This window comes from Sander lucioperca, chromosome 8 (assembly GCF_008315115.2).
Source record: "Sander lucioperca isolate FBNREF2018 chromosome 8, SLUC_FBN_1.2, whole genome shotgun sequence".
Classification (NCBI taxonomy): domain Eukaryota; kingdom Metazoa; phylum Chordata; class Actinopteri; order Perciformes; family Percidae; genus Sander; species Sander lucioperca.
This window is the reverse complement of record NC_050180.1, coordinates 30,471,176-30,543,264: the sequence shown is the minus strand read 5'-3', so window position 1 is coordinate 30,543,264 and position 72,089 is coordinate 30,471,176. Positions and strand designations below refer to the sequence as shown.

The following is a 72,089-nucleotide window of genomic DNA, read 5'->3' as shown; positions in this document are numbered from 1 at the left end:
TAGTAATACAAGGTTTACTACATGAAACAACCCAGCAGTATATATACTAATTAAAATCAGCTCCAGCTTTACCAGCTGTAACATTTAAATAATAAACACATTAATGCGTTTATAATAATTAAAATCAAATAATATAATATAATTCTGAAATGGGCCATTATGTTAAATGCAGGACTTTTACTTGTAACAGAGTATTTCTACACTGTAGTAATGCTACTTTTACAAGTAAAAGATCTGAATACCAACGGTCATTCCTGTTTTATTGTACATACTTTTTTTATTTTGGAATGTATTTTATACTTTTTATCTTTGTTTTTATTTAATGGGTATTCATGCCCTCACATCTTTTGATATGTATTTTTACTATAGGTTTGATGTATATTTAATTGATACAGAAGAGGACATAAAATTCTGAAATAATATTTACTGTGTGTCAGTTATAATGATTAGATTACAATAGCAGTATGGTTGGTATTTAACATAAATCTTATCGGATTGTTCAGATGACTCCCTGTAAACTGCATTTATAATATGTTTAAAACTAAGATATAGAAACCTTTATATCTTTCTTTTATCTTTAACAGAAATGTCTCACTAAAATGATCAGGGAAAACACTTGGATTGGTTTGAATGACAGAGACAACAAGGACATCTGGAAATGGATTGATGGAACTTCACTGACTGTGGCGTAACACATGAAGTACTTTAGTTAAATTTAGACACATATACATGTATTGCTGTATGGTACCAGTTTCTTTAAAAAAATTATCTGAATCAGACTGAACTGAATTTCCAGCATTTCTTGCAAGCTTAGCGTGCGTGCGTGCTTTAGAACATAACTTCCGTGAAAGTGTGATAACGTCTTATTCCTCAGAGTAATTGTTTTGTTCGGCACTCCCTTTCTTCATCTACTCTCAAGCTTGTTTGACGCACCGCTCTCTTAGCCAACTTTGATCACTGTGTGTTTAATAACAGTATACAATACTGCAACAACAATACAATAATGGGTTTTTTGGCTACTTTAGAATCCTCTGAAAATGTACTTGTTTAAAGGGTAACTACTGTTTTTTTTTCAACCTGGACCCTATTTCCCTATGTCTTTGTGTGTAAGTAACTAATAGGAACAACAATCTTTGAAAATTGGTTCAGTATTAAGCGTGAACTCTGTAACCGGCAGCCACAGACCGGGTTGCAATGTAACTCTATGGGGCAAATGTTCATTGTCAGTTTGGTCCACCTAAAGTGCTGTTTTTGCCACTGAAAGGCCCAAATTATTATTTTAAGTGTCTGACAACATTATGGAAAGGATCCCTACAGAGATAAACCTTTTTAAAACCTCTTTGAGACCTTTCTGTTTATCCAGAAATAGCTCTGAGGTTGCTTGCGCTAAACCCACCAGACTCCATTTTTAAAAACAATACTTTTAGCGTGCATAGAAGCAACATATTTTCACATGTAAATCAGTAAACAATATGTTTATTTCAACCAAAACTAGAGTTGTGATTTTTGGAAAAGTGGGAGGACGACCCAAAACGGCTTTTAATAGTTTTATTTTGTTTCTGTCGACTTTGAATAAAGTGTATTTTACGATGCTAAAACTATTGTTTATTTACATGGAGTCTTGTGGGTTTAGCGAACGTAATTTCACAGATGTTTTTATGTTTAAAAAAAGGATCTTACTCGTTAACAGACAGGTCAACCTCCTTAGAAATCCTTTCCATAATGTTGTCAGACACTTAGAATATTAATGAGTCAGTGGCAAAACAAGCACTTTTGTGAAGGTAAATACAAGCTGCACAATTGCCCTATTAACTTACATTGTAGCTTGTTTCGCCGCTGCCGACTGCAGAGATCTTGCTTATTACTGGACCAATGTCAAAGATTGTTGTTTCCATCACTTAGACACAAAAATATAGTAAAATAGGGTCCAGGTTGAAAAAAACAGTAGTTAGGGACTGTTCGTTATTTAATTAAGGGGCCACCGGAGGAGTTTTGTGGCCTCTAACCTAAAAAGACGTGACCCTCCCCTCGTCAGTAATAATTTTCCTATGACCCTCCAAAACTATTTGAAAAAGAGGCATGACCCTCCCCTCGCGTGCAAGTTTACACTTAACAAAGAAGTACAGATACCATTTGATTTTTACAGCCATGACGTACAGGAGTTAACCTCTGCATTCTCATCTTACACATCCCACTCCTCTGTTATGGTGTGGTGGCCATTTCAGTAAATTTACTCACTAATATTGTTGTGGAAACACAATAAGCACTGGAAACTAAATGCACACTTCATGCATTACTGCATTACTTCAAATACTAAGTTACTCCTCTAGTAAACTAGTATTCGTATGAAATAAAACAATAAAACATTGAGACCATTCAGCAAAGGACGCTGGGATATAACCAATTCAACACTGGTTGCTATGGACTTGTCACTATCGTCATTGTATATTTTAGCACATAGGTAAAGCTGCCGAAGCTGAACATTATATTCCAAAACACATATGTTTATTTTTAGAGTTTTTAAGTTACATTGTAACAATTTAACAATTCGCCCTTATGAGATCCAATCACGGCACGGCTGTTTTGGAACGCAATAGACAGACGCTTAAATTCAACTAAAATGTAACGGTGAACAATCAGTGTTGGACCTACAGTCTGTTGAGATGCCTCTCCAAACGCAGAAACGAAGCGCAGTCACACCATAAAACATTAAGACATGTTGAGAAAAAAGATCCGCATTTTGCCGTAATCCAATGACACGGAAAAAAGTAATCCACAGCGATCAGGAGATCCACAAAAAGGTAAATGATACGGTGTATCCAGCAAGGCCGATACGAGCGTCACATTCACCAGCCAGCTCCAAACAGGTGAACGAGGTCTCTCCACTTCGCCGTTTAAACAAAGTGGAATAAACGTATAAAAGTCCAAATCTACACAAAACCCGCAATCAATTAGTAAGCTGACATCACATTTATATACATGGCATTTAGGAAACCTTTATTGCAAGGTTGGCACGGCAAGATGTCCAGACTAGTGCAACAGTAACTTTCGTTGTTTGCGTCCTGCTGCTCCCATCGTCAGCCAGGTAATATTTTTTTTACTAAAGCAGTATATGAACTCTGATGTATTACCTACCACCATTTAGTTGTTTTGTGTTATTTAAGATATTTATTTAATATCTGGTCATGCCAGATCTAATTATTCCACTAATTTTTTAGTGCTCCTCCTGCCCCCCCAGCAAACTCCACGTATGCGGTCAGACCATCTGGTAGGGGGCCGAGACTGAGAGCTACATGGATAAATATGCACCAAACAAGCAACTTTGAAATTTTTCTCTTTTCATGAATAAAAAAGTTGGGTGACCCCCCCGCCCAGACTAAAAAATTTTGGATGACCCTCCCCTCAGCAAAAAATAAAAAGACATGACCCTCTCCTATTTTCCTCCGGTGGTCCATTCCATAAATACTGAACGGTCCCTTACCCTTTAATAACCTCCTAGGTACTGGGCAGGGCAGCCTGATAATGGTGGTGGAGATCCACGGTGGGGTGAAGAGGACTGTGCACAAATCGTGGCTGGCAGGAACACTGGAGCAAACTGGATAACTCTGCAATGGATCTGTGAAAAAATGGATTAGCATTTTAAACATTTGTAAATACTTTTAAATGTAAGCTACAATTATGCAAATTTCCTTTAATAGTGTTATTGCATGTGTGATAAATGGACAGAGAGAGAGAAAGAGAGAGAGCGTCTACATCAACATGTAAAGGTTTGGTGGTCGGGAATCGAGTTCTCTATGATTTATAAAATAGCTTCTTGCTGGGAAACTTTATTGTGGGAATCTGGCATTTTTAGCATATAGGCCTATCTGTATACAAGTGTATACATTTGCTAATGGTATATACAATAAAACAAAGCTACACATTATACTGAATATAAACCATAACAAAGTTTGACCCTGAATTGCACTTTTTAGGATAATAAAGTTGACTTAAGCTGTTTCCTCCAACTGTTTCTTCCATAAAGACATTTTGTATTTGAATTCAGAGAACTTGTTGGATAAAGACATTTACTCTCACATTCACTGTGGTACAAAATATGCTTAGTGAAGTCTGCTGCAGAGTTCACTACACCCTTTCATATGTCATAGGTTGGTTATGATTATCTTTCACGATCATGGGGCAAAATAAGGAAATTAAGTCATGTGAAATACATTAAACAGGACATTAATGCAGAAGGTGTTTGTGTTTCTGAGAAATGTCTCTTGATTATTTTAGAACATGTGTCATTTTGTGGATCAGAGTGTTTGCTTGTGTCTGGTATTTAGATTTATGTGTGATTTATTTGTGATGAGATCTGTTTAGTATCTACTTCATGATTTAGGAACCAATTTCTTTCCAAAATTAGAAATTTCATGAATCAAACCTAAATTTATGAAAACAATATCTGATTATAGACCCCTGGCAAAATGGTGGCCTCTTTCCCTGCATGTCACTACATTGTAATCTCCTCACAGGTGACAAATTCTACTGTTATATACTGAATTTACAAACTGCTAACTGGCTTCATCAAGTGTCACTTGTTGTTATAATGGTAGCTGAATTTTTTGTGAGTGTGTGTAATCAAGAACAGAATTAAACATATTTCTCAATGTTCTTTGAGTGCCTTAATATTTCTTTTTGTGTTCATGACCGTTTTTCAGTTAATTCTGCAGGAACCCTCTGTTGTCTTTTACCTCCCGTCCAAACAGCCGCCCTGCACGCTTTGTCTACTGGTCTGAAGATGATTTTGTTTTTTTATTGCACTGTCATGCTGTTAGGCTTCTTATTACACCTCTTTACAGGATTAGTAGATTTCCAAATCCATTATTCCTCATGGGGTCAGTAAGTTGATGTCTCTCTATTTAAAATGATGAATTTGATTGACACAATGTGCTTGAGTTTAGCTTCACAAGATTCACACCAGAGGCAGTGTCAAACATTTATACAGTAGGCTATATATATTGTATAAAGTATGTATCATCAATTATCAGTTAATGAAGTATTAAATTGCTCTCAAACAGTTCCTGTTTTTAGACAATTGCCTTCAATAATGTTTATCATGTTACTTCCTCAAAAGTTAAACTTCAGAGAAACTATTTAAAAACCAACAAGACTTGGTTTAGTCATTTACATGTAGTGCAGTCTGTGTTGCAACGCTTATGTTTGCCACAAGGCCATTTACATTTGCCTCAAGGGGCTTTACAATCTGTACAGCATACATGACAAACGCTGGCTTTGGACCCTCAATTAAGAATGGGAAAAACTCCCCAAAAAATGTTTATGGGGAAAAAATGGAGGAGACCTCAGGATGAAGAACAGCAGCACCCTCTGGCAAGTACATCTCGCTGCAGTCTGCGGGAAGGCGGGGCTTGACATCAAGCCCCGCCCACATCCAAGTCAGTCTTTTTTTTTTTTTTTGCTTACGTCATTCCCCATACGCTCTAACGGACCAAGACCGTTCTCTTAATACATCCATGACCAAGACAGCCTGGTAGAATTTTTTTACTATGAAGAAAATTATTTGGATAAATGACATGTTTTTTATTTTGAATCTTTTAATTTTATTTGAAAATTTTATATCTATAAATGTAAATGATCTGAAAGAAAACCGAATAGGCTAGTCACCAATTTAAAAATGACATGAAATTATATTTTAAAACCTTAAAAAAGGACTGACAAATAAGAAAGCCATCCGGACTCTGAACATTTACAATGCCTTACAACCTCTTTAATGTAAATTTAATGCGCCCCTTTTTCGTGTAAGTATGTATGCATGCATTTAATGTTTTCAATGTGTTTATGGATCTGTACTTGAATAATAAAGTTTTTTGAAGACAAAAAAAAAAAAAAAAAAAAAACAGACAGACAGCCTGGTAGCGAAGCTGATAGAGCCTCTTGATTCACATTAGATAGAAACTGATGATGTAGGGTAAACACAAACGATATTTCATGCAACAGTGAAGTTTTCATGTAGTTACTACTGATTTCTGATTTTGAAATGATATCCAAATTTGAAAAATGGGTCATTTTAAACCTTGTTAATATTGATGACAATGTGTTCAAATGGAAAACGAGCCATATTTCATTTAATTTAGCCCTCAAAAGTATAATGGTGTGTTGTTTCGTTATGGACTTTCATATTAACAGCAAGAATTCAGTCACAACCAAATGTACAAAGGGGCGATTTTGCTTTAACAATTAAAAGGTGAACCAGAAGCATACAGGTGAAACTCGAAAAATTTGAATATTGTGCAAAAGTTCATTTATTTCAGTAATGCAACTTAAAAGGTAAAACTAATTATATAGACTTATTACATGCAAAGCGAGATATTTCCAGCCTGTATTTGTTATCATTTTGATGACTATGGCTTACAGTTTATGAAAACCCTCAGAAAATTTGAATATTGTGAAAAGGTTCAATATTTTAGGCTCAAAGTGTCCCACTCTAATCAGCTAATTAATCCAAAACACCTGCAAAGGGTTCCTGAGCCTTTAAATGGTCTCTCAGTCTGTTTCAGTAGAACTCACAATCATGCCAGATGCTCCTCGGATATTACCTGCACAGTAACACACCTAATCTAAGTATTTCAAAAGGTCGAACACACATACAGATGTTTAGATACAGTAAAATCGCTACGTGATTACCGTTATATCCGAGGGTTGAAGTTGCATTTTAACAGCAGTGCAAGTTGCTGCTGTGGTTTAGCTGAAGCTAACGCAGCCTGAGCTTTCACGTTACAATATAAAAGGTGTTGACCGTTGACTTAGCTAGCACGCAAACAGTTCATTTACATGTCTACGAGCATGTTAGCAAACTACACCAAAAGACAAATACTGAGGAATATTGATAGAAAGCAGGGGAAACTAGTAGGCTACTTCCATACTTTTTAGCATTGGCTGATTAGCAACCTGCCTTCCATCAGATGTAGCTTCCGAGTTAGCTAGCAGCTAGCCCCAGAAGCTCATGAAAACAAGGCTTTCACCGGAGCAGACTTACGTTATTTCCGAACCACTCTTTTCGTTTCAAAGTCGGAAATCAAAAGAACGAAAAAGTACACGGGCCCAATTACAGTTCACTGTTGTTGCATGAAATGTCGTTTGTGTTTAGCTTACATCAGTTTCTGTCATCTAATGTGAAACAAGAGGATATGAGGTTTGCTACCGTCTTGGTCCGTTCGAGCTTATGGGGAGACGACGTAGGTAAAAAAATAAAAATAAAAAATGACTGACTTGGATGTGGGCGGGGCTTGATGTCACTTTACAGCAGAACAAAACATGTTTACAGCCTGATACAGCCTGGTGGATGCCGTCACATGAGCTTCATTCAGGGGCTCTATAGTAAGAGTGATATTCAGCAAGGAGGTTGTATTGTGTCACTTCCAACAAAAACGTTGGGAAAGATTGTCTGCAGTCCATTCCTCAGCACAACCTGCAATAGGTTTGCAGGTATCTTATCTTGCTCACTGCTGACAAAAGACCTAAACTGGATCAGCTCATCAGCTAAAGCAGAATCCATGTCAGTTGGATATGAAGATGAGAGAGCATTGGCCCGTTTGCGGAGATCAGTGTCATCATAGTCTATGTCAAACAAGACACCAAAATGACCATTTATGTCTCTGTATGCATCCAGCCGTTTGTTCAGTCATGACAGCAAACTGTCAATAATTTGACTAACTTTTTACTTCCCGTGAGAAGTACTTCATTGTCCACTGTCTCATCACCAAAGGCTCTTCTTTTACTCACGCAGTGAGTCTCAGACTGGTAGGTCTGTGTCACACCTGTTACAGCCCGGGCAGATGTCTCAAAGTCAGCAAATTGCCCTCTTAGTGATGCAACATAAGTGTACAGCGATTCCAAAAGGCGCACAGCAGTCATTAAGTCCATATCCCTCTTTTGCAAGCCGTTGCTTGTAAGCTTAAATCGGTGCAGCACAGTGTCCCAAAATATGGTCATGAGCGCAGTCTCCAGCTTCCCAAGCTTGTTACACAGCACAGCGGCCTCGCGCCTTGTGTTCTGTCGCTCTTCATTGTCAAAGGCTAACATCTGTAAAGCCCCTGTTATTTCACCATAGTTTTCATGCAGAGTTTTTGTGGAATCTCCTCTGCAGCTCCATCTTTTACAGGAGAGGGATTTTAGCATCAGTGTGATGTCGGCAGTGAACACCTTATTCCATCGATGGGTGGAAGCAGAGCAAAAAGCATATACAGCTTGAAGTCAAGTCAAAAAACCTGGCTTGCTCCCCGACAGCTATTTTCGACACAGTTCACACCAACCAAATTTAAAGAATGTGCCACACATGGAATGTAATGAATGAGTGTTTTTTTTTTTAGTTGAGCTTGCAAACCATTATATTTCCCTGACATGTTTGATGCGTTGTCATATGCCTGGCCATGGCAGTTGGAGATATCCAGCCCCAAATCTCTGACCATCTTCATCACACAGTCGGCCAGACTTGACCCAGTGTGGCTGTGAATTGGTTCAAATGCGATAAATCGCTCAACTACCTTTCCATTCTCACTTACAAATCGGAACAGAAAAGTTAGTTGGTCCACGTGAGACATGTCAAGTGTAGAGTCTACGATAACAGAGAAATATTTTGCTCGCTGTAGTTCTTTAGCTATGACTTGCTTTGTTTTGTCACATTAAGCCAATAAATTCATCACACATAGTTGATGACAAATATGAAGTCATACCACGACCCTTCTGACCATACTTCTGCAAATGCTCCATTAAAAATTAGGGCTGAGCATAACGCGTTAATCTTTTTTAATCGCAATAATCGCATGCCGCCATTTATTAATTTATTTTCACTTCACTCGGCTTCGCGTCGTGCCTAACAGGCTATTATTTTGCCCCTTTGCTGCACTTTGCCATACTTCCTCGTAACACATCCTGCTGCTGCAGGCTGCAGGCATGATGGAGAAAGACAGCAGCAACACAATTCTGAATGGTGCTTTTTATTTTCCAAAACTCCCAGACAAGTCGAAAGCCATATGCACATTGTGTAAAGCTGAATTAAAATATCACCGAAGCGTCAAGCTTGAGCTACCACCTACGAGCTAAGCATAGTAGTACAGTTAACGTGACTCAGGTTGATGCTAGTGGGCTCAGGCAAAGCACTATTTTGGAGAGTGCTACTTGCCGACCTGTGGATGAAACCAAATCCAAAAAAATGACTACCGCTCTTGCAAAATGGGTGGCAACTAACTGCAGACCTGTCAGCATCGTAGCAGACTCGGGTCTTAAAGACAACGGTTGGCATGTTCTGACCTGTCTTATACATTGCCGTCGAGGGGGACAGTAGTTTCACGCACGCATACACAGCCTGTATGACACAGGAGAAAGCAGCCAAACTGGAACTGCTGCAAAGTGATGCAAGTGATCACTGGACGTCAGTGAGTAATCAAAATTATTTAGGAGTTACTAAACACTATATTGACTCTAGATTCAAATGTGTGACTAGATTCACACATTTTTCTTTTGTTTACAGTAAATAAATAAATAAATAATAAACAAATACAAATCTTAAAATCAATTTCTTTGCATTAATTTGATTCCCAATCAAGATACACTGGTAAGAATTGCTTTCCATTGTTAATATGTACTTAAAAACTGTTCTGAAATGCAAAATAATAGAATTTTAATCATGTGATAAAACATGTGATTAATCGCGATTAACTATAGAAATTCAGCGATTAATTGCGATTAAAAAAATTCATCGTTTGACAGCCCTATTAAAAATGGATCAAATTGTGAGAGCAGCTCGAGGATTCCCAGGTAATTACCCTTATGTGGGGATCCCAATCATTCATCATCTCTGCGGAAAGGAAGCCCCCTTTCACTCAAAGATGTAATGACAGTAACTATACGCTTCACTACATCCTTCCAGTATTGTCCTTCTGCTTCAATTTGCCTCCCAAGAGAAGCTCCAAAGTTCCCAGATGTTTACTGCGACGTGTAAGTGAAAGCATGCATTTTCTGTGTTCACCACTCATTTCGTGTTCCCTTGTTCTCTCTGGATGTTTCCAGTCGCTAAACCCGACAACAAATGCGTTGCTGTGTGTTGATAACACTTTACAAGCAAAGCAAAAAGTATCTCTGGTGGACGGTGAATATATAATCCACTGCCATGGCACAGTTTCACCGTTGTGAAGGTGTCGGGTCAGTGCCTCCTTGATGAGAGAGCGTGTCTTTCCGCCGCAAGCCTCGCTCCCCCTCCAAGATGTTGGATATTTAGCCGCCCGATTCTGAAAGGCCGAAATCCCTCTGAGTATGATTTCCTCCCGGACGCTCTCTGCAATCGGTCCCCATAGTGCAGAGTCTCCAGAGATGATGGTACCTGAGATGTCATTACCTTGTTCTGTTAGCTGATGATGACCGGCCTCATCTCTGTCTTTTTCCACAACTTCGCTAAAGTTAACGTTAGCGTTAGCTACCGTTAGCTGAGGTTGAGCGTAGCTGGTAGAGGGCAGCGATTCTTCCAAGCTAACGGTGGCACTGGTTAGCTCCTCGACATCCTCCTCTTCATCATTCTTAGCTCGTTTAAAAACAACTATTCATTCACAGAACATTGTTAATAGCAGCCACTTCTTTCTTTTCCTTTTCCTTTTTTTTTTCTTCTCTTGGCAGCCCTGCTGGGCTTTTGGTTGCTGTCCATTTTTTGCAAACACCAACTTTCTGATAATTTTTCCCACAGTTTTACTGGCTGATTGACCCAATCTGACCGGGGATCTGTTACAAATTAATTCCACTCTTTTAATCTTAACTAATTCTTAAAAAACTGATCTTGAATCAGTACGATGTAAACAACCTGCTCTATGCCCGCCCACCTTTATCATTAGCCAATCTACACAGTGCATTGAGGCCTGCTTCCAACCATCACCTGTCCAGCCATCCAACTGACATATAAAACAAACAATCACGATACTTCATGTTTTGTAAACAACTTTTTTTTATTCTGATTGGATAATTATCGAGATCGAGGCCAAGCCTTGTGTATACTATCACAAAAAAAAAACTCCCATCACGGAGAAAAAAAAAAAAACTCCCATCAAGGAGGGCCCCTCTCTGCGCAAGGGACCCTGGGCATATACCCAGATTGCCCGTATGGTAGATCCGGGCCAGGACAGTGTGTGTTGTCTCGATGAGGATTGTTCAAAATGTTTCAGTGCACTGAGCCTGTTTTGAGATGTGCGTGTGAAGAGTTGGGTCGTTTGGAATGAGTTTTGCAGCTGATGTGAACTGTTTAGCTCAATTGATTGTTGGCAATGCAGACTGTGGTAAGAGTTTTGTACATGTGGCTTCAGATGTGACCAGTGTCGTTTAGCAATCGAAAAAAACTGGGTTACACTTTACTTGAAGGTATTTGAAGGACACTGTCATGTGTTCATGACAGTGTCATGTCACTGTTATGTAGATACCGTCAAGTAAAATGTTATCCAAAACTGTAACAGCAGCAGTGACATGTGTTAGTGATAAAACTGCAGTTGGTGGTCAAACTAATTCTACTCTGAAAAATGTACGTTTTCCCTAGATCGGGGGTCTTCAACGTTTTTTAAGCCAAGGATCCCTTATCTGAAAGAGAGACAGAGTAGGGACCCACTACTTCATATTTTATAAAGTTAAGTTACATATTTAACTGGGCCTACAATAAAAGCCTAAAACCTTTATAGTACATAGAAAACTAAGCTATAAAAATTGTTGGCATGATGCACCTATAAACATAAGTCATGTTTTAATGTTAAACATACATGTGACCGTGAATATTTAGGATGAACTGTATCTGTGGATGGTTACCTTAGTGACTACCTAACCTGCAGTATAGGCCAGTAAGCATATCAATGTTTTTTTCTTCACAAATAGGCTGTTTTATATTTGCTAATAATTTGTTGGATCCATGTTAAGACATTTTAATTTTCGAAAAAACTTTCAAAAGTTGCAAAGAAACTCCCTTGTCTGATGGTCTAGTACTGAAACGTTGGCTATTAAATTTTATTTTTTGCAAGTTACACATTGTATTTTTTTGTACTGAAAAAACTTTTTAAAAAGAATTAATTTGGCGGCCCCCCTGCAGTAATTCTGAGGACCCCCTAGGGGCCCCGGACCCCCTGTTGAAGATCTCTGCTCAAGATGCATGTCAACTCCTTTTCTTACTTTTCATCCAGAACTTTTTTCTGATTTGTTTGATTAACTGTCTTGTGTCAGTTCTCATTTATGTGTCAACATTTTGTGAATTATACACAGAAAAGAAATTAAACAGCCAAATTGTCAAAACAATCATTTTAAATTCAAATTGAAGTTGGTGCAGATCATCATTTCAGGTTTTATCCAGTATCAACTTATTTGCAGTTTCTTTTTTTTCTCGATTGCTAAACGATAGTGTGAACAACTGAAGCCAAATGTGCAAAACTTTAACCACTGTCTTCACAGCAGCAGTTCTTGTGAACCAAACCCTATGTCAGGATTTGTAGCCAGAATCCAGAAGCAGACAAAAACACAGCTCTTCGTTTAAACAGTTTATTTCTAAATCTGAGAATTGTAGCAGAATGGACCGGTGGGGTAATCCTCCCAGATGACAGAGCAGGTAGTGAACACGAAGGGAAGGGAAGGCAAGTAATGCAGGGCTGGTGATTGCAGGCAGAGAGTGGCGTCAAGAGGCAGGTACAGCGACAGCAGAGAGAGTGGTATTCCTTCAGAAAAAAGACTATATTAAAGTCGGCTGGCAAAAAACAACAGGATATAAAAAAACTCAGAGAAAGATACTGGCAGGACGTTCACCTACGTGACAAGACTAACTATCCGGCTCAGAACAGAGAGCAGCCACAGTTTAAGTCTCTGCACTAATGAGCCACAGGTGGTTGATTAGAGATCGCCTGCAGCTGCGAGTCATCCTGGGAGCGGCCTGCACTGAGAGGAGAAAAAGAGCGAGCAGAAGAGAGGGAGAGGAAAACAGAGAGAGACTTCCAAAAAAAACCCGCTTGTCACTCTCCACATAGTGGATTTGTGACAGTACCCCCCCTCCGATGACTGCCACCCGGTGGACCACCAGGCTTGTCGGGGTGCCGGCGATGGAAATCCCGAACCAGGGACGCATCCAAAATCTGGAGGCGGGGAACCCAACACCGCTCCTCCGGACCATAACCTTCCCAGTCCACCAAATATTGCATGCCGCGGCGACGAGAATCCAGCAGCCGGTCAACCGTGTAAGCGGGAGCACCATCAATCATCCGAGGGGGAGGAGGCAGCAGAGGGCTGATGGCAATAGGCTTGATGCGAGAGACGTGGAATGAAGGGTGTATCTTCATGAAACGTGGAAGCTGGAGCCTAACCACAGCGGGGTTGATTACCTTCTCTATCACAAACGGTCCGATAAACCTTGGGGAGAGCTTGCGAGAGGTAGCGCGAAGGGGAAGATCCCTCAAGGACAACCACACCTTGTCGCCCACAGAGTACGTGGGGGCAGGAGTGCAATGGTGGTTAGCCTGACGCTGGTATTGAGCGGACGTCCTCAACAAGGCGGCACGCGCCCGATGCCAGGTCCAATGGCACTGACGGACATGCGTCTGGACCGACGGAACAGATATCTCATTCTCCAATGCCGGGAACAAGGGGGGCTGGTAACCATAAACACACTGGAAAGGTGACATACCAGTAGGAGAGGTGGGTAGAGTGTTGTGGTTGTGTATTCAACCCACGGCAGCTGGGCGGCCCAGGACGAGGGATTGGTGGCAACCATACAGCGTAGAGTAGACTCCATCTTTTGGTTGGCCCTTTCGGCCTGCCCGTTGGACTGTGGATGGTATCCCGAAGAAAGGCTGACGGTGGCCCCCAAAGCCCGACAGAAATCCATCCAAACAGCCGACACAAATTGAGGATCACGGTCCGACACAACGTCCGCAGGACGCCCGTGAAGACGGAAAACCTCCTTCACCAGTAGGTCAGCGGTCTCCCTGGCAGATGGTCATTTGGGCAAAGGTGAACGAATTTACTGAAACGGTCAACAACGGTAAGGATGACCGTCTTACCCTCAGAAGGTGGGAGTCCCGTCACAAACTCCAGTGCCAGGTGAGACCATGGACGGCGAGGAATGGACAGAGGGCATAGTTCCTTTCTGCAGGAGAGAGACGGTGAGAGAGATAGGCACAGGGATGCATCTTTCCATCTACCACTGACCGTTGAGAGAGAACAGCCCCGACTCCCACATCCGAAGCGTCCACCTCCACCACAAATTGTCTGCTCGGATCAGGTTGGACGAGGATGGGTGCCTCAGTGAAGCGTCTCTTGAGTTCTATGAACGCTCTCTCCACTTCTGGGGACCACAAAAAAGCTCTAGAGATGGAAGTAAAGTTAGTTAGTGGTGCAGCGATTTGGCTATAATAACTTGGCTATTAACTGTCTATAGAAGTTGGCCAAACCCAGAAACCTCTGTAACTGTTTCCGATTCTCAGGCCTGGGCCATTCCTGTACTGCCTTCTCCTTAACAGGATCCATCTTCAGCTCACCCTGAGAGATGATGTATCCAAGAAAGGTAGTGGTAGAGGTGTGAAACTCACATTTTTCAGCCTTGACAAAAGGACGGTTCTCCAGGAGGCGTTGTAGGACTTGGCAAACGTGTTGCACATGCTCAGCAGGGTTTCTGGAAAAAATCAGAATGTCATCCAGATAAACAAAAACAAAGCGATCCAGCATGTCTCTCAGTACGTCATTGACAAGATTCTGGAAGACAGCCGGGGCATTAGTTAAACCAAATGGCATTACTAAATATTCGAAATGGCCAAGTGGGGTGTTAAATGCCGTTTTCCACTCATCTCCCTCTCTGATGCGAACAAGGTGGTAGGCGTTACGCAGGTCGAGTTTGGTAAAGATGGTGGATCCCTGGAGAGAGTCAAAGGCAGAGTTCATTACAGGCAGTGGATATTTATTCTTAACAGTGATGTTGTTAAGTCCCCTGTAATCAATACACGGTCTCAATGTCCCATCTTTTTTTCCCCCAAAGAAAAACCCGGCCCCCACAGGAGATGAGGAGGGACGGATTATACCAGCATCCAGTGAAGTCTTTATGTAAGCCTCCATGGCCTCACATTCTGGTTTTGCTAGGTTATAGAGGCGGCTACTGGGAAGAGAAACATCAGACAAGAGCTCAATGGCACAATCATAAGGACGGTGAGGTGGCAGGGAGAGTGCTTGATCCTTACTAAATACCATCTGGAGATCTAGGTATTCAGATGGGATGTTTGATAGGTCGGGACCACAGCAATTGACCGGTTGAGAAGAACTGGACCAGGGTCTAGCTGAATGGAGACAACTGGAATGGCAGTTAGTGCTCCAACCGACTATCCTTGCAGTTGGCCAATCAATGTTGGGATTGTGTTTGATTAACCAGGGGTGCCCCAAAATCAGTGGAACAAGCGGGGTGTTGATTATGAGAAAACTGATTTCCTCAGTTGATGGCGGCTGGGACAGGTTTGAGATGTTACACGAGCTAACAGTCTACCATCCAGTGCATTAGCTACTATAGGTTTGGGAAGCTCAACAGTAGGGATACTGAGCTGCTTAACCACCTCAAAATCTAAAAAAACTCTCATCAGCACCAGAGTCAACAAGAGCTAACAGTTCATGAGACTGACCTTGGGTGGAGATTGTGGCATGTAGCTTGGTGCGAGGGCGAGGAGACGGGGGAATAGAAGTTGGACACTCCTCCCATCTAGCGAGTCCTCCTGTTTAATGGACGGCTGGGGCAAGCTGCGAGGAGGTGACCAGAATCTCCACAATACAGACAACACTGATTGGAGATCCGACGCCGACGTTCATCTGGGTCCAACAGGTGACAACCCAATTGCATGGGTTCGACCTCTGGTGCCCTCTCTCGGTTACTCGTGGTCGCGACCGCCTCCATTGGCTGTCTAGGCTGATGCTGGCGTCTCTCCCTCCTCCGCTCTCTCAGTCGATTGTCTACGCGAATAGCCAAAGCTATCAGTTGATCCAGTGAAGCTGGCTCAGGGTACGAAACCAACTCGTCTTTGAGTAACTCACTTAGTCCTTTGATGAAGACAGCCTGTAGAGACACCGCGTTCCAGCCACTCTCCACTGCCAGTGTCGGAAACTCGATGGAATACTCCGCGACACTACGCAGCCCCTGGCGGAGAGAAAGCAGGCTCATGGAAGCATCTTTTCCGTTAACAGGATGATCAAAAACCTTGCTGAATTCATTGCAAAAAGACACGTAGGTAGAGGCTGACGAGGCTTGCTTATCCCAAACAGCTGAAGCCCATTTAAGAGCGTCTCCCCTTAGCAACCCGATGACGTAAGCAATTCTGGCTTGATCAGAAGAGTAGGAACGGGGCTGTAGTTCAAAAACGAGACTGCACTGCAACAAAAAAGGCTGACAAAGTCCAAAATTGCCATCATACCTTTCGGGGGTAGGAACCATTGGTTCCCGGTCGGAATTAGCAGAGACTGGCTGACTCACAACTGGTTCGGCTGCGGGTGGAGGAGTGGAGGCAGCGAGGGTGGTGTTGAGCTGAGCCTGCAGGGTGGTGACGCAGGTGGAAAGCGCCTTGAGCCCTGGTTGGATAACTCCTCCTGAACTAATGTTAAGTCTGCTGGGTTCATACTGGCCGGATAGTACTGTCAGGATTTGTAGCCAGAACCCAGAAGGAGACAAAAACACAGCTCTTCGTTTAAACAGTTTATTTCTGAATCTGAGAATTGTAGCAGAATGGACAGGTGGGGGAATCCTCCCAGATGACAGAGCAGGTAGTGAACACAGGCAGGGAAGGAGAGTAATGCAGGGCTGGTGATTGCAGGCAGAAAGTGGCGTCAAGAGGCAGGTACAGCGACAGCAGACAGAGTGGTATTCCTTCAGGATGCGAAAAAAGACAATATTAAAGTCGGCAGGCAAAAGACAACAGGATACAAAAAACTAAGGGAAAGATACTGGCAGGACGTTCACCTACGTGACAAGACTAACTATCCGGCTCAGAACAGAGAGCAGCCACAGTTTAAGGCTGAATCCCAATCCTCCCCTTATCCCTTCCCTTAGCCCTTGGCCCTAGAAAAACAAGGGGTAGGGGTGAAAACATACCCCTATGAAATGGGATGCCACTTGGTTACATCATCATACATACTTAGGTCTGTTTGCAATAAGTATTTGTATACACACTGCATGGTGTGTTGTATATCTGTTTCAGTTATCACTGTTTTGAATGTCATTGATGTTCAGAAACACTTTCTTTGTTAACAAAAAGCTGTCTTTATTGCCCAATAAAGTAAACATTACAGGCAAAAACATTATATAAAAATATGTTATATTACAGAACCATTATCAACTATTAGAACCATAACTTACATGTCACACACACATAAGAAGGCACTCAAATGTATAAAACTCAAAAAAGACACACAAGACCACAAACAAACAAAAAACTACAGCTATTCTGAAATTCCAGACCCCAGTCTGATGCCTGTTGGTCAGTAACCTTTCCCTCCAACCCCATTTCTTTCATTAGTGTCCTGTATCATAACCAACAACAATGTACAGGTACATGAACAGGAATGAATTACACATGTTTACAATAATACAGTACCAATACAATAATGAATGGCTACAACATGAACGCAGAAACTTCTGCTCGTTTTCAGAAAGTGGATCAGCTGCTGGGTTTCCTCCGGTGTCCCTGTGTGATACAGGACGGTAGTGTTATACACTGATATCAAACGAAATTCGCTGCTAATGGAGTTTAGTTAACACTGTAGACATGCATGGGGTCCATTCAAGGCAGAGAAATGCGGGACTGTTGTGCAAATAAGCAATGTAGTGTAAGAAAATCTAAAAGAACGACGTGATCGTTTGATTTCTGAGGAGGAAGGAGAAAGGCTAGGATCCAATTGAAAGTTAAACAAAAAGATTTAATAAACAACATGATGAAAAATGACATGACAAAAGCAAATGTTACACTGCAGCTGACAGTGGACTGAAAACATGCATCTCCATTCTGGAGTCATATCAATCAGTCATGTGACAATGACAAAACAATACACTGCAAGCAGCGGACATACAGACATGCTTCCTTGTGAGGTCACAGTCTGCAGTTCAAACAATACATTAATAAAACACTGCTAGCAGTGGACTGAATCAACATGTCTCCCCTTCGGGAGTCACATCAAGACAGTCCTGAATCATTGTGAAGTTTCCAAATTTATCCTAAAGGAGCTGAGGGTGGTTCCTCAAATGACATCTCTCCCAGGATTTAGGACACACCTCTGAATTCAGGTTTACTCTCATGGCAGACAAATGTAGTGCCAATTCTATTCAAGTTTACAGAGATATGCATTTTCTTTGTTCTAATCAGTCTGGCCCAGCAGGGAGTGGCTCCCCAAAATCCCAAGACAACACTTACCTTTCCTGTGAGGACAATGAGTCTTTCTCCAGTATGCAAATTGACAGTCGTGACTTAATCAATTTTTAGAAGGTTGGGTTGGGGTGAGGCATGTCAAATGTTGATTAGTGTAGTTATTTGATTAGATCTGGCTGCAGAGTACATTATGTACATTTAAACCAAGGGGACATTGTTTTCATAACATTAAGCATGGTTTGAACTTTTTTATAATCAACAGTAGCTAACATTAACGTTAACTTTAGCGTTAGCATAACAAGCTAGCGATTTTTAAAAAACGTTTCAATTATAAATATGGTTGCAAATATATATGTACAGGACTGTGTAGAGCACAAAACAAGACCGTCGTAATTTTTAAATCAATTCTTTAAGCCGAAAATACTTGGTCGACCTGGCAGCCATGTTTCCTGTTGCGCAATGAATCAGGATAGCCCTTGCTGTTCCAAGTGAGCTCGCATTCTTACTTGGTCGGAAGGGACATCTGGCCCTTCCCCTTTGCCCTATCCCTCGATTAAGACGAGTATTGGGACAGCACTAGCTCTCACGTGAACGCGCACAACAAGAGTGAAGGGGAAGGGATAAGGGGAGGATTGGGATTCAGCCTAAGTCTCTGCACTAATGAGCCACAGGTGGTTGATTAGAGATCGCCTGCAGCTGCGTGTCATCCTGGGAGTGGCCTGTCACACCCACTGCACTGAGAGAGAGGAGAAAAAGAGCGAGCAGAGGAGAGGGAGAGGGAAAACTTCCAAAAAAACCCCGCTTGTCACTCTCCACGTAGTGGATTTGTGACACCCTAGTTCGTTTTTCATTGCTTGAACACAGATTTCAAAAGTCTACACACTTATCCCATGGCTTTAACCACAACCTGCACAACACTGTGAATGTACAGCACTTTGTTCAAATGCTAACACACGCTGTCAAACCACACATGCAAAACAGAATGGATTTCAGCCTGGTCGACCTAAAACACTGCTGATTGCAATTTTAGCTGAAAGTCTAAACATGTGTCTTGTTTAAGACTCATTAGTGAACACACTGTATTTATATAGAAAAAGCTCAGAAAGACCTTTTTGGAAATAAGGAAACACAAAGTAAGAATGAAACAGTTATACAGTGTACCGTTTGAGAGAAACAGTGAACAGGTAAAAGAGCAAAGATACCAATATGTCCAGGTAAGATGTCTGAGGTTACATATACAGCTGTAAAAAATGTGAAAAAACAAACAAACAAAAAAACACTAGCTGTACTACAGTAAAACTGTGCACATTAAGAAAGCAATAAAGGTGGAAGCAATAAAAACATCACATTCATCTGTATTCATAGATGATGAAGGTGCATGGCAGGCGAGGACATCCAATGTGATGATGAAAACTTGTGGCCGGATGCTGGAGAGAGGCAATTCTTTGTTACTATTGCATACCTTTTGTTTGTTAATTTTTACCCCAGTAATTACGTAAATTACTACAGACAAAATAATAATATAATATATATATATATATATATATATATATATATTGAAGGAAACTGCTTATTTTCATTCCTTCTTGTTTACCTAAAAACAGGTTTTGTTATAGAAATAAATCATGTTAAGGAATTTTTTTCTCTTTAAAGAAAGTATTGATTTGTGTGAAGTCGTTCAAATTATTCAAACTGTAAAGATTAAAAGTTTCTCATTTCTGTATTGGCGTTTGATGCTAGTGTTTTTACTCTCTGTGTGTTCTGAGTGACAGTGTGTGTGTATCGATGAGGATTGTTCAAAATGTTTCAGTGCACTGAGCCTGTTTTGAGATGTGCGTGTGAAGAGTTGGGTTGTTTGGCATGAGTTTTGCAGCTGATGTGAACTGTTGAGCTCAGTTGACTGTTGGCAATGCAGACTGTGGTAAGAGTTTTGTACATGTGGTTTCAGATGTGACCAGTGTCGTTTAGCAATCAAAAAAAACTGTAACAGCAGCAGTGACATGTGTTAGTGATAAAACTGCAGTAGAAAAAAAGAATTACTAAAGTCTGCTGCAGAGTTCACTATGCCCTTTGATATGTCAGAGGAATAGCAAATTAAGGAAATGTAGTCTCATGAAATACATAAGACATGATATGAATGCAGAATGTGTTTTTGAGAAATGTAATGTAATGTAATGTTAACAAATAACATTTTTAGTGTTTCTATGTAATTGAAAAGGACTTTAGACGTCTGTACTTGATATTTAATGAAGTATTAAATTGCTCGCGAGCAGTTCCTGTTTTAAGTGGTGTAGCAGACGAATTCCATCAAGAATATTTCTCACGTTACTTCCTCAAAAATGAAACTTCAGAGAAACTATTAAGAAACCAACAAGACTCGGTTTAGTCACTTAGAGTCTGTGCTGCAACGCTGACACTTTAGGTAACCTCCTTATGAACGATGGAGGAAATCTATGAAAATGACCAGTCTGTTAACCCAACACCTTCAAGAAATCAGACAGGTAAGAATGTTCAGTCAGACAGAGAGGCTGACACACTGATCTGTATATTATCATCTAATTACTGTTATATGATTGGTTGTATTCGCTGGTCTTCTCTGTGTTTAGGTCCCAGGAGTTCAGAGAGGAGATTTCATGGAGCTGTTGTTCTCTGTCTGGGCCTGCTGAGTGTTTTCCTGCTGGCTGGGATCATCGGCCTCGGTGTCTCGATTGTGCAGAGTTAGGAAAAAATTTCACTTGTGTATCTACAGTAACTTTGTCTGTATGATGTGGATGCAAAAAAATATATTTTGTACTAGGGAAACATAACTGTCTCTTCGCAAGACTGGGTACAAGAGACATACAGAGACTTGCAGACATGGCGCATTACTGCATAATGAGGAAGTAACATACAATAGAAGAAGGTCCAGATAAATAGATTTATTTTAAAAAATAAAATCTTGCGATGGAATCACACCAGCCACAACACCAAATCGGGCCAGGGGTGTAAATTGAGGGGTGGGTGGCAATTCCCAACTTCCTACCCCTCTCCTTACACACACACACACACACACACACACACACACACACACACACACACACACACACACACACACACTGCACAGAAATTGTATACATTGTTCTTCTGCTATTTCATTACTAAATTCACTTCTGAGACTTTTTTTATGCAAGAAATCAACTATGTAGAGGTCAAATATGGGCCATTTTACGAAAATGTATGGCTAATTGCAAATTTTGTCCGACTGTGTGTCGGAGTTTAGGAGCTCCGCAGGCTAACATGACAGCGGGAGGTGCTGCCTGGTTTGCTGCCTCTGCCTTTCACAGACCCTGGGTACACTTTCAACATACATTTTGTATATTTACACTTTGAATTTCGTCACGGCATTTATATCCTATCTAATTTCTATTCTGAGATCTGCGCGACCTAGATTCACAAGACAAACTGGTCCCAGATCAGTGGCCTATGTAAATGTTGGGGCATGACAAGAGCCAAATAAGGTACAGCCACCGAGTTGACGTCAACTTTTAGCTTTGTTGAGATTCGCCCGTTTTTAGCAGCAGTTTCAAATTGTCAGATTTGCATAGGAAAGAGATGTCAGTGGTACTTTGAGGTTCTCTGTATGTCCTTTTTACCCTACAAACTGTCGTAATTCATCTATGACAAGGTAAACTCGGTTTTGCATTATATCACCCCTTTAACCTCAACCCCATGGCTGTATTATCTCAGGCTTTCCACACTGCACAGCGCTCCAAGAGCGGGCACATGCATGTCTGTTTTTTGTCTGTTGACATAGCAGTGAGTATCTTGCCCTCCCCGCCGCTGTGTGATCACAAGCCATTGTAGGGCAGAGTGGAAAGGGCAGCTGGCTGCTATACTGGGGATGCATGGTGAGGCCGAAAATGTGTATTCGGATCCAAATGCCGTTAAAAGCCCACCAAGCCGGGGACTCTCACAAAGCCACTTAAGCAACTGGGAGGTGAAGAATACCTAAATTAGATGCATTAACATTTCTTAATTAAAACAATCTGACTAATAATCAATCATGAGGCAGTTAAAAGTAATCTTGCTTTTTCACCAAATAACAAAATATTCATTTGGAGGGGGCCCGAAAACTGCAGTACGCCTAGTGTAATCTTACCTTTTAATCTGGCGCTGTCTGTAGATAGAATAAAAAGGGGTGTTGTCATAGAAACTTCTTGAAACTTCTTTTAACACCTCTGAAACTTGTGACTTCCTCTGACGGTGAAGCGTTGCATAACTGGAACCAACAAGAATATATAAATACATAGATCACTTACATTTAGTTCAGTCTGTGCTGCAGCGCTGACCTTCAGGGAATAGTTGGCCACCTTATGAGTGATGGATGACATGTATGCCAATGTTGAATATGACAAGTCTGTTAACCCAAGACTTTCAACAAATCAGACAGGTAAGAATGTTCAGTCAGCCAGAGAGGCTGACACACTGATATGTATTATCATCTAATTACTGTTGTATGATTAAAAGGTATATTATGTGTTTAGGTCCCAGGAGCTCAGAGAGGAGATTTCATGGAGCTGCTGTTCTCTGTCTGGGGCTGCTGAGTGTTTTCCTGCTGGCTAGGCTCATCAGCCTCGGTGTCCACTGTGAGTCTAAATCACAATCAAAGTTAAAATCAGGTCGAACTCATTCTACTGTGAAAAATGAGGATTTCTTTCTGTAAGAATTGGTTACAGAAACTTCCTATTTTCAGTGTATTTTTCATTTACATGATCGTATATGTAGATGCTGCTATTGAACTGAGACATATCAGAAATTTTGGTTTATAGTGAAGTACTGATATTTTTTATTGGAATTGTTTTTTTTGTTATTATAAATTTAGCCTTTTTTGATAAATGTTCTGTGTTTGACTGTTCAAACCTTCCATGTTTTAAAGAAAAACACATATTGCTGGCAATTCATATCTATGTTCACATCCTTGCATAAGAAGAAGATAGAGTAGTTTTGATTGTATTTCATGTTATAATGCTCCATGACATGCAGGATTAGCCCCACTATTTTTTTTTTTACGATTAAGCACCTTTTGTTTGCAACATTTTTCCAAAAATAGACTAAACAAAAATATATATTTATTGAAGCAAAGTGCTGATTTCCATTTCTTCTTGTTTACCTAAAAACAAAAAAACTGGTTATGTTATAAAAAAAAAAGGAAGGACATTTTTTTTAAAGAAAGTGTTGATTTGTGTGAAGTCCGGACAAGTGGACTATATCACAGTAAGGAGGCTTAACAGTTTCTGGGCAGAGAAATATAGGTGTGTGTTATTAATGTCAGTAACCGCTATTGCTGCAACTTGTTACTGCATTGAATGTGATTAATTAGTAAGTGCTACCATTGCAATGTCTTACTATTAATATGATTGTGACCACTGAGTACAATTTATTGCTGTGAATGTACTGGATCACGGTACCTGTTGATGTATGTTGTGTTTGATACTGTAGCTTATATTAAAACTGTAATGCTACACTGCTATCTCCCGCCACGGAGAAGTTAGTCACTGTAAAACCGAGATAATAAACCTTCTGTTCGTCATTCGAACCACAGTACCGCGCAAGACCGTTACCTCGTGGCCCAATGTAGACAGGGATCGGTTATTATCGCTGCAAGAAATCAGCTGTTGGCCCACAAGAGGCTGAGTAATAACATTCCCCTGGTTAGACAACTTCTAAGATTTGCCATAACGTCAAGTTAAGTTAGAGTCCTCAGTGAACGAGAAGATTGGTTATTATTATTATTACTTCCTCGAAAATCAAGATTCAAAGTGTCTTTCTTTCTCTAAAGTGTGCTTTGCTTTCCTCTTTACACACCAGAGATTTTCACAAGTCATTTTTTGGAAGTCCAAGTCTAGTCTCAAGTCTTTGAGGGGCAAGTTCAAGTCAAGTCTCAAGTCTTTTGCAACGAGTCCAAGTCTCAGGTCTCTGGCCATCTGATCTGTCCCTAACACTGTATTGTTAAATCTTATGAATTCAAAGCATGTCCTGTAGCTACCATCCATACAGTACAGTATCAAAATCAGCTGTAGGATAACTTTATGGGGTCTACTTAACACATCCCTCTAGCCCTCTGACCTGGTGAAATATTAACCTAAGGCTGTCACATCATATGGATACAACTAGAAAGATACAATTTGCCTGTTCCCAGCATTAGCACAACACTTTGCAATGGTTAGCTTGTTACCTGTGACGATATATGCTAAATGTAACGTCCCTTTCACTCAAAAAAATGGAAATCAATAGAATAGTGGCAGCGCCACACCAGTTACACAGCAACATGCATCTCAGTGTCAGTCCAAATTACGCACGATAAGCAGTTTGAACTCACTGATGTAATGCCATTTATTTTCTAAGTGTTAGTATGCTCATTGAAACTGAGTCCAGCACGAGGGAGACCCGACTCAGAGGAGGAGAGGTTAGTGAGGCCAGCGTCTCCACGGCAGGTGACAGTGCGCACGGATCCGCTGCGCCACGCATGGATGTAATAATGAAATAGTAAATAGGACTACAGTAACAGAAATATGTGCAGAATTAAGACAGTCAAGGCAGCCCAGTGTTTAGTGGACCGGGTACACCTTGTTCACTTAATAGCCTACAAATCATCCACGGGATCAATTACGCATCACATGAGTTTGCCCCCCCGACACAGCGTTTGTTCCTGGAGAGATGGATCCGTGCGTCCCGCCTCCTGTGCGCCATGGATGTCTGAGCCTCAGCAACTACTAACTATAAAGATACAATGTGCCTGTTCCCAGCATTAGTACAACACTTTGCGATGGTTAGCTTGTTACCTGTGACGATATATGCTAAATGTAACGTCTCTTTCACATTACAAGTGATTTAGGTGCGTTTTGAGATGCCTGATGAAGTTCGACGTTGTTGATCCGGCATCATTTAATTTGGTGCCACACACCTTGTATGTAGCTGTTAGCTTACTGCCACTGTTTACCAAATTATTGAGAGTAAAACTAATGACAAAAGGCACAGCTCCGGGAGGACTTGGTGTCGCCATCATCAATGCATTTTTTGATATGTGAGTGCGCAAACATATAGCGCATGCGTTACGTTGCACATTATGGCAAAGGGCAGGGGACATGCAGCTCGTCATACGTTTCCCCAACGTATATGCGCCAATAAAAGAAAATAGAAATACATGAATGAATTTAGATTTAAAAAGCAATAATTGCATGAAAACAGGTTGTTGACGAGTCTCGAAGCTCGAGTCCGAGTCGAGTCTGACATCTTTTGGGTCGAGTCACAAGTCAAGTCTGAAGTCAGCTGTTTGTGCGACTCGAGTCCAAGTCTCAGACTCGAGTCCCCATCTCTGTTACACACTAACCTAACACACACACATACACAGATCAGCTGACGACCACCCCATAGTCACGTGGTATTGCAACCAAGTTTCACTACCCGCCATCTTGGGGTTAAATAAATAAACGTTTGTGTATTTTCCTTGAGTAGCCATTTTGCGCCTTGCGCTAAAGACTACAAAGAGCCTCACATCTCGCGGTATTTCATCCGCCATCTTGATATCGCGTGGCTAAGCTACATGTTCTCATCACACACACACACACACACACACACACACACACACACACAACCACACACACCACATTTTGCCTTTGTTGTAGTTGTAACAAGTAAGTAGGTTTATTGATTGACCTAACTATTGATTGACAATTAATAATTTGGAAGTTAAATACATTCTATTATACTTTAAAGAGCAGTTGTTTGTGATTATTTGTGTATATGTTGTAGTAACAGCTGGTTGAACAGGTCAGTGCTCGAATTTCACCCTTCCCTTTCACTTTATAAATATGAGATAAATTATTCAAATTAATTAAGATCTGTATTTTCAAAGACAACACCACCTATGAGACTGTTTTCACAATGCAGTTATTGGTCCCTGATTCCAGGGCGATGCCCCGTTTTGATTTGTTTGTCAATTTGGTAAAGTTATGAATACACATATTCATAACTTTATTTAGTTTGATAAATTGCTTATAATTGAATCTGTACCTCCTCAATTCAACACTTGTCAATTTTTCTGCATCCCATCTGTGGTCTCTGGTATGTGGATGAGTCATGATGTTTTAGGAAAAAAAAGTTATATTTCAAGAATAAAGTCACAATATTTCAGGAACGAATCCATCTGCCTGCCCTATTGTCTGCTGTGCATTCGTTGTTACTCTGTGTAAAATATCCTCAGACTCGCAATGCCTTGTTTATCACAGAAAAGCAAAAATGATAACTTTCACATGTGCCCGGTTTCTTCAGCAAACTGCCCCTGTGTGTCTTTTGTTACCTGATGCTATACCGATGAAATTCCGCAGGAGGCTGTGCTGGAGGAGTCAGACCTGTTGATGCTATGCCCACGGAGGGAGAATTAGGTGTAGGCCTTGTGTCGGGCTGCCCATTAAGCTGAGGTTTTTTAATAAAGAAATTAAGCAGTGAGCTCTGCTAGCAAGCGTTTACTGTTTTGTTTAGAACACGCGGCAAACCTCCCAAGATGCTGGGGTCACAGTCAGGTCAGCAGCTGTTTGGCGGCCGAATGTCGGCAGATGTTTTTGTTGAAAATAATTTAAAGTTTAAAACAAATATAAAAATAAACAATTCTTGTATTAAACAACTACATCCCAAGATTATAAAATTGTTTTTATTCCAACTATAAAAAATAATTATGCTTCTGATTTTTAGGTGTGCCAGCTGCCACTCTGGGTGGCACCAGCACACCCGTTGCTACGCCATTGCTATGAATGACCTGATGTTGTCTAAGCTTTCCCTTACTGGCAATTTCCACTGGATGCGGAACGTCTGCGGAACGTCTGCGGAACGTCTCCGGAACGTCGACGGAGTCATTAGGTTTCGATTAAAGTCAGTGTGTGTATTTCCACTGACTGCAGAACGTCTGCGTCCCTACTCCGTCCCAGCTCCGTCAGTCTGCAGCCCTCTGGAGCAGATACACAGAGCTTCTATTTTTGACGGACGACGGAGAGCTCCGCAGCAATTCAGCACAATTCAGATAGTGCGGGACAGGAAGTCGAGCACAGAAACAAAATAAAACATCCGGGTAATTTTCAAAATAAAATACACCGTGCTCACGGCAGGTAATTTTCCCTGCACTACACCTTGAAAACACAGCACAGAGTAGTTTCCCCTCTACTCCTCTGGATGGAAACAAACTGTTGTTGGTTTTGTGGTTCTGTTTATAGAAGCTACATCCTGTTATATCGCGCGAACATAAGTCAATTCGCGAGATCTCGTGGTGGGCTGGCCGCAGCCGTTACGCAACAAATCCGGACCTGGTGGGTATTGAGGGACGGCGGAGCACGCAGCCGTTCCGCAGCGGAGCCGGTTCGCAGACGTTCTGCATCCTGTGGAAATCCACGGTAAGTCTCATCACACCACAACATGGTGTTTCTGGAAGATCCAATTTTCCACGTGGCTTCAGTTGTGACCACTGTCATTTAGCAATAAAAAAGAAAACGGCAGCAGTGACATGTTGTAACTACGACGGAGCATTAGGGCCACATCAAGGGAAAATTTTTTATTTTGAGAATAAAGTCGAAATGTCGAGAATAAAGTCGACATGTCGAGAAAAAACTTGATATTTCAAGAATCAAGTCGGACTTTTGAGAATAAACCAAACTACTAGCTATATTACCTATAGTATTCTACAAAATGCATGAACTCTTTCTCTTTTAGCACATAAACACAGTATGATGATGAGTATTAGGAATTTGAAGAGATTGTGCCGAAAATTGCGTCTGTTCAGAAGGAGAAACCACACAAACTTGGAAGAGGTGACCAACTGAAATAGCTTGTAATGGACAGATGCGAGGGTATCGATGGTTACACCTACGCATATGTTGTATCACAAGACACAATAAGACAATTGATTTGTCTGATCCTGATGGAGTGGAGCTCAGGCGAGCGCGGCACTCCAAGGACGTAACCCATATCTATGATGTTTCCTACATGGCAGCTGGCATGGCGGACAGTCGCTCTATTAAGTGATAAAGGAGTTGAATTTATTCTTGACATTTCAACTTTATTCTCGAAATGGTATAGTTCAACTTTATTCTCGTCATGTTGACTTTATTCTCGACATTTCGACTTTATTCTCGAAAAAGTATTTCAACTTTATTCTCGAAAAAGTATTTCAACTTTATTATCGTCATGTTGACTTTATTCTCGACATTTCGACTTTATTCTCGAAATGCAAAATAAATAAAAAAAATATCTTCCTCCTTATTTTTTTTTCTTTGATGTGGCCCTAATGCTCCGTCGTATGTAACTCTACTGCTGACAGACTGATTTATGTTAGTGATAAAACTGCAGTACAAAATACAGTATGCTTACTGAAGCTGCTGCAGAGTTCACTATGCCCTTTGATATGTCATAGGAATAGCAAAATAAGGAAATGTAGTCTTGTGAAAAACATAAGACATGACATGAATGCAGTTCAATTGTTTTGTGTTTCTGAGAAATGTCTCTTGATTATTTCTGACCATGTGACATTAGGTGGATCAGCTGCAGAGCTCTCCACTATCAAAGCCAACCTGACTGAGTGTCTCCAGGCCAGTGATAACAAGCTGTACTCTGTGACTGAAGAGAGAGACCGGCTGAACTCCAGCCTCACTGAAATGACTAAAATGTTGGACAGGCTTCAACAGAGTGAGTGCTTAGGTCTGGTATTTAGATTTGCTTGCTGTAACATTTTTACTCAGTCACCTTGCATTGTGATGAGATCTGTGATTTTGGTAGGGCTGCTTGATTTGAGGAAAATAGGCTCACGCCTTTTGACATGTCATAGGTTGGTTAGTATGATTATCTTTCACTATCATGGGGCAAAAAAGGATATCAAGTTTTGTGAAATAAATTAGACATGACATGAATGCAGAAGGTGTTTTGTGTTTCTGAGAAATGTCTCTTGATTATTTCTGACCATGTGTCATTACGTGGATCCGCTGCAGAGCTCTCCACTATCAAAGCCAACCTGACTGAGTGTCTCCAGGCCAGTGATGACAACTCATCTTCCCTGACTGAAGAGAGAGACCGGCTGAACTCCAGCATCACTGAAATGGCTAAAGAGTTGGACAGGCTTCAACGTTGGTCCAAACAGAGTGAGTGCTTGTGTCTGGTATTTAGATTTACTTGCTGTAAAATATTTACTCAGTCACCTTGTATTGTGATGAGATCTGTGATTTTGGTAGGGCTGCTCGATTTGAGGAAAATAGGCTCACGCCCTTTGACATGTCATTGGTTCAGTTCAGTTTTATTTATATAGCATGTTTAAAAACATCCATATTTGACCAAAGTGCAAAGTGGTTGCTTAGTATGATTATCTTTCACTATCATGGGGCAAAAAAAGGATATCAAGTTTTGTGAAATCAATTAGACATGACATGAATGCAGAAGGTGTTTTGTGTTTCTGAGAAATGTCTCTTTATTATTTCTGACCATGTGACATTAGGTGGATCAGCTGCCAACCTGACCTGAGTGTCTCCAGGCCAGTGATAACGAGCTGTCCTCCGTGTCTGAAGAGTAACATTTTTATTCAGTCACCCTGCATTGTGATGAGATCTTCTTTATGATTTAGTAGCCAATTTTAGTCAAAAATTTGAATTTTTTTTAATCAAACCTAAATTTATGAAAACAATACATGATTATAGACCCTGGCAAAATTGTGTCCTCTTTTTCTGCATGTCGCTACATTGTTACATTATATTCTCCTCTGTGACAATTCTCTCTTGTCTGTGCTTGGTTGCACAAGAGTCAAAATGTATACGATGATCATTAGTAGATAATAGATATATAGATAGATAATCTATATAATCAATTTGGTCCAAAACCAGTCAAGTCTCAAACCATCTGATGAGGTTAAATTAACCAAATGAGCACCATCATTAAAAAAGTTGACATCTGCAGAATTACATAACACATTAACATGAGTCTTGTTGATCTGTAATGTATCTTGTTTGTATCTTACAGAGAAAACATGTCCTGCTGAATGGAGGATGTTGAGTTCTTCCTGTTATCTCCTCTCTGCTGAGTCTGGTTCCTGGGAGAAAGGCAGACAATACTGCAGAGACAGAGGAGCAGATCTGGTGGTGATAGACAGCTCTGAAGAGCAGGTACAGTCCATGATAGTATACAGGATTTACTTATTTTTTCTAGGTAATATGTAATAATGATGATTAGATTAAAGTTAAGTTTTGTGTGGAGACAAATACTTGTAAACTGCTCACATATTGTGGTTAAAACTAAAATGTGATGTGGATTTCTTTTACAGACGTTTCTCTCTAAATTCATAAAACAAAATACTCAGTATTGGATTGGTTTGACTGACAGAGATGAGGAGGGGACCTGGAAATGGGTAGATGGAACTCCACTGACTCTGAAGTAAAGCTTCACTTTGATTTAATATATACATTAACTTATATAATTCGCTCGAAGCAGAATTGTTTCTACAGACACTTGATGCCCCAGTCATCAACCTGGAGAGCATTATGTGACACTGAGGAACTGTGTTCATGTCAGAGATTTGCAGTATCATGATACTTTTTAATTAATTTGTTAGAAACTGGAGGAGAGGGCAGCCTGATAATGGTGGTGGAGATCCACTGTGGGGCGAAGAGGACTGTGCACATATTGGACCTTACACCACTGAGTGGAATGACCTGTCATGTAAATCTGTTATGTATGGGATCTGTGAGAAAAAAGCTTAACATAGGTGTATGTTATGAGATCATACATTTGATAATGCATTTTACAGTGTAAGCTATGATCTCCCTCATGATGTGCATCCATAACAGGGTATCAGTGAACACAAAATACTGGGACTAATATGTATGTATAAAATGCCTGATTAATCTATATATAATATAAGCTGCAATGTCACCAATTCCTGTCTTCATCACAGGCCACAGCAACCCTAGTCTCGCATTGCCAGACCTATCTCCACAGCGCTGCGGAGGAAGGTCTGGCCCCTCCACACATACACTGTTAACGCCATACAGTACACATACATGGTTCAACATAATTTGCTCTTACTAGTGTATGCGTGTGTGTATTTTGACCATAGCGAATCCCCGCCAATGTCCCAAAACATCCCAGTTTAAGAGTAAATGCCATAAACCTATTTTTTGTGAATCTTTACAATCATTTCCACAAATAACCAAGCAGGCCTGACACGTTGTACAATCCAAATTTTCTTCAAAACCATTTTCAGCATGTAACGTTAGCTTGGTAGCTCGGAGAATCCGGTTGCTGTTCCTCGAAGCGATCGGAGTTCAGGGTGTAAACTCAAAGAAAGTAGAAGGTGAGGGACTGAGAGAAATGTCTCTTGATTATTTTAGACCATGTGTCATTTTGTGGATCAGAGTGAGTGCTTGTGTATGGTATTTAGATTTTATTCACCCTGCATTGTGATGAGATCTGTTTAGTATCTACTTTATGATTAAGGATCAATTTCTTTCCAAAATTAGAAATTTCATGAATCAAACCTAAATTTATGAAAACAATATCTGATTATAGACCCCTGGCAAAATGGTGGCCTCTTTCCCTGCATGTCACTACATTGTAATCTCCTCACAGGTGACAAATTCTACTGTTTTATACTGAATGCTACATTTGCAAACTGGTAACAGGCTTCATCAAGTGTCACTTGTTGTTCTATGTTATAATGGTAGCTGATTTTTGTGTGAGTGCGTGTAATCAAGAACAGTAATAAAAATAGTTCTCAATGTTCTTTGAGTGCATTAATATTTCTTTTCTTTTTGTGTTCATGACCGTTTTTCAGTTAATTCTGCAGGAACCCTCTGTTGTCTTTTACCTCCCGTCTAAACAGCCGCCCTGCACGCTTTGTCTACTGGTCTGAAGACGATCTCTCTTTCTATTGCACTGTCATGCTGTTAGGCTTCTTATTACACCTCTTTACAGGATCAGTAGATTTCCAAATACATTATTGCTCATTGGGTCAGTAAGTTGATGTCTCTTTATTTAAAATGATGAATTTTTTGACACAATGTACTTGAGTTTAGCTTCACAACATTCATACCCGAGGCAGTGTCAAAGTCAGAGGAACACCACATTTGATCCTGTTGGTTTGTCTGTATCACATTTTGTGCCATTCCATCCAACAGTTGTCTTAATGTGTCCTCCAGTCTTAAATTGTCTTAAGTTGTCTCGTCTAACTAAGAGCAAATTAGAATTTCCCAAAATGACCTTGCTAGTTGCTTAAACAATATACATGTATAGCAACCACCAACCAAAAAGCTCCTTGCAGTTTTCTCTGACCAAGGTAAGATCCCCCTGAGGTGGGACACTTGTACTTTTCTTGTCTTTTTCTTTCTGGAATTTTTCAACGCAGAGCAAGATGCAGAGGTGTTTGAAATGTTTAATCTGTTTTGGAAATATTTGAATACTAAATTTGAGAATATCAAATATAAAATGACAAGTAATACTTGATTTTCATTTCTCTTAGGGCCTCTTCTAAGGGTCCTGGTAGTTCCCTGCTCATTGATTCACTCCTATTATTTATTCATCATTCTCTATTTCAGAGCTGTTCATACTGTTCATATTGTAATATAATACTTATATAATAACATAATACTTATTTATTCCAGCATCCTTTGCACTATGCTCCATAATTAAAATAATAATTTATCACAAAAACAATTTACTCCTGCACACTTTGCACTCTTCATTGCACTACTGCCTCAACCTGTCTATATTGTTTCTGTTTATAGTGTGTATATATTGTTTGTTTTTGTTGTTGTTTGTTTTGTATGAGTAAGCACATTGTGAACAATGTATAATCCAAAGCAAAATTCCTCGCATGTGTCCTCATATCTGGCAAATAAAGCTGATTCTGATTCTGTTGAAGTCTGCAACTCATTCTGAATCCCAGTTGAAAATAACTTTAGTACTCACAGTATGTACTGTATGTGTTCATGTGACGATCATTACACAGATGTAGAACTTTATTAGTTATTATTATCACCTCTGAAACACCTCTTTTTTTGGGGGGGTGGGGGAGAGAAATTATAACCAACAGGAGTTTCATCAGTGCAGTCTGTGCTGCAGAGCTGACCTAGGAAATAGTTGACATCCTTGTTAGCAATGGAGGGAATCTATGCCAATGGTCATTATGCCAAACGTGTTGTCCCAAGATCTTCGACAAATCAGAAGGGTAAGAATGTGAACATATGTATTTATTATTCGTCATTATTACTGTTGTATGATTGGTTGTTTTCCTTTTTTGTTTCTTCTCTGTTTAAGTCCCAGGAGCTCAGAGAGGAGATTTTATGGAGCTGTTGTTCTCTGTCTGGGGCTGCTGAGTGTTTTCCTGCTGGCTGGGATCATCGGCCTCGGTGTCCACTGTGACTCTAAAATCACATTCAGATATCAGAGTATGAATTTTAGGAGCATTATTCTGCTCATATTTTATTAAGATGTCTATTTTAGTTTTTATTTACATTGGGTTGCCCTGCCTTTATGCTGTCATTGTCTCCTTCATGTATTCTCATTTGGTTTTTAGCTCATTTTCATCTGTTTGTGGGTTTGTTTGAAATTAAAAAGCAGCTTTTTTAATTTAATTCATAAAAAAAGTTCAATATGTAATTTCACAGTTTGTGAACAGAGAATTTGACCCAGAAGGTATATGTGTATAAAGCTATCTAAGTAGAGCTTAGGATAAAAACAGGCATCAAGCAAACTCTCTCAGCCAACATTTAAATTATTTAAGGGAAATTCAAAAGGTTCAACAGGAAAAGTATTAAGTCACTTCACAGTTCAAGGTGTTTTTACTGTTGATTTGTTTCACTGTTTTTTTAAGTGCAATATATGCAATTTTCTTTCCAAAAGTCAATAATTAATCGTGTGAAATAATTGTGATTTCAATATTGACCAAAATAATTGTGATGATTATGATTTTGTCCACAATTGAGCATCCCTAATTCCAATCATAATGCTGCTGACTGCTACATATTACATAGGTGGGTTAGGTGCCAAAATTAACTTGATTTTTGAGCCCTGTTCATTGGGTAGAGTTAGGAAAAAAATTCACTTGTGTAACTACAGTAACTTTGTCTCTATGACGTGGATGCAAAAAAACATATTTTGTACTAGGGAAACATAACTGTCAAGACTGGGTACAAGAGACATACAGAGACTTGCAGACATGGTGCATTACTGTGTAATGAGGAAGTAACATACAATAGAAGAAGGTCCAGATAATTAATAAAACAATTTATTTTAATGAAACATAAATAGAGAAAATCTTGCGATGGAATCACACCAGCGACGATGCCAAATCGGACCAGGGGCGTATATTGAGGGGTGTGTGGCAATTCCCAAATTCCTACCCATCTACTTCCAGTGCGCTTGTACGGACCACGACCATCTTTGAATTAGGCATTCATGTTAACCTCAAGTAAACACCTGTAAAGTTTTGTAATCACATCTTGTGCAGTTTTGACGCTATTTGCAGAGACAAAATCTGGCCAGACAGAAATATAAACACCTGGCAAAGTACTCAAATCCTCTTCTGTAGTAGTTCCATAGCCGGTATAAAACCAGGGTAGGATATGGGTAGTTCCCACTACAGTATGTGTATCCAGGACCACATCTTGCCATGATGACACACACACACACACACACACACACACACACACACACACACACACACACACAGCAACAAAACAATTGGACAGCATTAAAGCAGGAATAATAAACCATACAAAACCAGCAACATAAGTCAATATGTGAAACGGTTTGTTTGTGAAGGACGCAGAAAAGATGATGTGTTATGGTTGGCTATAGTATAATGAGTAGAGGTGGGTTTTCAGTCTAGATTTAAAAATGTCAACTGAGTGAGCTTCTTTAACATGTAATGGGAGGCCATTCCACAGATGAGGGGTACAGTAGGAGAATGCTCTATAACCAGCTGATTTTTTTTTTGTTTACTAGGGGAGTGACCTGGGGCCTGTACCATGATGGTAGTTGAACAAACTCAGGGTTGCAGGATTGGTTTAGAGTTGACAAAACCAAACCGATGCAATCAGGCTTTATTGGTACCATGACGCAGCTCATCAACTTTCTCTGTCAGCCCAGGCTTTGATCCTTAAACTCTGATTACTCCACGCGCGCATGCACATAAAAGAGTGACGTCGGCACCGAACAACCAATCACGTTCGATATGGATAGAGCGAGAGCAATATATTTTTCCGCGGAGGAGCAAGAAATTATTCTTCAGAAATATGAAGAATATAAAAATGTTTTTCAAGCACGCAGTAATACCGTCTCTGCTGCCAAAGCAAGAGAACAATCTTGGAGGAAGATTGCTGATTGCGTTAATGCGTAAGTTAAAGAAATACATTCTATAGGCCATTAATGTAAAATTATGAATATAGGCTAATCATATTAAAAATGTATTAAACAAAATGAAAATGTGTGTATTTATATATATATTAGGGCTGTCAATCGATTTAAAAAATTAATCTAATTAATTACAGACTCTGTGATTAATTAATCGAAATTAATCACATACATAATTAACGGTGCCTGAACCGATACTTTTTAAGAAAGTAAAAAAAGAAAACAAAACAAAGGGTACTAAACAGCAGTTGGTGACATTAAAGAACGGCTTGTTTATTGCTAAGGCCATATGGTCAAAATTAAATGATTTAATAATAATGTATAACAATAACAATAACTTATTTCACTAGTAAATTGCTGTTGAACGACAAAAACAACCACCGAGGACATTTTCAATAACCAAATGCACCACGAAGCTGTAGTTTACCAGCTTCATTGAACGCACCGTCTGTATTGTTTTTCCGACGGCAGCTGCAGATTGTTACATCTTGGTGTTGAGTCACAGTCCTCTACAGTAAAACACAGTCAAACTTTACACCGTTCAGCGTTAGCTGTCAGCATTGTAACCGTGTTTAATCCAGCTACTAGCTAGCGGTAGGCTAACGTTAGCTGCTGTCGAGTATAGTGTTAACTAGCTAGCGGTAGGCTAACGTTAGCTGCTGTCGAGTATAGTGTTAACTAGCTAGCGGTAGGCTAACGTTAGCTGCTGTTGAGTATAGTGTTAACTAACTATCTAGCGGTAGGCTAACGTTAGCTGTTGTCGAGTATAGTGTTAACTAGCGTCACATGCAGCGGTGTTTGTGTTGCCTGTATCGTCTTCAGAGCATCAGAGAGAAGAGCAGACATATCAGTGGCACCAGATTTCGGTAGCCAGGGTTGGCAGGAAGAAGATTTTTACAAGTAAATGTTCCAGTTAATGATCCAGGCAGCACATTCTCGTCTCCCTCCTTCATTTTACAGTCGAATGGTGGCTAGAACGGCTCCGGGTCAAACGTCAATATGGAATGCGTTAATCTGCGTTATTTTTTTTAACGCGTTATTTTGACAGCCCTAATATATATATATGCTATATATGTATGTGTGTGCTATATATGTATGTGTGTAAAATGTGAATGTATTGGCTTTGACATCCTAAGAAAGGTTAATATTAATTGATTTTTAGATGCAACCCCAACTCCAAACGTTCTTGTCAGCAGATCAAGACAAAATATAAAAAATATAATTCAAAGTGGTGAGTATTTACCACAACCTTTTATTATTTTTGTGAACATTTTATCACAAACAGAAAAAAATGTGAAATCCGGAAAACTGGGGGAGGGCCACCTCCTGCAGAATACACTGGCGGAGGAGTTGGCTTTGAGTAATAATAAGGGGCGGCCAATTATGGATGGGGTTTCAGGTGCTGTGCAATCTGACCCTGGTGCTGGCTCCTCGACGCAAGTGACACTGGGTATGTGTGTTCAATGCATTACTAGTAATTTAAAAAAAAAAAGGGTTAAATATGGCTGACTCTATGTTCTGCAGTAGAGGGAAATACAGTGTCCCTGTTGAAGCCAGCACACATGCACACAGTCTCCCACACAGAGGTCAGTATACAGCAGACAGAACACCATGAACATAACCTTTATAACAGTTATGGTTTACATTGGCATACTTTTACTTATTAGGGTGAAGCAAATGAAGACTCTGTGTTCTGAGACAGTTGCTGAGGTGAATGCCCAGCATGGGCTTTTTATTATGGCACACACTTGAATGTTTCATAATTAACATAATTAAGTGACTGGCCCTTACACATCTCTTTTATTGTAGGATTTTTCACAACCTGACAAGGTAATACTTTACACCCTTGACAAAAATTATCTATGTTTGTAAAAAGTCATGCCACTTTATGTGATTTGATTAACCTCCAGAAAACTTGTGATGATTGTTTGTGGTGGAATTGTTTCAGGTGGAAACAGACTCAGTCAGGGCCCTTTTCAAAAGGAGTCTCGAACTAGACTGTTCACTAAAGGAGCTGGTGTGGTATATTTAGCTGCAGCACTGCGTCGTTGGATGTGTGGAGAAGGAACTTCGTTGACACTGCTCTCGATTATAAAAAGGTTTATTATATCAGAGATTACAGCATCAATTTACAGACTCCATGGACATCTGGAGAGACGACCGACGCAATCTTCAAAATATGTCGCTCTCTCGTTCTGCTGTTAACACAGGGTATATATATATATTCTATGCATTGTATGACCTAAAGTGGGAGGGTGTATGTGTGTTCCTGGGGCCCCTCTGCTAATGTACTCAACCTCATAGCATAATCTTATAACAAACATGTTCCCTATACGCTGTTAAATATGGGTTTCCTGTAGGCCTCTCCAAGGTCGTTAGTTAACTGTGCCTAAACTAGTTATTTAGCTGCAAAATGACAGAATACATATTTACCAGGACATATATTTATCAGGGCCCCTTTCCTGTTATCCTCCCAGACCCAGCATCTACATCCTCGCTCATGTACAGGGCTCCAACTCTCTCACCATAACCTCGATAACATAGTACAATATGGAATACATTTGAATTGAATATATGTAGGCGTAATTAAACATAAGTCAAAGTTGTAAATCGTCAGATACAACACTGGACTGTGAGCTGAGGAGGCTCCAAATAAAAAAAATTAAATTGGAGATCAATCAGCTGGAAAAAAAAACAGATCTCAGTATGTTAACTTATTTAATCAAGTAACCCTTTAGTGTGAACACCATGAATATTTATTAATATAACTTTCTCTTGCTCTCTTTTTCCTCCCTATAGCCACATGACCAATAAAACAGTTTGAGACCTATCTGCAGTGTGAATGTGTTTTTATTAAGTAAAATATTGTGTTGTGATTGCATCTCTGACAGCTTCGCCAGCTGGGTGGTCAAGTGTGATGGGGTCAATTTCATCTGGGAGAAGCTGGTTTTGTGGTGGTACTCGCTCCTTTCTGATAGTGGCTATATTGTGCAGAATGGCACATGCAGCCACTATCTGTGATGCCCGCTCTGGTGACACTCTTAAGCGCCTAAGGCAGTTGAAACGTGCCTTTAGGATGCCAAAGGTCATCTCGATCTTGACCCTGGTTTTACTGAGGGCCACATTGAAGCGGTTTTGTGGCCCTGTCTGAGGGTCAGGATAGGGGGTTAGCAAAAACCTCTGGCATGCTTAACCCCTGTCTCCTACCAACAGGCCATCAAAAAGCCCTGTCATAGAACAGAAAATGGGAAAAAAAAAAAAAAAAGTTTTGCTGTCACAATTAAAATAAACACTTTAACATGTTTTGTACTGTACCAAATTTAACTTGCCTTCCTCAAAGCGCTGACACAACATAGACTCATGGAAAGTTCATGAGTCATGCACTGAGCCAGGCCATTTGGAATCCAAGCTTGTGATCATGCATTCATGCAAATAAAAATCATCACATATATATAGTAGCCCTACCTGAACATTAAGGTTGTGAAAGGCCTTTCTGTTCACATAATCTGCCTCATGTTCTCCTAGAGCTGTGGAGATTGCAACATGTGTGCAGTCCATTGCTCCAATGACTCCTTTCATATGAAAAAGTATATATATATATATATATATATATAAAAAACCATTCTTAACATGTAGCTACTGTAGACTATTGTATAATACTTAAGTGCTCTAAGTGCAAGCTGCTTTTTGAAGGAAAAAAAAAGATTGTGAAAGGTTAAATTTGTTCACGTCACCCTATCAATATATCTTACCGGCAATTTTATAAAATCCCTCTTTTATGGACATGGTCGATAAATGTCCAGGAAACACAATGAAGCTATTTATGTACCCCTGCAGTGCGAGGACCACCTTGCGAATGGTTTGACAAACCGTGTTTTTCCCTAGGTTCTCCGCATCTCCGACCGCATACAAGTATGTACCACTTGCGAAGAAACGCAACGCAATACATACCATTTGCGGTACAGTAAGTGCATGGCTTCGACGAGTCACATTTGTTATGTGCGGCTCAAGAAGTTCGCAAAGATAAGTTATTCCTTCCGCGGAATATCTGTATCTTTCATACAAGTAAGTATCAGGAAAGTCAAGGGGATTTTGTCTGTCCCTAAAAACTCTTTCTCTACGAAGTGCTCGTCTAACAATTTGCGCTGAGATGTCCACAGGATTTGGAAGAAAAGGTGAAGCCATTGAAATGATTGCAACAGAGAACAGAAGCTGGGAATTAATTACGTCACCTATATGTTTCTTTGCTCACCGCTGATTGGTCAAACTTCTGACTGAGATCTCGAATCCAGAACATAACCTGCCCCGGAGCAGGTTAGCCGTGCAGCTTAAGATACCATGGCAACGAACACCGATTAAAGCCAAGCTACTTTCATAGTACCTAAAACCCAGGGTTGGTGGAAACTAAACTGAAACATAGCTGGCTAGCCACCTAAACCAGCTTCATGGTATAGGCCCCTGGTGTTTTGTATACTGAATGTCAAATTTACAAACTGCTGACTCAACTGTTAACTATTCTCTCTCGCCTTTGCTTGGTTGCATAAGAGTCACACTACATGTGATTGTCATATAATATAAAACAAGTGGAGCAGTGTGATTGATGGTTAACCTTACTTTATTTTGGAAATTGTTATTGATTTATATAGCGATTTTTGCTTTAAAACTTTCATATTTGTTTGCTGTGATTTTTCCTTGTTTGCTGTGGATTAATTTATTATATTGTTTGCTGTGATTTTCCCTTGTTTGCTGTGATGTTGCTGGACAATTGATAGTACTGTTTTCCCTCTTTCACAAACTGCAACAACAAACACTAATTGACACACCAGTCCTGTAGAACCCCGTTCACATCAGCGATCTGATTTGCCAGCTGATCAGACCACTCCCAATAAAAGGAGGCTAGATCGCTTACCAAGGAGGACAACGCTCTGGGCGGATGGACGCCGTGTGCTGCAGCGGACTGACTTGCTGATCTTCTTTTCCCTTGGTGTTGCTGCTGACTGGATCTCCTGTGCCCTGGTGGAGCCGAATCCCAGACTCTGCAGTGTCAACGCTCACAAAACTCCGACTAAAGCAATGGTTCCCAACCTGGGGTAAGGGGACCCCTAAGGAGGGCGGCAAAGATCACAGCGCAAGTCTTTATCTGGTTTAAGGTTGAGGTAAAAAAAAAATTATGATAATACACTAGAATATATAATGTATACAAAAGTCTGCATAAAAACTATATATTTTTGTTCTCGCTTAAACTTGTAGGCAGGCTACTTAGTAGGCCAAACCTCCGGGACCTCTTAACCTGGGACCCTTGCTGTCATCAGGTCAGCTGCTAGCTGCTAGCTGCTATCATCCTCGTTTTTCCTGCCGCCACGGCATCACTATTTTATGAACGAAACATGGCGGAGAAACGTAAAAGTGCTGATAACTCCTGTGTATCAAAAAAGAAAGTAAGGGAAAGTTACCTCAACTTCGGTTTCGGAGGGGGGGGCTCAGCTTTTCTTAAACATAAGTAGGGGGGGCGCCAAGGAAAAAAGGTTGGGAACCACTGGACTAAAGGGAAGTGGTCCTTTTCTCCCACACTGATGCGTGTGTGTGTTTTTAGCATTTGAGCTAAAGGAGCCGTTTTTAGTTGTTGTTCATTTCTGTGAAGGTGCCAGATCCAGGGGCCGACGGCAGAGCAGCAGACACGGCAGTATTATTGATGAGCCCACTTGAAGTATAGGAAAGGAAAGTTATCACTCTAGTCACGAGACTGTTTTAAAGTTGCCGGGCTACGAGCAGGCTGTCCATTGATTTTTCGATTTCTCCACTGACAGACGTAGAGCGGCACCACGGAATTCCTGGTCCTGGATTTCTGGATTGGAATGGGCTACTCGAAGCCCCGCTGAAGCAGACATTCTGTGCCGGCGACAGGGGAAACACGGAGCTAACTCCAGGCTGGACTGGACTTGGGTATTGTTTCACCTTGGACAATCCATGTGTTTTATTGTCTCCCCGGGTTTTTGATGAGGAGATTGTCATTTTAATATTGTCCTTTTTTTAAACTTTTAAAATAATATACTATTTTTATACACTCCTTGTGTCTTTCTCGCTGTGTTGGTGTGGCCCAGGAATCTAAATCTAGAGTTACATGATGATCACTAGTAGATAAGATAATCTGTACAGTACAAAACCTTTGTTTTTTTTAAACTTTTGTCTTGTTCTGGTAAAATGTTATAATTACAATTAATCAGCCAATCAGGTTAAAAGTTTAAAAAAAAGAGACGACAAATCCCAATTTGGAGTCAAGTCTCAAACTACCTTATATGACAAGGTTACATTAACTAACTTGGGCACTAACACATTGGCATGGGTATTGTTGATCTGTAATGTATCTTACACATCCCCTGTAGAAGGGGGTGTAAAGTTTGTAGCTTGGTACTTCACAGAGAGCTGAAGCTGCAGTCTGCTTCAGTTTGTGCAGCATGCAGTTTATTTCAATTGTGACTGTCATTATCTGCATGGATAAATTACCACTAGAGGAGAGTGACAAAGTATGTGTTTTGTCAGTTGGATGAACTGGTGCTTTCTGCTGACTTTTCACACTTAAAGGACAATTCCGGCGCAAAATGAACCTAGGGGTTATTAACACGTGTACCCATTCTGTCACTCTCTGGGATATGTTTTCATGCTAATTGAATGAGATTCTAGCTTGAATTGATGCTAGTGCGGACCGCTGATTAGCTTACAACGCTAGTATTCGGGGCACAGGGAACGTAAAAACAAATCGCTATTTATACAACTAAAAAGGCTCAAAGTATCACCAAACTTCAACGGTAGCATAATGAGGGTCCCTAAATGTTAACAAAAACATTGAGAACTTTAAGTGTACAGACAGTTTATTGAAAAGAGATTATAAAGACACTCGCGTTCATGTTTACATGCCGCCGTCTTGGAAACCAGTTATGACTTACAGCTGGCGATGCAAACTAAAATCAAAAGCAATTTGCTCAATATATCTGAAATAATCACACTCTGCATAACTTGTCTAGTGTACTTACTCAGTGGATAACCGTCCATCTGGTCCCTCCGGTCTGGGTTGCCGAAAAAGTTTCAAGTACAGCCCTGTTTGTCAGAGAGGGGAAATCTTCAGACTGTACAAAACACTGCATCTCTTGGGCATCGCGACGCAACAGGTCCCACTCCTTGCAACACAGATACTCCTGTTCGGTGGCCATAGCTTCACAATGTCTGCAGGTACACCACCAGTTCCCCGAAGTACGAGGCTGTGTTGCGTCATTGACTACCGGTAGCTCTCTCTCTCGTAGCCCTTTCACGGAGCTCCCGCAGCTCTTCGTTCAATAAACTGTCCGTACACTTACAAAGTTCTCAATGCTTTGGTTAACATGTTGGGACCCTCATTATGCTACCGTTGAAGTTTGGCTGATGCGTTATTATGAAGTCAGTTTGATTATATACAACACATTTGCACTGGTGTCAGGCATTTGGCTTTGTGTAGATTGTCAACAATCTGTTGATTAACTAACAATGGCATATACCTTATGGTTCAGTGAAGATAAAATGTTGCTGCACAGTTTATGTCAGAGATTTACAATATCATGAATCTCTTGTTCATTAACTTGTTAGGAGCTGGGAGAAGGCCCAGCCTGATAATGGCAGTGGAGATCCATGGTGGGGCGACGAGGACTGTGCACATATCAGAGCTATAAGCTCTGAATGGAATGACCTGTCATGTAAAACTGCTCTGGAGTGGATCTGTGAGAAAAAAGCTTAACATTGGTGGATGTTTTAAGATCATACATTTAATAATGCTTTTACAGTGTAAGCTATGATCTTCGTTTTATGCTTTCACCCACCCCTAGATTACGTCAGCGATGATCTGAGGAGTTTGGTAAAACTGTAGGATAGAGCCTGCAATTTACCGTCTAGTTATTTGTATCATATATCAGACATAGGTATGAGTAAAAGATCTACTGAGTACAAATACTAGCCAGGGTTGTCACAGGAGCGGTTCAAGGCCCTGTGTGAAATGGGCCACCAGTTGGCAACCACAAATGAAAGTGTCTAATTGAAGAGACAACTAGTTTCACAGGGTTCCCACGGGGTCTTAAAAAGTCTAAAATTCTGAACTTTAAATTTAATGCCTTAAAACGTCTAAAAAACGGCCAGATTTTAATCTGAGGTCTTAAATTTCATTTTGTCAGGTCTAAAAAAGGTTTTACCCTCGTTCATTTCCAGAAAGAAAAAGTATCGAGTCGTAGCCTACAAAGCGGAGCTCTAGAGTCTTTGCTGAGTAACAAAACCAGCAGAACGCTGCCCTCAGAACGTTGGTTCGGTCTGTTGTAGTTCTTTCTGGAGGATATTGATGTTGGTACGTACGCGGTGATACAACTACAAATCCTGTGATAAATGCAATACCTGCCCGCGAAATACCTCTGCGTCTCCTCAGAGTTTGTTAAAGTTCGGCTAAGCCTACGTGTGGAAAATGGGAAAGTGTACTTTTAACGAGACATGGCTAGATCACAGCGGTTTCCGCTGTTGGTTACAAGCGGTACTCAGCTCCAGGTACGAGGCTCGCTGCAGACTTTGTGAAAAAAAAAAAAAAAAAAAAAAATCAATTCGGGACTCTGGGTGTGAGGGCGCTGGAGTCCCAAAAAAAAGATGTTTTCAGAATTTCTTTGATTTGAAAAGGTCTTAAATTTCAATCTTTTTGTTCTTAAAATGTCTTAAAAGGTCTTAAATTTGACTTACTAAAACCTGCAAGAACCCTGGTTTCAGAAGCATCTGACAGTAAGGGCCGACGTCAAAATCATCAGACGAGTTCAAGAAAGGGCAAGAGAGTTGTTTATGACCACATTAAAAAACAGCTCCATAACGCAGTGTAAACGCGTCATGTACGCCCTACCTAGGCTTCACCCCTCGCCTAAACCAGAGTATTTTGAGTAGGTGAGAATGACGCGTCTGACATGGACAATCTCATTTGAAACAACCGTTTCTTCCGGTTTCATGCCAGCCGCATGATAGAAACGTCATCAACCCTTCCATTGCTGTGAATTCTCCGACAGTGAGCTGCTTTATTCACACATGGGCTCAATCGCACATTACACAGGCTTTGTACTCAGGAGCTGACAGGGAAAAGTCTGTTTAAAGTGCTCATATTATGAAAAAAACACTTTTTCTGGGATTTGGGGTGTTATGTTGTGTCTCTGGTGCTTCCACACACATACAAACTTTGAAAAAAAATCCATGCATGCTGTTTAGAGTGAGATACAGTTTCTGAATGTGTCCTGCCTTCGGCTTCGAGCTGGCTAACCGCAACCATTAGCTCGTAGCATTAGCGTTAGCATGCTAACGCTAGCATGCTACCTCGTTCTCAAAGCACTGCTACAACACACACAAGTTCACCATAATCTACAAAATAACTACTTACATGTGCGCCCTCATTTAGAAGTCTCCCAGCTAATCCTGCCTTGTAACTGACCGAAGTCGGAGAAACGGCCTCTCTTTTACTGTCTATGGAGCTAGCTAGCTGACATGATCTACATCTGGGCTACTGCGCATGTGCGAGTGCAATCAAAGATAGTACAGAAGAAGAAAAGAGGTCTCGCTGAAAAGACAGAGACCAGAGACAGACCAGCTGAAAAGAGGATCTGCAGCAGTGAGAGCGAGCGGTGCAGTACAACAAAAATATGGTGTTTTTTGAAAATTAAACCATGTAAACCTATTCTGGTACAACCTTAAAATACAATTATGAACCTGAAATGAGCATCATATGGGTGCTTTAATGTCTGGTCCAACTGATTCGGAAATTTGTGTTCTTAACAGCTCCTCCGGGCAACATTAGGGTTGCAATGCATGTGTTAAAGGTGTGTCTTGTGTGTCTGTGAGAATTAGACAACTCCTGTTCGTCCGTGTGAAAGTATCGAATTTGCATATTAAATACATGACATGACAACTGTTGGCAGGTGAAGACTGCGAGCATGTAAAAGCAGGGGGAGCAGAGAGCGGCCTCACTCGCACAGAGCGAGAAGAAGTAGACCTACAGATGGTAGAAAAGAGTGTTGTGGTCTGACCTTGTTGATAAAGTCAACATGTGCCTGTTTGTAATAAAGAATGTTTAAGTATAAATCAATTTCTCTTCAGTCTCATGTGAATCTTCCATGGGCGTACATTTGGACTCTTGTTTGCAAGCAATAAATAATCTTTTAAAAACAGACAAATATTGTGTTTGAGTATTTAATTGCTATTCATCTCACCCTTACTAGGGACAATAGGTTTAATGTTTGCCACAACAAGGCCAATTACACAAATCACAAATTTGTCTCAAGGGGCTTTACAATCTGTGCAGCATACATGACACACGCTGGCTTTAGACCCTCAATTAAGAATTCAAAAATGTTTATGGGGAAAAAATGGAGGAGACCTCAGGAAGAAGAACAGCAGCAACCTCTGGTGCTGGAAAATAAAGCCAACGCACACGTGCCAAAAAGTGCAATTCATCGAGTGGCCACTTGAGGCTGGCTCCAAAAGCTAGTAAATCCCCATAGGCCCCCATGTTAAAATGCCCAACTTAACAGCAGAACAAAACATGTTTACAGCCTGGTGGATGCCATCACATGAGCTTCATTTGGGGGCTCTATAGTAAGAGTGATATTCAGCAAGGAGTTTGCATTGTTTCACTTCCCTTTTAGAAATGTAGCACAGTAATGTATACTCAGACAGTGTTTTAACTGACCTACTTACTTTTACTTGAATACAATATTCTGGTAATGTTTCCACCTGTAAAAATACAAATCTCATGTCTTTTTCATCTGTAGGTGGATGGATAGATAGACTGATAGATGGATGTGTGTCTGTCTGATAATAATGAGGAGGAGAGAATTGTCATAGAAACTTCTTTTACCACCTCTGAATCTTGTGACTTCACCAGAGTGTGAGACACTGTCAAATTGAAACCAACAACAATATATAAATACTTACATGTGTTGCAGTCTGTGCGGCAGCGCTGAACCTTCAGGAAATAGTTGGCCACCTTATGAGTGATGGATGACATCTATGCCAATGTAGAACATTACAAGTCTGTTGACCCAAGACCTTCAACAAATCAGACAGGTAAGAATGTTCAGTCAGACAGAGAGACTGACACACTAATCTGTATATTATCTGTTTACTGTTGTATTCGCTGGTCTTCTCTGTGTTTAGGTCCCAGGAGCTCAGAGAGGAGATTTCATGGAGCAGTTGTTCTCTGTCTGGGGCTGCTGAGTGTTTTCCTGCTGGCTGGGATCATCTGCCTCGGTGTCCACTGTAAGTCTAAAGTCTAAATCACATTCAGAAGTTAAAGTTAGGTTGAACTTATTATACTCTGAAAAAAGTTACGTTTTCCCTAGATCAGGGGTCTTCAACATTTTTTAAGCCAAGGACCCCTTATCTGAGAGAGAGACGGGGTAGGGACCCCCTACTTCATATTTTATAAAGTTAAGTTACATATTTAACTGGGCCTACAATAGGCAGCAGAAGTCTGTATTCAAACTTCCAGAATATAACGGAATATTTAGGACAGTTCAAGAAACCCTTATTTTATAGCCATATCAGAAACATGGATTAATGCCGATAGGGGCATGGATTTTGAGTTACAGGGATATGAATTTAACTATGTGAATAGAGTAAGCAGTTGTGGAGGGGGGGCGCTTTTTGTTGACAAAGGTCTCATTTACAAGGTTGTCGATAACATGACTGTAGTCATTGATGATATAATGGAGTGTATCTCAATTGAATTACGTATGGAAAAATGAAGAATGTCATTGTAAGTTGTGTGTATAGGAAACCAGGATCCAATGTTAACATATTCACAGAAAAAAATGGAAAAAAAATATTTAATAAAGTAAAGCATTAAGTCAACTATATATGTGGGGATTTCAACATTGACCTACTAAATCCCAACAAACACAAATTGACGGGAAGAATTTATTGAAACACTGTACAGTTTGAGTCTTTTTCCAACAATCACAAATCCAACCAGAATAACATGTAATGGTGTAACTCTGATAGATAATATTTTCACAAACAATATGGATAGTAACTCTGTAAGTGGAATATTAATTAATGACATAAGTGACCACCTGCCAATCTTTGTGACTCATAACTGTAATTATAGTGGGAAAAGTAAGTGGGAGTGCAATGAGATCAAATTCCAGAGAATAAGAACCAAAGAAACTATTTCTGCATTTAGAAATGAGTTAATAAAGTATAATTGGAAGAAAGTAAACAAGGAAGCTGACGTTAACAATGCATATGAACTATTCTTAGACATATTTACAACTTTATATAATAAAAACTGTCCAATAAAACAATATTGTAATAAAAAGAAATATTCAGAAACACCCTGGATGTCCAAAGGAATTCAAAATGCCTGTAAAAAAAGAATACCCTTTATAGAAATTTTATAAAATATAGAACAAAAGAATCTGAGTTAAAATATAATATAAAAACAAAATAAATAACATAATGAGGGTATGTAAGAAGGATTATTATAATACATTACTAGATAATAACAAAGATAATGTGAAAGGAACATGGAATACAATAAACACCATTATTACAAAAGGACTTAATAAATGTAATTATCCAGAAAACTTCAATGATAATGACAAGATGTGGACAAATAAGAATGAAGTGGTTGACAGATTCAACAATGACTTTGTTAATGTGGGCCCTAAACTGGCCAAAGACATAAATCACACAGGGATGAATTACTCTGTGATGGACCATGTGGAAAATAACCCATATTCATTGTTTTTGGGAACTGTAGAAAGCAAGGAAATTATAGAGATTGTAAATAAAAGTAATAATAAAACTTCCAAAGATTGTGATGACATTGATGTCTCTAGTAAAAAAAGTAATAGACGGGATAGTTGACCCACTATCATATATATATATATATATATATATATATATATATATATATATATAATCTATCATTTAAAACAGGAGTATTTCCTGATAAGATGAAAGCAGCTAAAGTCATCCCATTGTATAAATCTGGTGACTGGCATATTTTCAATAACTATAGACCAATATTCCTGCTTTCTCAGTTCTCGAAAAACAAAAGGCTAGATAATTTCATTGACAAAAACAATTTACTAATGGACAGTCAGTATGGCAAGGCAAGGCAAGGCAACTTTATTTGTATAGCACATTTCAGCAACAGGGCAATTTAAAGTGCTTTACATAAAACATTAAAGAGCAGTTAGAAAACGATTAAAAAAAACCCAAAGCAGATTAAAACATAAAAGACAAGAATAAAATTGACAGTGCAGTGTAAGAAATTAAAGAACTGAGAGATAAAATACATGAATAAAATTTACAGTGCAGTATAAGAAATTAAACATTAAAGGGCAGTTATAGAATGTCATACAGTGTCATCAATGCAACTTCAGTATAACAAATGAACAGTTATTTAAAGAAAGGCAACATCAAAAAGATAGGTCTTTAGCTTTGATTTAAAAGAACTGAGAGTTGCTGCGGACCTGCAGTTTTCTGGGAGTTTGTTCCAGATATGTGGAGCGTAAAAACTGAATGCTGCTTTCCCCTGTTTAGTTCTGACTCTGACTGGGACAACAAGTAGACCTGTCCCAGACAACCTGAGAGGTGTGGGTGGGTCATAGCGTAGCAGCAGATCAGAAATGTATTTTGGCCCTAAACCGTTTAGTGATTTATAAACCAGCAAAAGTATTTTGAAATCAATTCTTTCAGGCACTGGAAGCCAGTGTAGAGACTTCAGAACTGGAGTGATGTGATCCGCCTTCTTGGTCTTAGTGAGGAGTCAAGCAGCAGCGTTCTGAATCAGCTGCAGCTGTCTGATTGATTTTTTAGGGAGACTTGTAAAGACACCGTTACAGTAGTAAAGTCTACTGAAGATAAAAGCATGGACAAGTTTTTCCAGATCCTGCTGAGACATAAGTCCTTTAACCCTTGATATATTTTTAAGGTGGTAATAGGCTGACTTTGTAATTGTCTTAATGTAGCTGTTAAAATTCAGGTCTGAGTCCATGACTACACCAAGATTTCTGGCTTTGTCTGTTGTTTTTAACATTGTCGTTTGAAGCTGAGTGCTGACTTTTAATCATTCCACTTTTGCTCCAAAAAAAACCACCTCAGTTTTTTCGTCATTTAATTTAAGAAAATTCTGGCACATCCAGTCGTTAATTTGTTCAATGCACTTAGTCAGTTGTTGCATTGGACTAATAGTCCCCTGGTGATAAGGTTATATGAATTTGTGTGTCATCCGCATAACTGTGGTAACTTATTTTATTGTTTTCCATAATTTGAGCCAGTGGAAGCATGTAGATGTTAAACACGAGAGGCCCCAGAACGGAGCCTTGGGGAACTCCGCACGTCATATTTGTATGCTCAGATGTATAATTCCCTATAGACACAAAGTAGTCCCTATTATTTAAATAAGACTCAAATCACTTTAGTACTGAGCCAGAAATGCCAACCCAGTTTTCCAATCGGTCTAGTAATATGTCATGGTCGACCGTATCAAATGCAGCACTGAGATCAAGTAATTTTGAAATTTTGCCACTATCTGTGTTTAAGTGGATGTCATTAAATACTTTAACAAGAGCTGTCTCAGTGCTGTGGTGTGGTCGAAAACCTGACTGGAAGGCATCAAAACTGTTGTTTAGTGACAAGAAAAGGTTGAGTTGTTGAGAAACCGTTTTTACAATGATTTTACTTAAAAATGGAAGGTTTTATATCGGCCTATAGTTGCTCATTAGTGACATGTCTAGATTGTTCTTTTTAAGAGTTGCTTAATGACTGCAGTGTTCAGGGCCTGTGGGAAGATACCTGAGAGAAAAGACGTGTTTACAATCTGTAGAAAATCTGTAGCCAAACAATTCGAAACATTTTTGAAAACGCCCGTTGGTAGAAAATCAAGGCAGCAGGACGAGGTTTTTAGATGTTGTATAATGTCCTCCAGGTTTTTACGGTTAATCATATGAAATTGGGTCATATTGGAATTTGTTTTGCTTGGACACGGTGACAACACATACCCTGTACTCGATATGGAAGCACTGACTGTTTTGTCTAATTTTCTGAATTTTGTCTTTGAAGAAGGTGGCAAAATCATTGCAGGCCTTGGTAGATAAAAGTTCAGATGCTACTGGTACTGGAGGGTTTGTTAACCTATCGACAGTAGCAAACAAAGCACGTGAATTATTAATGTCCGAGAAGAAGGACCGCCTTGCATTCCTCAGTTCCAAATTATAAGTGCGAAGTCTCTCTTTATAGGTGTTGTAGTGGACCTGGAGATTAGTTTTTTGCCACCTGCGTTCTGCTTTTCGACACTCTCTTTTTTCTGTTCTTACTAGTATGGCATTTCTCCATGGAGATCTTTTCTTATCAGAGACAGTTTTTACCTTAATGGGAGCAATGGCATCAATAACATTTGTAATTTTACAATTGAAATTGTCTACAAGCTCAGGGACTGAGACCCTTGAGAGGGTGGGTGTGGACGAGAAAAGCTGAATGAATGTTTCACTGGTGTTGTCAGTGATATACCGTGTTATTATTAACTTTGTTTGGACACTTTTGTGCACAGAGATAGTGCCATTAAAGAAAACACAGGAATGATCAGAGAGAGCAGCATCAGTCACCACAACCTTAGAAATATTCAAACCCTTCGAGATAATCAAGTCCAGAGTGTGCCCCTTGTTGTGTGTGGGCTCCGTCACATGCTGAGTCAGTCCATAGTTCTCAAAAATACAACACAGTTCTTTTGTCCCTCTATCCTGGGGGTTGTCAACATGAATGTTGAAATCACCAGCAATAACTACACAGTCAAAGTTAATACAGATTATAGACAGCAGTTTACTAAAGTCGTCAAAGAAGGATGCACACTATTTAGGTGGCCTGTAGATAATTAGAAATATAGGTAGCGAGGAGGACCTTAGCTGAAGAGCCACATATTCAAAAGAAGCAAAGTTTCCATAACATATTTCAGTACATTGGAACGAGTCATTAAACAAAATGGTGACTCCACCTCCTTTCTTATTCGCTCTATTCTCACTCATAAAATTGAAGTTAGGGGGAGCTGACTCTATAAGAACAGCATCACTGTTATTATGGTCCAACCAGGTTTCAGTTAAAAACATAAGGTCAAGATTGTGCTTAATAATAAAATCATTGATTAAAAATGATTTACCCGCCAAAGACCTGACGTTTAGTAAGGCTAATGTTAGTGTGTTAAAATATATATATATATATAATATGATATTTTTTGGGACAGGCTGTGGCTGACGAGGAATGGATGCTAAATTTGCTAAGTTGGCAGTTAAGTGCTTCTTTTTCTTACTTAGCGGATTCACCATTCTTTTTCTATTACCTATCACAACATAGATTGAAGAAGAATTTAATACACAGAGCCCAGGCTTGTCCTGGAAAGAGTCATGAGTGCCACTAGGCATGTAGCCTGGGCCCAGCACATATCAGTTAAAGCTTGTTTCATTCTGTACACAAGCATACTTATCAGTCTGGTGAGAAGGAGTTAGCTGCCGTCCTTGAGGGGGCAGAGGTGCCTGGCGTTTTACTTTTGGTGGTTCGGTCAAAACAGGGTCAGTTTGATGCTGGGGGCGAGTGATGGGAGAAGGTAGTGGGGCAAACTTGGTTCCAGCATCTACCAGCTGCTCCATCCGGTCAGTGAACCCCAACATGTGACAGGGGGAAACAGGGGAGAAGGTGGATGGGGAGAGCGATGGATCCTCAAAGGCGTCAGGGTTGGTAAGGGGGTTTGAGGAGTGTTGGACGGGGGAAAAGGGGGGTTGAGATTTCTCGTCTCCGCTCTGAGGTCCTCCATGGTCAAATCTTTGCTCAGGTGGGGGCTGTGGTGGATCACTGCCACACTTTGTTGTGTCTTCCTCTTGTTTTGTTTGTGTTGATTTATCTTGTCTCGTGTCCTTGGCCGAGGGAGTAGATGTGTGGTGCAGAAAGTAAAGAAGGCTAGAGGTGAACAGCTTTACTCCTGGCTTGTTAAGGAAAAGTCCATCTGCTTTAAAAAGATGTCTGCGGTCCCAGAAAATTTTAAAATTGTCAATGAACCGCAGAGAGTGGACGGTACATGCAGTTGAAAGCCATCTGTTCAGTGCCAACAGTCTGCTGAATCTCTCAGCTCCTCTTCTGACTGGCGGTATAGGGCCACTGATAAACACCTTCGCGTTTAGGGAGCTGTGTTCAGCAGATTCATAAAGTCACGATTCAGCACTTCAGACTCTTGCTTTACAACATCATGTGACCCTATATGCAGTATAATGTTCTTCACAGTTGGGTGTGCTGCTACGATATCCAGGATTCTTTGGGCTAAGTCAGACACCATGTCTTTTGGTGTTTTTACTGCTTTTTATGTCATAAAAACTGTTGGCATGATACACCTATAAACATAAGTCATGTTTTAATGTTAAACATACATGTGACTGTGAATCTTTAGGATGAACTGTACCTGTGGATGGTTACCTTAATGACTACCTAACCTACAGTATAGGCCAGTAAGCCTATCATCAATGTGTTTTTTTTTCCACAAATAGGCTGATTTATATTTGCTAATAATTTGTTGGATCCATGTTAAGACATTTTAATTTTTGAAAAAAACTTTCAAAAGTTGCAAAGAAACTCCCTTCATTTGTTTTGCCTGATGAAGGTCTAGCATTGAAACGTTCCCTATAAAATTAAATTTTTTGCAAGTTAGACAGTGTGCGGGAGTTTCTTTGCAACTTTTATGCTACTTGTAAGACAGTGGTGGGTTAGTGGTTAAGACACGAGCTTCGGACCTGGAAGTTGCAGGTTCAATCCCCAGACCAACAGGAACAAAATCTGGGTGGGGAAAGTGGGCAGCGCTTGTCCTTTCCTCAGCAAGGCCTTTAACCCCAACCAGTAAAGCTGCTCAGTTGCCAGCAAATCAGACTGTGGTTGTACTGGGCGTCTTCCAGCTATAAATGTGTGAATGTGACAGGTTGTCGTTGCAAATGAGAATCAATCAACTAAACTCCCCAGACCCCCTGTTGAAGATCTCTGCTCTAGATGCATGTCAACTCCATTTCTTCCAGAGTTGTTTATCAGATTTGTTTGATTAACTGTCTTGTGTCAATTTTCTCATTTACTTTTCAACTACTTTTTACTTTTTACTGTGAATCATACACAGAAAAGAAATCAAACAGCCAAATTGTCAAAACAATCATTTTAAATTCAAATTGAAGTTGGTGCAGTTCATCATTTCAGGTTTGCAGGGTTTTTTTTTCGATTGCTAAACAACACTGTTCACACCTGGAACAGCAGCAGTTCTTGTGAACCAAACTGTATTTTGTTTTTCATTGTTTGAACACAGTTTTCAAAAGTCTACACACTTATCCCATGGCTTTAACCACAACCTGCACAACACTGTGAATGTACAGCACTTTGTTCAAATGCTAACACACGCTGTCATACCACACATGCAAAACAGAATGGATTTTAGCCTGGTCGACCTAAAACACTGCTGATTGCAATTTTAGCTGAAAGCCTATGCATGTCTTGTTTAAGACTCATTAGTGAACACACTGTATTTATATAGAAAAAGCTCAGAAAGACCTTTTTGGAAATAAGGAAACACAAAGTAAGAATGAAACAGTTATAGAGTGTACCGTTTGAGAGAAACAGTGAACAGGTAAAAGAGCAAAGATACCAATATGTCCAGGTAAGATGTCTGAGGTTACATATACAGCTGTAAAAAATGTGAAAAAACAAACAAACAAACATTAGCTGTACTATGGTAAAACTGTGCACATTAAGAAAGTAATAAAGGTGGAAGCAATAAAAACATCACCATCTGTATTCATAGATGATGAAGGTGCATGGCAGGTGAGGACATCCAACGTGATGATGAAAACTTGTGGCCGGATGCTGGAGAGAGGCAATTCTTTGTTACTATTGCAAACCTTATTTTTTTTACTTTTTCCCCCCAGTAATTACGTAAGTTACTACAGACAAAATAAAAATATATATCTATTGAAGGAAACTGCTTATTTTCTTTTATTTATTTTTTATTCATTTGTTTTGGCCCACCACCACCCCTCCTCTTCGGAGGACAACTTTATTTTTAATAAAGCAATATATTTGCATATACACATATGTTATGTTACATACATATAATGTTACATTCAGATTTAGATTTACATTCAGTACATTTACTGTGGTCCTACCGTAACCATTCACCCTGTTTTAGTGAGACCCTGGATCCATATAAGGGCAGGGGGGATAAAAGCACCAGGTACGGCGTGTATGTTTACGCAAAGTCATGATACCATGTTGCATAAAACATAAAACGTGAATAGGTGACAGGCAGACAACAGAGGGAAGTGAGACGGGACAATATCAGAATTGAAAAGACGGGACTGGATAGGACAGTTGACAAACACAAGAACGTATTATTAGTGATTGGGTAGAAAGATCTGTAATTCACATTGGGTGGTCACGGTTAGGGTGTTGAAAGGAGTTGGCATGTTATGCATGACTGCAGGGGCAAAAAAAAGGAAAAAGAAAATAAATAAATAATATAAATAATTTATTAAATAAACTTATTTTCATTCCTTCTTGTTTACCTAAAAACAGGTTTTGTTATAAAAATAAATCATGTTAAGGATTTTTTTTATCTTTAAGGAAAGTATTGATTTGTGTGAAATCGTTCAAATTATTCAAATTGTAAAGATTAAAAGTTTTAAATTTTTCTATTGGCGTTTGATGCTAGTGTTTTTACTCTCTGTGTGTTCTGAGTGACAGTGTGTGTTGTCTCGATGAGGATTGTTCAAAATGTTTCAGTGCACTGAGCCTGTTTTTAGATGTGTGTGTGAAGAGTTGGGTTGTTTGGCATGAGTTTTGCAGTTGATGTGAACTGTTTAGCTCAGTTGACTGTTGGCAATGCAGACTGTGGTAAGAGTTTTGTACATGTGGTTTCAGATGTGACCAGTGTCGTTTAGCAATCGAAAAAAAAAACTGTAACAGCAGCAGTGACATGTGTTAGTGATAAAACTGCAGTAGAAAAAAAGACTTACTAAAGTCTGCTGCAGAGTTCACTATGCCCTTTGATATATCAGAGGAATAGCAAATTAAGGAAATGTAGTCTCATGAAATACATAAGACATGATATGAATGCAGAAGGTGTTTTGTGTTTCTGAGAAATGTCTCTTGATTATTTCTGACCATGTGACATTAGGTGGATCAGCTGCAGAGCTCTCCACTATCAAAGCCAACCTGACTGAGTGTCTCCAGGCCAGTGATAACTTGGACAGGGTTAAACAGTGTGAGTGCTTATGTCTGGTATTTAGATTTACTTTCTGTAATGTTTTTACTCAGTAACCTTGCATTGTGATGAGATCTGTGATTTTGGTAGGGCTGCACGATTTGAGGAAAATAGGCTCACGCCCTTTGACATGTCATAGGTTGGTTAGTATGATTATCTTTCACTATCATGGGGCAAAAAAATGATATCACGTTTTGTGAAATAAATTAGACATGACATGAATGCAGAAGGTGTTTTGTGTTTCTGAGAAATGTCTCTTGATTATTTCTGACCATGTGACATTAGGTGGATCAGCTGCAGAGCTCTCCACTATCAAAGCCAACCTGACTGAGTGTCTCCAGGCCAGTGATAACAAGCTGTCCTCCCTGACTGAAGAGAGAGACCGGCTGAACTCCAGCCTCACTGAAATGGCTAAAGAGCTGGACAGGCTTCAACAGAGTGAGTGCTTGTGTCTGGTATTTAGATTTACTTGCTGTAACATTTTTACTCACTCACCTTGCATTGTGATGAGATCTGTGATTTTGGTAGGGCTGCTCGATTTGAGGAAAATGGGCTCACACCCTTTGACATGTCATAGGTTGGTTAGTATGATTATCTTTTACTGTCATGGGGGAAAAAAAGGATATCAAGTTTTGTGAAATAAATTAGTCATGACATTGTGGTGTCTTTAATGCTGTGATATTGTATGAAGAGGAATCCGCTGACACTGATCTCGATTATAAAAAGGTTTATTACATAAAATTTACAAGCTTCTGCAGGAGCTCAGAAAGGACCGTTTCCCAATTCTCTAAATAGTCACTCTGCCTGATCTTTGTGTGAGCACATATATATTCTGTGCATTGTGTAACATAAGACATGATATGTGTGAGTATATGATTGGAGCAGAGAACTGACCAATTGCTGTTTTATTCTGGCATATCTCCAAAAAAGGACTCTCCTGTCTTGGGGGGGCCCTTCTAATGTTAACAGTTTCCAGATGTTTTCAGCAACAGTAGGGTAAAGGTCATAGGACTCCCTATTTTATACAAAAAGCTCAAGTACAAGTTTATAGAAAGTTATAGAATGTTCAGATACTACAACATGAATACAGAAGGTGTTTTGTGTTTCTGAGAAATGTCTCAGGCCAAGAACAAACTGTCCTCCACGTCTGAAGAGTAACATTTGTATTCAGTCACCCTGCATTGTGATGAGATGTTCTTAGTATCTTCTTTATGATTTAGTAGCCAATTTCAGTCCAAAATTAGAAATTTTATGAATCAAACCTAACTTTATGAAAACAATACATGATTATAGACCCTGGCAAAATTGTGTCCTCTTTCCCTGCATGTCGCTACATTGCTACATTATATTCTCTGAAGTGACAATTCTCTCTTGTCTGTGCTTGATTGCGCAAGAGTCACAATGTATAAGATGATCATTAGTAGATAATAGATATATAGATATATAATCAATTTGGTCCAAAACCAGTCAAGTCTCAAACCATCTGATAAGGTTAAATTAACCAAATGAACACCATCATTAAAAAAGTTGACATCTACAGAACTACATAACACATTGACGTGAGTCTTGTTGATCTGTAATGTATCTTGTTTGTATCTTACAGATAAAACATGTCCTGCTGAATGGAGGATGTTCAGTTCTTCCTGTTATCTCCTCTCTGCTGAGTCTGGTTCCTGGGAGAAAGGCAGACAATACTGCAGAGACAGAGGAGCAGATCTGGTGGTGATAGACAGCTCTGAAGAGCAGGTACAGTCCATGATAGTATACAGGATTTTTTTTCTAGGTAATATTTAAAATGATGATTAGGTTAAAGTTAGGTTTTGTGTGGAGATAAATTAATAAACTGCTCACATATTGTGGTTAAAACTAAAATGTGATGTGGATTTCTTTTACAGATGTTTCTCTCTAAATGCATCAAAAAAGATACTCAGTATTGGATTGGTTTGACTGACAGAGATGAAGAGGGGACCTGGAAATGGGTAGATGGAACTCCACTGACTCTGAAGTAAGGCTTCATTTTGATTTAATATAGACATTAACTTATATAATTCCCTCGAAGCGGAATTGTTTCTACAGACACTTGATGCCCCAGTCATCAACCTGGAGAGCATTATGTGACACTGAGGAACTGTGTTCATGTCAGAGATTTGCAGTATCATGATTCTCTCTAATTAATTTGTTAGAAACTGGAGGAGAGAGCAGCCTGATAATGGTGGTGGAGATCCACGGTGTGGCGAAGAGGACTGTGCACATATTGGACCTACCACCACTGAGTGGAATGACCTGTCATGTGAACATGTTATGTACTGGATCTGTGAGAAAAAAGCTTAACAGTGGTGTATGTTTTGAGATCATACATTTGATAATGCTTTTTACAGTGTGAGCTATAATCTCCGTCATGATGAGATGATGTGCATGTGTGCTTGTGTGTCGATAACAGGGTATCAGTGAACACAAAATACTGGGACTAATATGTGTGTATAAAATCCCTGATTAATCTATATATAATATAAGCTGCAATGTAACCAATTCCTCTTCAGTCTAGTGTGTCTCACCCGGGCATACATGGGGACTGCAAAAGGTGTTTTGTGTTTCTGAGAAATGTTTCTTGATTATTTTAGACCATGTGTCATTTTGTGGATCAGAGTGCTTGTGTCTGGTATTTAGATATACTTGCTGGAAAATTGTACTTATTCACCCTGCATTGTGATGAGATCTGTTTAGTATCTACTTTATGATTTAGGAACCAATTTCTTTCCAAAACTAGAAATTTCATGAATCAAACCTAAATTTATGAAAACAATATCTGATTATAGACCCGTGGCAAAATGGTGGCCTCTTTCCCTGCATGTCACTACATTATAATCTCCTCACAGGTGACAAATTCTACTGTTATATACTGAATGCTACATTTACAAACTGGTAACTGGCTTCATCAAGTGTCACTTGTTGTTCTATGTTATAATGGTAGCTGATTTTTGTGTGAGTGCGTGTAATCAAGAACAGTAATAAAAATAGTTCTCAATGTTCTTTGAGTGCATTAATATTTCTTTTTGTGTTCATGACCGTTTTTCAGTTAATTCTGCAGGAACCCTCTGTTGTCTTTTACCTCCCGTCCAAACAGCCGCCCTGCACGCTTTGTCTACTGGTCTGAAGACGATCTCTCTTTCTATTGCACTGTCATGCTGTTAGGCTTCTTATTACACCTCTTTACAGGATCAGTAGATTTCCAAATACATTATTGCTCATTGGGTCAGTAAGTTGATGTCTCTCTATTTAAAATGATGAATTTGATTGACACAATGTACTTGAGTTTAGCTTCACAACATTCATACCCGAGGCAGTGTCAAAGTCAGAGGAACACCACATTTGATCCTGTTGGTTTGTCTGTATCACATTTTGTGCCATTCCATCCAACAGTTGTCTTAATGTGTCCTCCAGTCTTAAATTGTCTTAAGGTGTCTCGTCTAACTAAGAGCAAATTAGAATTTCCCAAAATGCCCTTGCTAGTTGCTTAAACAATATACATGTATAGCAACCACCAACCAAAAAGCTCCTTGCAGTTTTCTCTGACCAAGGTAAGATCCCCCTGAGGTGGGACACTTGTACTTTTCTTGTCTTTTTCTTTGCTGGAATTTTCCAACACGGAGCAAGATGCAGAGGTGTTTGAAATGTTTAATCTGTCTTAGAAATACTTGAATACTAAATTAAATTTGAGAATATCAAATATAAAATGACAAGTAATACTTGATTTTTCATTTCTCCTCTTCTAAGGGTCCTGGTAGTTCCCTGCTCATTGATTCACTCATTCTGAATCCCAGTTGAAAATAACTTTAGTACTCTACCGTGTACAACTAGTCCAGAACTCTGCTGCAAGGCTGTTGACCAGGTCCAGCAGGATGTCGCACATCACTCCAATTTTATACTCATTACAATGGCTTCCGATCAAGTTCAGGATCCAATTTAAAGTTATTGTTCTGGCTTATAAAGCTTTGCATTGTCAGACACCTGTTTATATCTCGGATCTGCTCCATCCGTACACTACTAACAGGTCCCTCAGGTCTTCTAACCAGGGATTACTGGTGGTCCCACGCACTCGTTTAAAAACTAAAGGTGACCATTCCTTTGAAGCAGTGGCTCCAAACCTGTAGAACGCCCTTCCTACTGTCTTACGTTCTGTAGTCTCTGTTGAAGCTTTTAAAAAGCAGCTTAAGACGTACTTGATTAAATTCACTTTTAACTCATGTTTGTAACTTTGGGTTTTACATTTTGCTCTTAAACTTTTATTTTGTCTCGTGTTCTAAATGACACACACACATTCGCCCATAACTTCCTACCCTTCTACTTCCAGCGCGCTTGCACGGACCACACCCATCTTTGAATTAGGCATTCATTTTAACCTCAACTAAACACCTGTAAAGTTTTGTAATCACATCTTGTGCAGTTTTGATGCTATTTGCAGAGACAAAATCTGGCCGCAGACAGACAGAAATATAAACTCCTGGCAAAGTACTCAAATCCTCTTCTGTAGTAGTTCCATAGCCGGCATAAAACCAGGGTAGGATATGGGTAGTTCCCACTACAGTATGTGTCTCCAGGACCACATTCTGCCATGGTGACACACACACACTAGAGCCTGGATTGGGCCGTATTTTTCCGTCCGAACCCGGCCCGAGCCCGACAGAGCCGTGACCGAACCCAGCCTGAGCCCGTCAGGCATTATGATATTTATGTCCGAGTCCGACCCGAGCCCGACACAGTTAAAATCTTGTTGTTTTTTTTCTCATACTAATGACACATGTACGTTTGTTTGTGTGGAAAGCCCGCTTTTATTAAGCAACTGGAAGGCATTCGGAAATGTCAACAGATGAGACATCAGCGCACACAGGGGAACAAGCGCACGTTAATAAGCTGTTTAATTTAAAATGTTCAATGTGTTAACCTTTCCTGCTTGCTTCGATTCTGACCGTGATCAGAAAACCAGGGGAGACTCGTTACCACCAGGGCCGACGTTATATAACGTCGGGGTTAAAATCCCGTTTCTGGTGAGCAGATGAATGAACTTGGCTTTCAGTCTGGGGTTCATCTCGGACACCGCACACACTGTGTACAAAACTTAAACTTATTCCACCAACTCTGCTCAGTCGCATCTACACGTCTGCTTCCTCTTTCTCTATCTCTCTTCTGCCCACTTTACACACACACTGAGCTCTCTTAAAGGAGCCGCAGCACCATTTTACAACAAATGCCTTATCACGCTGATGTGACCGAGCCCGGCCCGAACCCGACCATCATTTCTAAATATCTGTCCGAACCCGGCCCGGCCTGTCGGGTACCGTCGGGACCCGTCAGGCTCGGGTCGGGTATCCATGCCTTAACACACACACAGCAACAAAACAATTGGACAGCATTAAAGCAGGAATAATAAACCATACAAAACCAGCAACATAAGTCAATATGTGAAACGGTTTGTTTGTGAAGGACGCAGAAAAGATGATGTGTTATGGTTGGCTATAGTATAACGAGTAGAGGTGGGTTTTCAGTCTAGATTTAAAAATGTCAACTGAGTGAGCTTCTTTAACATGTAGTGGGAGGCCATTCCACAGATGAGGGGTACAGTAGGAGAATGCTCTATAACCAGCTGATTTTTTTTTTTTTGTTTACTAGGGGAGTGACCTGGAGACCAGCATCAAGGGAGCGGAGAGAGCATGACAGTGTACAGTATATGGTGTAATAATCTCAAATAATGTAGTGTGAGTCCATGCAGGGCCTTATATGTTAAAAGTGATAGGCGCAGTGGATATGACACATGCCTTTGGTGTGGGAGACCTGGGTTTGATTCCCACTGCAATACATCAACCAATGTGTCCCTGAGCAAAACACTTAATTTTACATTCTCTGTATGTGAAACCGATGCTGACATACTGTTCTGATATCTTTGTTAATTGTTGTCAGAAAGTTTGATGTGCAATATGTATATTTTTGATGATGACTGATACTTCATATTAGACTGACAGTATTTTGACACTGTTTTCTTGGGTTGTGCTACATGTAAGTATATTTTAGTTTATTTAGATAAACAATATAGGTTATACTATGTACACTGTATAACAATACGTATTTCCTTTATTTCAGCTTACATATTAGCTACTGTATATACTACTGCATCAAAGCGTCGTGTAGTTATATTGTTTTTACAATTATCATTGTATAATGTTTGTGACTCATCAATATGTAAGTGTTATGGGTTGGTGTGTATCTTATTTTGGTAGTGTTTCTGTTCTGCATTTTGCTTTGTTTCCTGTTTTATTTTGATAATCTGTTCTCTGTCTTGTCTTGTCTTGTTTTACTCTGTGTTCCCGCCTTTGATTGTCCTGCCCCGCCCTAATGTGTTTCACCTGTTTCCCAGCCTTGTGTCACCTGTCTTGTGTTTCCTCGTTACCCTGTGTATTTAGTCTTTGTCTTTCCTCTGTCCTGTGTCAGATCATTGTGTATGTTAGTGTTTGAGTCTGCTTGTGTCCGTGGCCTGCCACCCTGCGTGTGTTCATGTCCTTCCCTGCGTCCTTTTGTGAGTTTTTCTGTGTTATTTTGTTCCTGTGGTTTTTCCAGCCTCTGTGCTGTGTTTTTTGGTTACAATAAATTCCTGAACTCAAGTCATCTCCTACCTGCCTGCTCTCTGCCTTTGGGTCCTCAACTTCCAAGAACCTAACAGTAAGCAACTGATCATTGTGTTTCATTTCCCAGTTTGACCCTTTCTAAGTCAAATAAACTGAGTTACGACGATCCCAGTCTCCAGTGCTTGATGGTGGAAGGTGTTTAGCTGCTGGTCAGATTGCACAGGGTTACATTTCATGGTAATATTAGATTAACAGATTTGCAGAGATTACCTGGAATCTACCAGAAGCATTTCCAGGTAATCTCTGCACCTCTGCTATTCTAATATTACATGTAATAAAATAGAAACAGGCAGTTTTGCATGTTGCACCACTGATTCATGGTTGTTACACAGAAACTACCAGAAGCATTTCCAGGTAATCTCTGCACCTCTGTTATTCTAATATTACCATGTAATACAATAGCAGCAGGCAGTTCTGCATTTTGCGGCACTGATTCATGGTTATTACACAGAAACTACCAGATGTGTTTCCAGGTAAGAAGTCACAAGATTAAACATCATTTGTAAAATATTACCTTGAAAGAAGAGTCCAGAGAATGCCTGGCTTGAATTTCCTCACTCAGTATTGGCTGAAGCCACTACTTTTAAACAAGTAAAATCACTCCTGATTGGTTGGCAGATCACTGCATATATAAATATATATATATATACACACACACACACACTATTATGTTGTATATTCATGTCAGTTATGCTATGGACTATTACCATCAAGGACATGAATTTATTGAGCAAAGGAAAATTTGCCAGGAACGTGATGTTTATTAAAAAAAACCAGCTTTATTAGTACACAACAAACACAGCCTACTAATAACAACTGCAACGTTACTCCTTACAAATAAGATTCCAGACGCACAGGCATTACACAAGCAAAAGTTAACTCTATACATCTTAACAGTATTTCAAACACACACTTGCTTAAACAGCATTTAACATGACAGGGCTTTGCGAAATAAAATCACATAGGGGCCTCAAAATAGGACAATATACCCGACGTGATACACAGGTTCTGTAAGTGAAGCTAGCTTGCTCGGCTTTAGCTGTAGCATTCCGACCACGTTACTGTGTTCATCTAAATACCTTCTAACTACAATCTTCAGTAAAAAACACGGAAAAGTATTCATACTTGGTACTGACATTATTTTGACCACGTGTGTTTTTTGCTAGTGACTAACCTGAAAAGAACAGGAAAATGATGAGACCGGCAACAGGTATTGCGTTTCCTTCTCTTGCTTCTGCCAGACTAAAGACGAGAGTCGGCTACAGCCACAATATGCCGTCTCACTGGGAGGCGAGGCCCCCTTGTGGTGGAAATTTGGAATACAGCTTACAAAATGAATTTACACCAAATGAAAGAAATGAGGCCCTTATACTATAACTATTCAAAATATACATTATTAAACCACATAATGTGACCACACATTGCTGGGCGTGACATATGCGTGCGTGAAACTACTGTCCCCCTCGATGGCAATGTATAAGACGGGTCAGAACATGCCAACCGTAGTCTTTAAGACCCGAGTCTTCTACGATGCTGACAGGTCTGCAATTAGTTGCCACCCATTTTGCAAGAGCAGTACTCATTTTTTTGGATTTGGTTTCATCCACAGGTCGGCAAGTAGCACTCTCGAAAATAGTGCTTTGCCTGAGCCCGCTAGCATCAACCGGAGTCATGTTAACTGTACTACTATGCTTAGCTCGTAGGTGGTAGCTCAAGCTTGATGTGCTTCGGTGATATTTTAATTCGGCTTTACACAATGTGCATATGGCTTTCGACCCGTCCGGGAGTTTTGGAAAATAAAAAGTATATTTTATTTTATATATTTCTCTGTTATCGTAGACTCTACACCTGATATGTCTCACGTGGACTAACTATTGTTTTCCGATTTGTAAGTGAGAATGGAAAGGTAGTTGAGCGATTTATCGTATTTGAACCAATTCAAAGCCACACTGGGTCAAGTCTGGCCAACTGTGTGATGAAGATGGTCAGAGATTTGGGGCTGGATCGCTCCAACTGCCATGGCCAGTTGGAGCGATCCATTTCTTATGGAGGGTTTTGTGTCCTTACCTGGGCGTGGTAAAAAGTTTCAGTAACTATTCTGAGGGACACAGCGGCGTTACAATCGTTCATTTTGAGTGATTTGTTGTCTTTCTCTGAGTCTGCTGTGCATTCTGATGTCCTGGTGCGGGGTTTTGGCATGCAGTATCTGGGGGCGCCTTTACATACTGTGTTCCTTGAATCAGACCTGGTGACGCGTCCAGTGGCTGTGGGGGTTCGCCCCTGTTTTCCAGTTGAGGGGATAGTACCTATGGCCCGTGAACAGCTGGGTGAACCTTTTTGAACGGGTTATTATTGGCTGTGTTGGTCCTCTCCCTTGTAGCAAGTCAGGTAATACATTTCTGTTAACTATCATGTGTGCAAGAACGCATTTCCCAGAAGCTATACCCATACCTGACCTAACTGCTCCAATTGTGATGCAAGCGTTGGTCAAGTTTTTCTCTGTGTTTGGGTTGCCTAAGGTTGTTCAGATGGACAAAGGTTCAAACCTCATGTTACCGTACTTGGCTCGGTTTCTCAAGCAGCTGAAAATAGGTCACGTTCACTTAAGTGTGTACCACCCTAAGTTGCAGGACGGACTGGAACGATTTTATCAGATAGTCAAGTCAATGTTAAATGCGTACTGCTTACAGTTTAAACAACATTGGGATGATGGCGTTCATTTGATGCTGTTAACAGCAAGGCACGCTGTTCAGGGATCCTTGGGGTTAAGTTTCTCTCAGATGGGTTTCAGTCATTCTGTGGGTGGCCCGTTGAAGCTGTTAAATGAAAAATGTCTGGGTGAAGCTGAGCCACAGCATTTGCTGGACTATGCGTGTTGTTTTGATTTTACGCTGCGTTGTATTTGCAAGTTTAAGGTTAAGAAAGTAGGTTAAGTGACCGTGATTATCTTATTGCTACTCCAAACCGGAATCCCATATGGATAGGCTGTAAAATCTTGTAGGCCTAAATGTCTGATAAATGACCGGTTTTGCATTGTCTTGTAGAATGAAATGTGAAAAACATTATTGGTAGCTGATGCACTGTCACAGTTGCAATCATGTTGTATTGTTGGTGATATATATGTTTCTTTTTGCAAAAGAAAAGATAATAGTCACTAATTTAGGGTGGGGGTGTTATGTGCTCCCCGCCCTGCTCTTTCCTCCTCTCTGTTCATCTCAGGTGTTCCTGATCTGTGATTGAGGGTGGCCCCGCCCCTTGATTTAAGTGGCTGGGAGATAGAAATTGGAGAGAGACTGAAGCAGCACAGATCATCATTGTCTTCTGTTGTTTTCTGTTATCTTTCTTTTATTTCATTGCTTTGAGGATGGAGGTCTGGTAGTCTAGTTTTCGCGGCTTTGTTTTTATTAGTTAGTATACTTTTTAGTTTAGGGGGGGAAGTTCTGGGTCCAACGGCCCTTGATGGGTTGGCCCAGGCTTCTTCCCTTCTTTTGTTCATTTTGGCCAGACCTCCAGACTCCCATAGTTTTGGTTAATTAATAGTAGTTAATTTGTGAATAAACTTTGATTTACTTTCACTATCCTCGGGTTTGGTGTTATCAATAATTTGACGGTCACATTTAAATTGTGTTTGTTTGTTGTGGCCGTAACAGGGTCTATAATCAGATATTGTTTTCATAAATTTAGGTTTGATTCATGAAATTTCTAATTGTGGACAGAAATTGGTTCCTAAATCATAAAGTAGATACTAGCTAATATGCTGTCAGTTAAACGCGTTAACGCAAACCCATTTTAACGGCGTCAATTTTTTTATCGCGAGATCAACATTCTTTTTGGCCTTGCAAACTTTGTAGTTTTTTTCACATGCTGTTGCAACAACTAGTAACGTTAGAAAAACTACAACACCACACCAGATCTAGCTAGACCGGAAACAAAATAACAGGCACGCTGTTTGGGCTTGCGAGCCGGCCAAGGAGTAGTACATACCTTCAGCGAAAATCGCCATTTTGAAAGGTAAAATGTCATCCACGTGAATCGTGTAGATCCGAAGAGTTTTTATTTGCTAATACGGCAACGGTGCCCACTGAAATGCCTGCGTTTCTCTCTGATGCTCCGAAAACGGACGTTAGAGGGAACTGAAACATCGCCGCATGGGACGCTAGTCAAAACTACACTTAGCAGCAGCTAATGTTAACCTACTGTTAGCTAGCAGCTGGAGTAAACACGGTTAAAACACTGATAGCTAAACGGTGTAAAGTGTAACTGTATTTCACTGTAGAGGATTCTAACACCAGACTGTAGCTGCCGTTGTCTGAAAAACTCAGACTCAGCCTCGCCTCGCCAGCCTCGTGGTGCATTCAAAGTTATTGTAAAATACCCTTTTCCCAATCAGTGGTTGTTTTCGCCGTTTTGTGCTCCTTTTTTTTTTAGATCAACTTTTTATTGTTTTATATTTTTGAACATATAGAACAGACAAATACAATTGAACAAGGTGCTCCTTTTTTAAATATATATAAATCTTTCGGTTCAGGCACCGTTTTAAAAGTATTGTATCATGTTGATAAGAGCATTAAAATGAGAAAAAATAAAGGGGCAAAAAGAAATCAAGGGACATTTAGAATAGATAAAAATTTGTGATTAACTGCAATTAATTGCAAGTTAACTATGACATTAATGCGATTAATCACGATTAAATATTTTAATCGTTTGACAGCACTAGTAGATACTAAACAGATCTCATCACACAATGCAGGGTGAATAAGTAAAAACTGTACAGCTAGTAAGTCTAAATACCAGACACAAGCACTCACTCTGATCCACAAAGTGACACATGGTCTAAAATAATCAAGAGACATTTCTCAGAAACACTAACACCTTCTGCATTAATGTCCTGTTTAATGTATTTGACATGACTTCATTTCCTTATTTTGCCCCATGATCGTGAAAGATAATCATAACCAACCTATGACATATGAAAGGGTGTAGTGAACTCTGCAGCAGACTTCACTAAGCATATTTTGTACTGCAGTTTTATCACCAACATAACTCAGTTTAACTGTCAGCATTAGAGACAAAACATGTCACTGCTGCTTGTGTCTTGAAAATGAAGCTTGTTTTTAAAGAAACTACATAGAAATAAATTATACTGTATAAATGTTATTTGTTATAAAGTTCTCTTTAATGGACTGTAATGTCATTACAGGGGAATTTGAGGAAGGGTTCATACTAGGCAAGTGCATTGGTGACTGATTAAACCAAAGCAGTGAATGTGAGAGTAAATGTCTTTATGGAAGAAACAGTTGGAGGAAACAGCTTAAGTCAACTTTATTATCCTAACAAGTGCAATTCAGGGTCAAACTTTGTTATGGTATATATTCAGTATAATGTGTAGCTTTGTTTTATTGTATATGCCATTAGCAAATGTATACACTTGTATACAGATGCTAAAAATGCCAGATTCCCACAATAAAGTTTCCCAGCAAGAAGCTATTTTATAAATCATAGAGAACTCGATTCCCGACCACCAAACCTTTACATGTTGATGTAGACGCTCTCTCTCTTTCTCTCTCTCCATTTATCACACATGCAATAACACTATTAAAGGCAATTTGCATAATTGTAGCTTACATTTAAAAGTATTTACAAATGTTTAAAATGTTAATCCATTTTTTCACAGATCCATTGCAGAGTTATCCAGTTTGCTCCAGTGTTCCTGCCAGCCACGATTTGTGCACAGTCCTCTTCACCCCACCGTGGATCTCCACCACCATTATCAGGCTGCCCTGCCCAGTACCTAGGAGGTTATTAAAGGGTAACCTATTTTTCTATATTTTTGTGTCTAAGTGATGGAAATAACAATCTTTGACATTGGTCCAGTAATAAGCAAGATCTCTGCAGTCGGCAGCGGCGAAACAAGCTACAATGTAAGTTAATAGGGCAATTGTGCAGCTTGTATTTACTTTTACAAAAGTGCTTGTTTTGCCACTGACAGGCTCAGATTAATATTCTAAGTGTCTGACAACATAATGGAAAGGATTTCTAAGGAGGTTGACCTTTCTGTTAACGAGTAAGATCCTTTTTTTAAACATAAAAACATCTGTGAAATTGCGTTCGCTAAACCCACAAGACTAAATGTAAATAAACAATTTTAGCATCGTAAAATACACTTTATTCAAAGTCGACAGAAACAAAATAAAACTATTAAAAGCCGTTTTGGGTCGTCCTCCCACTTTTCCAACGATCACAACTCTAGTTTTGGTTGAAATAAACACATAGATTACCGATTTACATGTGAAAATATGTTGCTTCTATGCACGCTAAAAGTATTGTTTTTTAAAATGGAGTCTGGTGGGTTTAACGCAAGCGACCTCAGAGCTATTTCTGGTTAAACAGAAAGGTCTCAAAGAGGTTTTAAAAAGCTTTATCTCTGTATGGATCCTTTCCATAATGTTGTCAGACACTTAGAATAATAATTTTAGCCTTTCAGTGGCAAAACCGGCACTTTAGGTGGACAAAACTGACACTGAACATTTGCCCCAAAGAGTTACATTGCAGCCCGGTCTGTGGCTGCCGGTTACAGCATTCATGCTTAATACTGGACCAATTTGAAAGATTGTTGTTCCTATCAGTTACTTACACACAAAAATATAGGAAAATAGGGTCCAGGTTGAAAAAGAAACGGTAGTTACCCTTTAAACAAGTACATTTTCAGAGGATTCTAAAGTGCCAAAAAAAAACATTATTGCAGCTTTAAAGGTGTAATATAAAGTAAGTATTGCTGACTGTTATTAAACACACAGTGATCAAAGTTGGGCGGTCAAACAAGCTCGAGAGTAGATGAAGAAAGGGAGTGCCGAACAAAACAATAGCTATGTTTCCATCCACACGTTTTTATCCAAATTAAGTGATATCGAATGAAAAATGCCTTTATGGAAACAGTAAAATTCGATAGAATTTCATGAATATCGACTCAAATGAAATACGTTCGGTCTCATCGGCTTTTATCTTGATCGATATACGGCTTATGCGATAAACGCTGATGGAAACGTTATGATGGCCAGCCCTTTCTATTGATTAAATTCCTGTAGCCTTCAGCAGGGGGTCTAATCGGGACGTGAGTCCCGTCTATTGCGCCATACACCTGTGGCACAAGGTGCGCTCTGGAGTTACACAGCGAGATATCATGCGCCTCATCCACTCCAGGTAGGTATATATACCTTCGCATCATCCTCGTTCGTATGGCATTGCACATGGCGTAAACACACCGGTGCACGGTGGTTTTGCTGACTCCAAACGTTTCGCCTACCACTCTGTTCTCTGCGCATGTAGCCAGTTTGTAGAGCGCAATGGCGATACGCTTCTCGGTTGGAACCGGAGGGCGATAGCTTGCGACATCTGGGAAAAGGGATGGGCCAAAAAAATTACACAACAGGTCAAATGTTGTCTTGGTCATCCGAAAATGCTTCAACCAAAGGGTTTCCGTGAAGTGTCTCTGAACCATGATCTCCCAGAACAGTTTGGAGTGCTGTCGTTCCCACACCACAGGTCGCCTCCATTGTCGTCGGGCATTTACGTGCATCTGCATCATCATAGCAATGTGTTGATAGCGTCGTTGTTTTCTTATTATAGCTTGATATGTCACTATCAGCTGGCACATAAGCACTATTACAACTTGTGCAATATTGATCATTTGTTGGTAGATGGCATGATCCATTTTGTCTAGCAAAACTTTGTTCGCAAAAGTTAGCTTGAATGTTGTGCGATTCAGTGCGAAAATGAATGGAAACACCTTAAGATGTCTAAAATCAATTCGATATACCAATTTGATCGCAAAACAGCATGTGATGTCATTACGCACAGGTTTTTATTCGCTTTAAAGCCGTTGGATGGAAACACACTTTCACCAGCTTTATTCGCATGAGTTTTTTTACCGAACTTCAGATAATTCGATTGACAAGTGGATGGAAACTTAGCTAATGACTCAGAGGAATAAGACGCTATCACACTTTCACGGCAGTTAGGTTCTAAAGCACGCACGCACGCTAAGCTTGCAAGAAATGTTGGAAATTCAGTTCAGTCTGATTCTGATAATTGTTTAAACAAACTGGTACCATACAGCAATACATGTATATGTGTCTAAATTTAACTAAAGTACTTCATGTCTTACGCCACAGTCAGTGAAGTTCCATCAATCCATTTCCAGATGTCCTTGTTGTCTCTGTCATTCAAACCAATCCAAGTGTTTTCCCTGATCATTTTAGTGAGACATTTCTGTTAAAGATAAAAGAAAGATATAAAGGTTTCTATATCTTAGTTTTAAACACATTATAAATGCAATTTACAGGGAGTCATCTGAACAATCCAATAAGATTTATGTTAAATACCAACCATACTGCTATTGTAATCTAATCATTATAACTGACACACAGTAAATATTATTTCAGAATTGTATGTCCTCTTCTGTATCAATTAAATATACAGTAAACCTATAGAGTAAAAATTCATAAATTCACAATTCATTTTAATTAGTATATATACTGATGGGTTGTTTAATGTAGTAAACCTTGTATTACTAATCTGAATATGCAAAGTAACTAGTAGTTTCGTTGTTTTGTTTTAAGTACAACATTTGTCTAATGTAAATGTAGTCACAAAATGGAAATACTCATAAAAATAAATAAGTAAAGTAAACGTATGTGATCTAAAAAGCCATTCTGCTGTCAGGCGCAGTATATGCTGCATTCCACCATTGTGTCTTCTGAAGTAAATAAGCAAAACCATTGCATTTTTGAAAATACTTCATAATTTTTGTTCATTTAAAAAAAAATGTAAAACAGCATGTGTAAAACTTTATTGATCCATTAAATAATGCCCTTTGTCTTTGTGTTCTGTCTCCGTTTCTATAAGTTGTGTATCTGACTTTTTATTAAAGTCTTGAAATATATATCTTTGTGGAAATTAAGATTCAAACAGATGGCTTTACAATCTATATACAACACTCTCTATATTAAGACCCTGATTCAAAGGAAAAAGTCCACAAAAAAAGTAACACACCTGGTCTTCATTGTTGTCTATGATCACCAGATCTGGGGTCTCATTTATAAACGTGGTGTACGCACAAAACGGGGCTGAAAATGTGCGTACCGCAGTTCCCACGCAAAGGTTGTGATTTATAAAAAAACAAACTTGACGGGAGAATGTGCGGTCCTCCACGCAAACTCTGACCCGTGAGTACGCACATTTTGGAGACAAAATAGGAATTGGCGACGCAGATGGTGAGGTGGTGAA

At 39.9% G+C, this 72,089-nt stretch overlaps 2 protein-coding genes, 2 long non-coding RNA genes and 1 pseudogene across 7 annotated transcripts in view; 2 read left to right on the top strand and 3 right to left on the bottom strand.

Annotated features, from left to right (window-relative positions):
* Positions 1-16,715: 16,715 nt before the first annotated feature.
* Positions 16,716-17,044, bottom strand: LOC116057993. Its single transcript, XR_004106927.1, has 2 exons — positions 16,991-17,044; positions 16,716-16,897 (listed from the first exon to the last, which is right to left on the bottom strand). It is a non-coding gene; the product is annotated as an uncharacterized LOC116057993 (long non-coding RNA).
* Positions 17,045-22,669: 5,625 nt separating this feature from the next.
* LOC118495582 lies at positions 22,670-28,983 on the top strand. Its single transcript, XR_004898043.1, has 3 exons — positions 22,670-22,821; positions 22,916-23,017; positions 28,959-28,983. It is a non-coding gene; the product is annotated as an uncharacterized LOC118495582 (long non-coding RNA).
* A 163-nt stretch (positions 28,984-29,146) lies between these two features.
* Positions 29,147-59,156, top strand: LOC116050441 (C-type lectin domain family 10 member A-like). Of its 4 annotated transcripts, none has more exons than XM_031300498.2 (4): positions 29,147-29,551; positions 30,420-30,562; positions 30,721-30,830; positions 58,311-59,156. In XM_031300498.2, exons 1-4 carry the CDS (start codon positions 29,323-29,325, stop codon positions 58,456-58,458), a joined length of 630 nt encoding a protein of 209 aa, XP_031156358.2. In that variant the 5' UTR covers positions 29,147-29,322; the 3' UTR covers positions 58,459-59,156. The 4 variants fall into 4 exon arrangements, with proteins under 4 accessions (XP_031156358.2, XP_035860393.1, XP_035860394.1 ...); XM_036004500.1 differs by lacking the exon at positions 58,311-59,156 and adding an exon at positions 43,425-43,623; XM_036004501.1 differs by lacking the exon at positions 58,311-59,156 and adding an exon at positions 31,009-31,580.
* On the bottom strand, positions 38,503-40,266 carry LOC116057507 (annotated as a pseudogene).
* Positions 59,157-68,252: 9,096 nt separating the features above from the next.
* LOC116050448 (CD209 antigen-like protein E) overlaps positions 68,253-72,089 on the bottom strand; it is a 20,260-nt gene continuing 16,423 nt past the window's right edge. The window contains exon 6 of the mRNA XM_036004499.1: positions 68,253-68,595. Within this exon, the coding sequence (XP_035860392.1) occupies positions 68,460-68,595 (136 nt within the window). The 3' untranslated portion in view covers positions 68,253-68,459. The remainder of the gene's footprint in view (positions 68,596-72,089) is intronic.

Bases quoted from the DNA above. Each gene is read 5' to 3' on its own strand.
- LOC116050441 (XM_031300498.2), top strand. From the start codon at position 29,323: ATGCAGAAGGTGTTTTGTGTTTCTGAGAAATGTCTCTTGATTATTTCT. The intron at 29,552-30,419 runs GTGAGTGCTTGT...TGTATCTTACAG, and splicing joins TCAACGTTGGTCCAAACAGA to AGAAAACATGTCCTGCTGAA. The intron at 30,831-58,310 runs GTAAAGCTTCAC...TTAATTTGTTAG, and splicing joins GGAACTCCACTGACTCTGAA to AAACTGGAGGAGAGAGCAGC.